The 72,089-nt window shown below is 37.7% G+C and overlaps 1 long non-coding RNA gene across 5 annotated transcripts; it reads left to right on the top strand.

The window, feature by feature from the left end:
• Positions 1 to 38,766: 38,766 nt before the first annotated feature.
• On the top strand, positions 38,767 to 58,372 carry LOC129044303 (uncharacterized). 5 transcript variants are annotated; one of them, XR_008504643.1, is made up of 4 exons: positions 38,798 to 38,954; positions 39,522 to 39,672; positions 49,172 to 49,329; positions 58,267 to 58,372. It is a non-coding gene; the product is annotated as an uncharacterized LOC129044303 (long non-coding RNA). The 5 variants fall into 5 exon arrangements; XR_008504645.1 differs by having other exon boundaries at positions 38,814 to 38,954; positions 39,563 to 39,672; XR_008504644.2 differs by lacking the exon at positions 58,267 to 58,372 and having other exon boundaries at positions 38,767 to 38,811; positions 49,172 to 49,450.
• Positions 58,373 to 72,089: the final 13,717 nt, after the last annotated feature.

Below are 72,089 nucleotides of genomic sequence, written 5' to 3'. Positions count from 1 at the left end.
GTCCCCAAACTGGCATGTTGTTTCAGTTTATTTGAATTTTATTTTATCACCCTTACGCTTTCTTTCCATTGAATTTCAAAGCAATCCTCACCATGCATAATATCACTTAAATAAGACATAGCTCTGCAAAGTAAGATTTCTCTAAAGATTCCTTGTGCAACCACAGGAGGCCCCTTCCAAACCAAAAAGCTATGATTCTTATCTGTGTGTTCTGCTGTAAATTCTGATCTGCAGACATGTTTAATAGCTTTCTAGTGACTATTGTAAAGGGAGGATTTGCTCAAAATGATGTCTGCTTATATTATTTCTTTGCTGAATTGTTCTCAGCAACTAGAAAATCTGCTTGTACCTCTCCATCACTATCCTCCCCTGAAAGGAGACGTTTTCTGGTTGTGTGCTGCCTGAGTATTTGACTTTACTTGATGATCTTTAAAGTTCAGCCAGAAGGACAAATAGTACATCCAATGATTCTCAACCTTTTCCTCACTAAGGACACTTTTATCACTTCACTCCTAGATTTGAAATATTTCATCTGCCAAGCTTCAGGTTGACTAAGGAATTCTTCATTTCCCCATTGGTAGCAACAACACACATATAAGAATAGGAAACACATAGAGCACTTAATGTGCTGGGCACTATCCTAATGACTTACATAAACTCCTTGAACACTCTTCACACCATAGGAAATGAATGCTTTTATCTTCCTTTTACATTTGAGGCACAGAAAAGTTAGGCAACAGGCAGCAGTTAAGAGCTGAGATTTGAGCACAGGCAGTTTAGCTCCAGTCAATACTCATAACCTATACTTGTGCTGTTTCCCATTTGTAACATCCAATTCACAGAGATCAGTGAAAGCATGTGGCTCTTTTAATTTCAGAAAGCTGGACCGAGTAAAGGTACGGCTTCCACCAATGGGCAGACACCCCAGGTGTAAAAACCATTCTTCTCCCTAGAATGAGGTTATTAGACTGCAAGTTCCCACCCCTCCCTTTGTCAGCATTAAACCTTTGAGATCTTTCAAATTCCAAAGTCTTCGATTTTTAATGTAAAAATAAGAATGTTAAGGTTTATTATTTTGGCCAGGCACGGTGGCTCACGCCCATAATCCCAACACTTTGGGAGGCCGAGACGGGCGGATCATAAGGTCAGGAGATCGAGACCATCCTGGCTAACACGGTGAAACCCTGTCTCTACTAAAAATACAAAAAAAAAAAAAAAAATTAGCCAGATGTGGTGGCTGGCACCTGTAGTCCCAGCTACTCGGGAGGCTGAGGCAGGAGAATGTCGTGAACCCGGGAGGCGGAGCTTGCAGTGAGCCGAGATCGTGCTACTGCACTCCAGCCTGGGCAAAAGAGCGAGACTCCATCTCAAAAAAAAAAAAAAAAAAAAAAATAGTGTTAAGGTTTATTATTTTTTAAAAATGGTTTCTCCTGTCTACCTCAGTAATAATTACTTTAAAAAAAATCCTTCATGGCACAACCTAATATGCACCAGACATTGTTGTTAGATCTTGGCATGCAAAGACAAACGCAAAGAAACCATTTCCCTGAGGGAATTCCAAATCTAGGATGGAGGTGCAGGATAGGAACCACATTTGCATACAAAGTGATAGGGTTATACTATAGGAGTTACCAAATTCTAGAGTAGTGGTGAGGAAGAAATGTGTCACATTTTTCTGGGGTGGGAGGAGAGGAAGGCAAAGTCAGAAAAATATTACGGAAAAAGTGATTCTGGAAATGAGGCTTGAAAGATCAGGACACATATGATAGGAAAACAAAATATGTAAGAGCATGAAGATACAAAATAAAAAAATATATTCTAATTTTAAAGCACTTCTAAAATGTAGAAGACCATCCCAAGCAGTTAGTGGGAAAGGAGATTGAATCATATAGAGAGCTCTAAGGGTGGGGACTGGACGACACAACAGAGCATTTTATAAATTCCAAAGCACTATGGAAATAGACAATATTATATAAGATGGTAATTCAGAAGGACAGGAGTCATTACTAACAGCCCAACGTTTTCCAGAGTTGAAGAATATCCGCACATTCAATTTTTATTTGTCAATTACACCTCACTAAAGCCGGGAAGAAGAAAGAGAATGCCAGCATATGCACAGCTCTGGACTATCTTAGAATGCAAGAGTCCTTTAAACGTGACAAAAGCTCTGAAAAGTTTATTCCTGGGGCGCAGCTCCAGAGTCATGTGAGACGATGAAACCATGACTCCTTATTCAGCCACAATTTCAAATGAAACACTGTTGTTCGCTCTAGTTCATCTAGCTACAGAAGCCAAGCCTGTGTTCTGACAGAAGGTTAGAGAAATCTAAGAGGCCTAAAGGATCCTAAATAAAGATGTTTTAACCATCCTCTTTTGGGAAGATGTGGTGCCTGGGACAGGGAACAGGAATGATTCCGATAATTGCTTCAATTTTCTATTTCACTTTGCTTTTGTCAATCAGGCCGAAAATGATCAGCAGAATAATTTATTTAAGGTCCACTGAAAACACATTTATTCTCCCTTTCCTCATATACTCACCATTTCATTTTTTTATAATTTCAGTGAAATAATAGGAATATGCATTGTCTGGAGAAACTGCACTGGCATAAATCCATGCAATTTTCAGTGGGGCACAGGTAGTAGGAAGACAGCTGTTGCCTGTTTAGGCAAACACGTATGTTTTTAAAAGGAAATTGTGTATAAATTGACCAAAATGATGGCTTTCCTAAATAATTGAGATAGTTGACACAATTCTCCTTTTTATTTTTTTGGTATAAGTGGGAGTATTGTGGTCCTTAAAGATGCTATTATACTTCTCTGACACTCATGTGTTAAAGGGAGCTGTTGGTAAATGTACAAAATTTAGAGGGATTTGCAAGCAGATTAATAAAATATTAATAAAATAATGCATCTATAGATGGCTTGTTACATGTACAATCGATATTACACTAGATAAAATATCAAAAGCAAAAATAAATTTATGGGACAGGACAGGCACCTGTTAGGCTTTGGATGGTCCTATGTTGTACCAACTTAAAATTAAATTGGGGATAAATGTGTAATACATTTGCAATAATAACTCATATTTCAACTTGAATATATAGAAATATGAAATTTTTAACTAATTCATTGTTTATCTAAGGCCCCAACCTTAGTGAAAATAACAATGGTAATTATGACTTTTATTCCTATTCATTTTAAACTTTAAAATGGTTAACAATACGAATAGTCTTTTTGGGTAACTTTCAATATTTTGTAAATAAAGTGTGTCTAATCTCTTGCTAGCTTTTATTTCCCAGCTACTCTTCCCAAGATAGTATCAGGTATTTAGGGAAAAGGTATGATATGACAAGGCTGCCAGGGTTGGGGAGAGTGGCAAAGGGGACCCTTGACCTGTTGCTTGTCTTTGGGCTTGTACTGGCTCACATCTGACAGGGACTTAACTTCTAGTGTTTGCAGCTGTTGGTATAACTCTTGACGTAGATTCTCTGAACTTGGTCAGGGCCTGGTTATCAATCACTGAATGGCTTAGCCTATGTCACTTTCATCTACCCAGCCAGTCTGCAGACCATGGCAGCCTTTACTGCAGTGTTCCTCCACTCCCCTGTCATTCAAGCCCCATGCCAGTCCCACTGCCCCTCAACCTAGCATCAGTACCACACAAGAACATCAGAGGCCTTGCAGCCCACACCCACACCCCACCAGTCCCCCATCTAACACCATTGTGCCCTTTGCCCTATGTTACTCTCAGCTATCTAAAACACTTCCCCGATGCCTGAGTCTTAGCCTGAGAAAAAGGAAATCAGGAGACCTGTCTCTCCTAGTATCCATATTTTAAACACAATGGAAAGATTCTAAATAATGGCTAAAGAGAAAGAAAACCATTTTCCCATCACAGAAAAATGTTTCAGGACTCAGACATTCAGTCTTGACTCCACATAGTGTCCCTTTCTCCCTTTCAAGAGCAAGGAGGGACTCACCCACTTTCATTTAATTTACTCAAATCATGCATGATGAGCACTGGAAAAGGCCTGGCATCTCAGAGATGAAAAGCAGCCGGGCCATCAGAGGTTACTTCTCCAATAGAGAAGACAGAGGAGCAGATGCAGCCACAACACAGAGAGATCTGCTGTGATGGAGGAGGCACAGCACAAGCAGAAGCATAGAGGAGGATGAATAACCAGACTGGGACAGCCAGTGAAGGCTGCCCAGTGAACCAATACCAGTCATGAGTCCTGAAAAAAAAAACAGAACCTATCCAGGAAATGACAGAAGAACATTTCACGGGAGGAAGCAGCACTGCAGCAGGACAGGGAGGTAGAAGAGAGTATAGCTGATTAGGAGAACTGCCAAGTTCTTTGGTATGACTTCCCTGAACATATTATACATTCATCGTTCCTTTTCCCTCCTGAGAAGCTTTGATTTTGACTTGATTTCCCACGGCTATGAACAAAGGTTTAAATGCAAAGCAGAAATGAACAGGGTCATGTGAAATGAAAACTTGTAGATGTATACCTTTTGGAGATGAAAGCAGAAACATTTTATAATTTTATTTAAAAGAATATGATTTTGCTTCTGAAGACTTCAGGCTGCCCTTGGTTTCAAACAGCAGAATAATTGGCTATTGTTGTTGGTTTCTTTTCTTTTTTTTTCTAAAAGAATTTCTTTTAATATTCTCCACCAATTACAGAGTAATGGGGAAGGTAAATCACACAGGAAAATTCCAGCATTCCATGTCATAGTTACAAGGCAGTCTACCTAAAAAATGTCTTTTTTAAACTAAAGAATGATTTGAAAAAAAAAAAGCATTGAATATTTTTGCTGTAGTAGACTTTGTTCCTACTTTTATATAAATGAGAATTCTTTAAAATATGCACATTTCACATTTATTTAGACTATGTAGAAATAAATAATATAAATAAAAAAGAATGATACCAGCATAGGGGAGTAACCTGAGTGTAGCAGAGAAAGATGTTGAAAGGATGATCAAGCAGTAAAGTATGACTATATTCCTAAAGTAAAATCCCTGGAAATTATGCTAATTGGAACCATTTTCTTTGGAATAATTGAAGTTTACCTCTAAACTTCAGAAGTACAAATGTTTATTTGGCTCACTGGAACTACCAAGATTATCCGTCTATTCACGGCAGTTGGGAGAAAATATTTAGAGGGAAAATGAACAAATTTTTCAAAACATATGTTAAATATTATTTTAATTAGTCAAGAGGGCCCACCGTAAAAAGTGGCATGTAAAAATGTTAAATTTGAAATCCTGGGTTTCTCCCAACCTGCTTAAACTAATAAATATTTATCTCCACAAGAAATTCTTAGCATTTCTATGTTTTAGACAAAGAAAAAACAACTCCACCCTTTGCCCTTTGCCCTCAATATACTATAGTTAATCTGTTTCTTCAAACCAATGGATTTAACAGGCCATTCTTCAAGTTAAGATGTAATCAGATGTGGTTACTTCGGGACTTAAATCCATGAGACATCCCTTCTAACAGAATTTGTTTGGAGTGTGGAGGTGAGAAAGGAGGACACAGAGATTAAGCCAAGAGAGTGTGAAGTCAGAGTTGCACTTACTAAGCACTGATGTAGTTACTTCAACACAATTACTGCAGAAATCTAGGCACAGAATAGACTCAGTTGTTCTTAAAGATTGGTAGGGCTGGTGTCAAGAGATCAGTTTACATGAAAGACTTAGGAGTCTCCCTCATCAGGCTTTATCCTCAAGATAAGGAGTTGCAATCATACCCAGGTTGGACCCAGGAGTTACGGGCCAGTGATGGAGCTTGAGTGAAAAACGGAGAAGATTGTAAGCCCAAAGCAGTGTCCCAGAGACCTTCTGTACCAGCCTGATAGGCCAAAACATGAGTTCTGGGGATAGAGCCAAAAATGGAAGAGTCAGAAACACTATATTCTCTAAAACATTGAAAATAAAAAGGCAGTGCTTCTATGACTGTGCTAGATATTTTATTTGTTTGACAGAAACCTTGCAGAAGTCTCACTTGCGTTGATAGCCTCAGCATGGCATCAGGACCCAATGTCTCACCAGCTGTCACTACTTTAGAAGTCTGGACATGGAACAGGAAACGAGAAAATGATAGACAATATATACCACGCTGCATGCCCAGTGACACCAGCTCTACCATGAAGAACTTAAAGGGAAGGGAGTCTTGAACTGGGGTTGAAGTTGTAGTTGTTGTTGTAGAAAGATCCAGAGAAGTGCCATTTTTATTTCAAGACTATTATTATACACAGTTTTACTCTTTTACTCTCAGGCTGATGTGGGCTGAGAAATAAGAATCACATTGTAAGTTTCCTTCTGTGGCATTCAGTCAGGTTTCAGAGATGTGGATTTACCTGCTGTGTGGTCCCTTAACCCTTCAGCAGTTCACTGTCTCCTTACCTTATGTTGAACTGATTCCCAGAAAACAATATGAAAAATCAGACGACGAATTAAGTTTCCAGTTCCTTCTACATGAAAAATATGTAAGTTCCAAATATACCATTTGACTGAGACATTAGAAACCATAGTGCACTCAAGGGAGGTGACTCCACTCTAAGGTATTTCATGTCTCATGATATCAGAAGACCCAAGTTCCTCTTTCTGCTATGTTGTACTCTACCCAACAGAAAATAGACTAGGAAGCACCTTTGCAGGCAATGAAGAAAAGACACTGAAGAGGAATAAAGAGGCAGCTGTTGAGTTCACACCTAGCCTTAGGCTTAGCTTTTGCCTTCATGCCCAGAGTTGATGATCTCCTAGTCACATTGACCTTAGTTTTGGCATCTCTAGTCCTCCATGATTTTGTCTTTTTCTTAAGATGTAACAGGGCATTTGGGGATGACTGAAAGGCGATCAAGATATCATCAGGGTGCGTATCATTTCTTACCAACGTGTGTGGGAAATGTTTGCTGTGTAACTGGGGAATGGAGGAGTTTGGGCCACAGGCAAGCACTGAGCAGAGAATAGTAAGGACAGCAGCAAGTTCCCATCTGGCTCCCATGCCTGTGTTTGAGATCTGTTGTTAAAAGGATGAAGGACTGAAAGTCACGAGCCTGTCTTCATGAGATTTTGATCAACAGGGCTGGCCAGAATCTGATTGATTCACTCAAAGGAGATTTTTAGTACAAGAAGAGATGCTTTTAGGACACTGGTAACAAAGTGGATTTGTAGTTAAGGAGTAGGTCTTTTTCCTTCATCAGTTTTCTTGGAACTCAACAAGTCTGGTCCCTTGAATACTGGAAATCTTAATGGCCTTAGCAAGACCATTGGAGATTTCAGGGGAGACAATGGCAACATTGTGGGTCCTCTGAGCCAACTGACTTAGTGGGTGACAGCTGAGGGGAAAGGGGATCCCGAGGTGGAGGGGACAAACAACATGTTTGCTGGGTGGAGGTGACTGCAGCTGACACATTACAGGCACAGATAAGTCTACCTTTACAAACTCTCAGAAATAACTTCTATCAGAATGTAAATTCCGTGTGGGCAAGAACTTGTGTTTTGTTCTCTACTCAGTCTCCTGTGTCTGGCATTTGGTGGATGCTCAATAAATATTTGCGGAATAAAATCAGGATGTTTTTATGGAGGCTGATTCCCAACAATTCATTCAATGAGTCATTAAAATATTTGTGACATAACTTTGTAGGCACAAATAAATGGGTTATATCTATTTTAAAGGCAGACCAATTTGGTTTGTCTTGCTCTTTAAAAGTGGCTTTTCTGTTTTCAGCAGGGATGAGGGAGAGGGAGACACTTGGGTTGAAGGGTGGATATGATTTCTGCAGTGGTAAATCCAGTGGGTCTGTGTAGTGGTTCTGTTTTTGCATGTAGAAGAATGATGCTGCTTCCCTGGCTCTGCTAGCCTCATTGATCAGATAAAGAATGACTGTGGCAGCCTGGGGGCCTTCAGAATTCAGCTCTCTTTTGTGCAATACTCAAATACCAAGAATGGGTGACTGCAGCAGTGCCCAAAGGTTCCCTTGAATCAAAAACTTCCTAACACCAATCTGTACCTACCTGCAGCATAAGGTGCCTGTTTTAAATGCAAATATATTACCCTGGGGGTAGTACATAACATATTAATCCGTTATAAGCTATTAATACTACAGCACACATTAGTTTATCAGTCAGTCACTGGAGCAGGCATTGCCTCAGGGAATAGCACATAGAACAGATTTGTTCATTTTTCCCATCTTAAATTATGATTTATTGTTGAAACAAAATATTGCTGCAGCAATAAAGAAATCTAAAACAAGGACAAAATACCCCCAAACCCCACCCATCCACCCACCCCCGCCCCACAGTCCTACTGCAGTAACATGTTTTATTTGTCTGGGTTTCTTTTTAGCTCCTATACAAATTCAGAACCAGCTCAACCAACGTCAATGTTTTTCTTTTTTTTCTGAATAATAACAGCTAACATTTCTTAAGCGCTTAAGCGCTTATTATGTGTGCCAGACTGTCCCAGAAACTCTTAAACAAATTAAATCATAACACTTTAACAACAGCTTATGTAGCAGTTACTGTTTTTATCCTTATTTTATAGACAAGGTGATAGAGACCCAGAGAAGTTAAGTAACTTGCTAAAACCAGGAAATGACTGATTCAAATCCAAGCATTTAGCTCCAACTTTCATGCTTTTAACCCCTGACTCAAACGTCCCAGTTACCAGTAAGGAAACTGAGACATCCTTAGTTAATTACCTTGTCCACAGATCCATGAATAATATGTGCCTGGACCAGAGTTTAAGCAGGCTGCCTGGGTCCTAAGCCCACCCTCTTGACTGCACTGTATAGAAGATAGGCATGTTATTCCAGTTGATATGCACATTCTCAGAATAAGGTTGATAGCATTATGACCATTTTGCAATTCTGAGGTTGAAGAGAACTGATTTATTGGCTCACGTGCAAATCATAAATGATAAATACAGATTACAAATCCAGATCTTCTGTCTCTAAGTTTGGTACTTGTTTGTTTATAATCTTTTTCATTTGTCTCTATTAACATTCCATTTTTTCAATATAGTTTAAACAAAACATATAATGTGTAGTTTTCTACTTTATGAATTTAATATAATTCACAAATACTTTCCTTTGTTACTAGGTAGTTTTTATAATTATCATTATATTGGCAGCCTAATTGCATGATAAATCATAATGTACTTAAACATTCTGTTGTATTTTTTTTGTTTTCTTTTAGAATATTTTCTGCTATTATAAATAATGTCACAGTAAACATATCTGTCCAATGTTGTTTTTCTTTTAAAGCATTTCTTCAGGGATGATTATTTATAGCATCACTCATTTTGTTGGTTTTCCAACAATGATTTGACCTTATACAGAAAACAGCATCATCTCCTTATGGGCAGCAACATCAAGAGCAACAGACCTTCCCCAGCAGCCCCTACATGTGAGCTGCCTACAGAGACTTGAAGCTTTCTGTTCTGTGACAGCTTCAGAGGCATTCGGCAAATCGAGCTGTGCTATCCACTTGCCAGCAGAGTGCTCATTAGCTGGAACATGGTCTTCTGCCTTCTGTTGGTTCTTTCTTATGGCTGCTGCATGCAGAGACCCACGCCTGAATCTCAAAAATCATTGTCAAGGTTGAGCTTTACATTTTTGCCATCTTTGTGGGAACAGGAATGTATTTATTTAAGTACCCCTGACACCTGCCCAAACCCCTGACACCTACCTGCACTGTGCCTTCCCAGTTAGGCTTAAGACCACAGATGCCCAGTAATGAGGTGAGCATCTCTCTTAGTATTGTTACCAAGATAAAGTAAATCCTTACAACTGTTGCCCAACTAACTACTGGGCATCTGTGGTTGTCTAGAATATAAATTCCTTGAGAGCAGGAACTATCTTTGTTGGGTCTCAGTGTGTGCTCTATACTCAGCTGCTGAGGCTCAAATTTTAATTAATTTCCTCATATATTAAAGTGATGGGTGTGCCTTATGCTTTCTAGTCAGTTCAGTCAAACAACTATTTTCACTAAAATGAAAGATGGATGGTTATGAGGGACAGTTTGTGTAGTTTAGATTCCATCATAGAAGTAATTTATTTATGCTAATTATCATGTCTCATTCCGTAACATTTTCACTGAGTGAAATATTGATTTTTAAAAATAAAAGTCACCTTGAAAAAGTGATGGCTAACATATTAAGAGTTGATAAAATAATTATTTTTAATTAATCTAATCTTACTACATAAATAGATTTGAGAAATAAATTTTGCAAAGGTTTATTATAAATTCTTCTCAGGTTCTCTTTTTTTTTCAGAAAGCAATCTGACTTGGAAATAATATAAGGTCATATAATGTCTTCTTTCAAAATAAATTATTTAGTCAAAAAAATTGGAGTTAAAGTATGGATATTCCCCTATCTTGGCTACAATCGGGAACTGTCCTTTACTACTTGCAAAATATGAGCAATGCTCTTAAGAAAACCTGTATCTTAGGGCCATATTTGTCATTGCCACTTTGAACAGTTTCAATATTTAATTATGAACTTTAAATTTGCTTATCTCACAATTGTATTCTACTTAGCAGCTGAATATGGGCTATAACCAGCTGGAAGGTAAGAAATAGAAACATACTGTGACAGTTCTAAAGATAAAAACATCAATGTTTATGGTCAATAAAGAAAGTAAGTTACAAGCTATTAAAATTACTGTTAAGTCATTTTCTGAGTTCTACAATTTGTATAATCTATAGAACAAGATTAATAATGTGTTATGATATAAATTTAAAATTTGATTTTATAGAAAATAGAAAAAAAGAAGAGTCAATTGTAGAAATAATTAAATCACTTGAGGCCTAGTCTCTGGAATAAAATTCTCCAGAAATTTTCTGTCCTTCTCTAACCCTGCACTTGGGTGGATTCCTACTGAAAGGCCCATAGAGCATCAGAAGAGCTGGCCATAAATAAATGCAGCGGTTTTCAAATTGTATTGAGAGATCATATAGGGTTCTGTGGAGTTATGTTCCCAACCCCCGCAGCAGAAAGAGGCCAAGGAATAATCAGGGACTCCAATTCTCCCACTGCTGTCCACCAGAGCAGCACCAATTTTGGCTATTTTATAGATGTGCTTTCCATCTAAAATTTATTTTTGGGAGGTGCATGGGAGATAATGGTTCTACTGGTAAAACTATTGCTATAATGTAATGAAGATGTTATAGAACAGGTCAACTCAGTCATTTTTCTCTTTTTTATTTCTTTTGGCATTCTAGACAAAACATAGCCTCAGTACAGACTTAACTGGTGACTTAAACCAATCTAGAAATTGAAAGAGCTTAACAAGGACCAAAAGGAAGACAATTGGATGTTTATGTCATCTAATACACTAAGGAACAGAGATAAAGTAGAAGAGGATAGTGAAGCAAATAAAGAAGAAAGAAAAGCATGAAAGAACTTAAAAGTCTGGAGGAAAAAAAAAAGCACAAAAATATACTTGCACTTTAGGCTTTGGTTCAGATATTTGAAGTGGGAAATGCTATATTTTTCAACACTGATTTTGGCTCATCACAGCCAGGGTTTTTGATAGATCTTGTTCAATTGGGATTATAAACTAAAAAAAGAAAAGGGGCCAAACCAAGAAACAAGACTCAAAGGAGTATAGAATGTAATAAAGTGTAAGGCTTTCCAAGGAACCAAGGTTTTTCTCTGTTGGAAAGTCCAGTTTTACTATTTCAACACATTATTCCTTCAACAAATATTTATTAAGGCTCTATGATGTGCCAAGCTATTCTAGGTTCAGTATAAAATGACAGATGGCTTTATTGTCTCCATCGGAGATGGGGAAAGTTATATTGTTGGAAACTTTTCAACACCCACTTTCATCTTTCTTCTGGCTTCCTATAGTATTTTCTAATTTTTTAGTAGTACTTATCACATTTTTTAGTATCATGATTTTTGCATGTATTAGTCCCTGTACTAGACTGTAAACACATTAAAATGCAAGCCCTTTCATGCTCCTTTGGTCCTGATATGTTACCTACTAAATAGCAGATGTTCAATATGTGTTTGATGAAATAAATTTGTTAAAACCACAAAGGTGTATATAATTTAAATTTCCATAAAACATACCTTCAATAATAAATGTAGAGCAGGCAGAGGGTAAACTTTCATATACTTACTCTTATACTAGAACATACTTAGAATTATCAGTACCTTTCCTCAAAGTATTATGTATATTTCATTTATTTCCACCAGAGGCCTAGAAGATGAGTAAAGTCCAGTATTATTATTTCAGCCTTTCTCCATGTTGGTTATCTAGGAGATTATAGAGGGAGAGAAAACCTCACATCACTGTTCACACATCAAACAATTCTACTTACATATTTATTCAAACAATTAGATCTGTATGTCGTAATGGGGAGATAAAAATAACAGGCAAGTGAACCCCATTAATAAATAAAAAATTTTAAATGCAAAATACAAGGAAAAAATCAAATGTGGTACTATGATAGAGAACAAGATAGGAAAATAACCTATTTAGAAAAAAACCCTCGTGTCTCCCTCAAGAGGTGATAACTAAGCTGAGAAGGAGCCATCCATGTGAAATGCTAAAGAAAGAGCATTTCACAAAGAAATAATATTAAATATTAAAAGTAATGGCAAATACCAAAATTATTTTTTAACCAATCTAATACAATGCACAGTGGTTCTAAAATGGGTAAAATCTTGGGAAGGAAGGTAAAAGGCAATATGGCCAGAGCATATTAAAGATATAAGTTAAGAGTCCAGAGATAAGCAAGGGTCATTCCATACCAGGTCTTCCAGGCCAACATCTGAAGTTCATGTTTAATTCAAATTGCAATAGAAATCCATTGAACTATTTTTAAGTAGGCAAGTAGCAAAATCTGTTTTTAAAAGATCATTCTGGATGCTATAGAGAGAATAGATTACAGAGGCATGGAGTAAGAAAAGGCATAGGGAAACTCAGAATACTATTAAAGTAGTTTTATGACCTGCTATGTATATGGCTTGACTTTGAGTGCTGGTAATGTATGTGGAGAATAGAAGCATATAAGACATAATTTGTAGATAAAACCTTCAGGCCATACTAACACTTTGGAAGCAGGGGGATTGGGAGCGGAAAGAATAAAGGATCTTTCCCAAGTTTCTGGATAATGCAGCTAGGGAGAAAGAAAGTGCCATTTACTAACATGAGGAAGACTATGAATGGAATGGGACTCACAAGATTGATGTTACATCTGGGGTGTCCATAAAATATCCAAATAAAGATGTCAAATGGGAAAATAGATACATAAAATTGGAAATCTAAACAATGGATATTAGTTGAATGTCATCAACATGTAGATGGTATTTAAATCTGTAGAAACACGGGAGATCTACTGCATAAAGTCTTTAGAGGGCAAAAAGAAAAGCCTATTATGAAACACTGAAGAACTCAAACAGAGGTCAGTTTAGAGGAGGGAAAACCAACCATGGAGGCTTAGAAGAATGGGCTACATGGATGGGAAGAACATTAGAAAAGAGAGAGGTTACAAAAACAAGAAAGATGTTATGTGGAGATCCTTAATGTCAAATATGCTGAGAGGCCAAGTAAAAGGAGAACAGAAAGCATATACTGGATTCAGCAATATGGATGTGTCAGAGTTCTTAACAAGAATGATTTGGGGGAAATGTTGGAGGCAGAAGCAAAAGTGGAGCAGGGATGAAAAATGCAAAGCAGCTGACAGAGTGCTTACAGAACTATTTGGAGAATGTTGATAGCAGAAGGACCATTCATTCATTTGATTCTTTTATTCATGTTTCTTATACAATTTACTAAACAAAAAAATATCTAATTTTAGCCATAAAAGTTCCTGATTATTCCTTCAAGATAGATGAGTTGCAAAGTGTACCGGCAAATAATGGAAAGACTTGATCTGATATATAGAATTGTTGACTGTTAGCCAAATAATTGTAAAAGGATGTATGTTCCAAAAATGGCGTTTGGTATAAAACCAAAGGACTTTGGTTTTAAAACATTTGCTATTAAGCCATTTTTCTGGCAGTAATTAAAACACAGGATTAAATGCTTATTGAAGCATATGATGAAATCTTATAAAAAGGATAAAAGTATACATACCTTTCTTATCTGTTTAACAGGGAGCATATATAAAACCAGCTAGAAGTTGTTTGGGATCACTGAGGAGCACAGGAGGTACTAAGCTTAAATCTTTACTCTCAGGATGCTTAAATTAAGACATACATGAGCTTTTTTAAAAAACTGTACTTTAAGTTCTGGGATACATGTGCAAAGCGTGCAGGTTTTTACATAGGCATATGTAGTTTGCTGCACCTTTTGACCCCCTTCTAAGTTCCCTCCCCTCATCCCCCACCACCCAACAGGCCTCAGTGTGTGTTGTTCCCCTCCCTTTGTCCATGTGTTCTCATTGTTGAACTCCCACTTATGAGTGAGAACATGTGGTGTTTGGTTTTCTGTTCCTGTGTTACTGTGCTGAGGATGATAGCTTCTAACTTCATCCATGTCCTGGCAAAAATCTCATTCCTTTTTATGGCTTCATAGTATTCCAAGGTGTATAGATACCACATTTTCTTTATCCACTCTACCAATGACAAGCATTTTGGTTGGTTCCATGTCTTTGCTATTATAAATAGTGCTGCAATAAACATGCGTGTGCAAGTGTCTTTATAGTAGAATGATTTATATTCCTTTGGGTATATAAATGAGATTGCTGAGTCAGATGGTATTTCTGGCTCTAGATCCTTGAGGAATTGCCATATTGTCATCCACAATGGTTGAACTAATTTACATTCCCAACAAAAGTGTAAAAGCGTTCCTATCACTCCACAACCTCACCAGCATCTATTGTTTCTTGACTTTTTAATAATCACCATTCTGACTGGAGTGGGATGGTATCTCATTGTGGTTTTGATTTGCATTTCTCTAATGATCAGTAACGTTGAGCTTTTTTTCATGTTTCCTGGCCATGTAAATGTCTTCCTTTGAGAAGTGTCTGTTCATATCTTTTGCTATGAACTTTTTGATGGGTTTTTGTTTTGTTTTGTATTTTCTTGTAAATTTGCTTAAGCTCCTTGTAGATTCTGGATATTAGACCTTTGTCAGATGGGTAGATTGCAAAAATTTTTTCCCCTTCTGTAGGTTGCCTGCTCACTCTGATGATAGTTTCTTTTGCTGTGCAGAAGCTCTTTAGTTTAATTAGATCCCACCAACAATAGACAAGCAGAGAGCCAAATCATGAATGAACTCCCATTCACAATTGTTACAAAGAGAATACCTAGGAATACAGCTAACAAAGGATGTGAAGGACCTCTTCAAGGAGAACTACAATCCTAAGCTAAAAGAACAAAGCTGGAGGCATCATGCTACCTGATTCCAAACTATACTATAAGGCTGCAGTAACTAAAACAGCATGATACTAATACCAAAACAGACATATAGACCAATGAACAGAACAGAGACATCAGAATTAACACCACACGTCTACAACCATCTGATCTTTGACGAGCCTGACAAAAACAAGCAATGAGGAAAGGATCTCCTATTCAATAAATGGTGCTAGGAAAACTGGCTAGCCCTATGCAGAAAACTGCAACTAAACCCCTTCCTTACACCTTATACAAAAATTAATGCAAGATGGATTACAGACTTAAGGGCTGGGCGCAGTGGCTCACACCTGTAATCCCAGCACTTTGGAAGGCCGAGGCGGGTGGATCACCTGAGGTCAGGAATTCAAGACCAGCCTGGCCAACATGGTGAAACTCCATCTCTACTAAAAATACAAAAATTACCTGGGCATGGTGGTAGGCACCTGTAGTCCCAGCTGCTTGAGAGGCTGAGGCAGAAGAATCGCTTGAATCCAGAAGGTTGCAGTGAGCCAAGATTGTGTCATTGCACTCCAGCCTGGGCAACAAGAGCAAAACTCTGTCTCAAAAAAAAAAAAAAAGACTTAAATATAAAACCCAAAACCATAAAAACCCTAGAAGAAAACTTAGGCAATACCATTCAGGACATAGGCATGGGCAAAGACTTCAGGATGAAAACATCAAGAGCATTTTTAAATTTTAAAGCATCAGCATGAATGATAGAAATGATGAGAGCTGTGAAAAATTGAAGAAGCATGAAGGTAGGCCCCTTATATGTTTTAATTGCACTTATATGTTAAATAATTAGCTTTTATGTGTCTGAGCTTTTATATAAGTGCCTGGCAAAATTGTAGAATATTAGTAAAACAGATTCTTCACTGGGTCAGGAATATAGTATGGATAATAAAACCTCAACCTCACAAAAAATGTAATTTTCCTGCAAGGTTATGCCTTTCAGAAGCTTGTTGATGTGTTTTTCAATATTTTCTTTTTTATCCAGATACAGTTGTTGTGGATATTATCATATATTACATAAGGAAAAAAATTAACATTTGTAACAGTTGCTATCCTCTTTCAGTTCCAAATGACAGATGATATAACTCAAAATGGCTTGTAATGTCTTGTATTATTATGCATAATAACAAAATAAAATAACTCTTGGTTAGTGCTTATTATGTTTTGAGCAATGTGATAGATAGATGGATACATACATACATACATTCCTATTTATTAATCTAATTCTACAACAATCCTATGAGGTCAATATATTCTTACCTGTATAGTACACGTGAAAAAATTAAGGAATGAAGGCATTATTTCCAAGGTCTCACAATTAGTGAGTACGGAGCTATACTTTGAATAGTCTAGCTCCAGAAACTTTCTCTTAACCACCATACTCTACCATGAAGCATTTATTGGCTCACCTATTTGAAAAATCTGAAGTTCATACTCGTCTCAAGGGAAGCTTGATCTAGTGGTTAAAAATGATGTTGCCGAGGAGTCAGTCTTGTTCTGCCTTGCATGGCATTTACTCCATTCTCAAACCCAACATTATGCTTCTTTCAACTACCCTCCTAGTTTCAGATTCTTTTATTCAGAGTAAAATGACTGTAGCCATTGCAGACTTCAAATGCTCACAACACACCTTCTAGAGGAATAAGAAAAAAAAGCTCCTTTTACACAGTCCCCGCAAACCTCTCCTTGTGTTGTGTTGGTTATGACTGGATTATGTGCCTATCTGAGAAATAATTACTATATCTGAGAAAGTGGGATATGCCAATGAGCTTGAGCTAATTGGAGCCCACCCATGACTGAAAATGGGAAATAAACAATTTCCCAAAACAAAAGGGGACACTATTTCTCGGATGAGGAAAAATGTGGCTTGGACTGCAAACATCAATCAAGTGTCTTCATAGGCACACCTTCCTATTTTTCAAATATCTGTATCTCTTTTAAGGGAGAAACACTGAAAGTCACATCCATTTTCTATTTTCAGCTCCAAGGCAGGTAAAAAATACAGTTCTCTCAGGTCACGTTATAACTCCTCACAGCCTGGAAACCTAAAGCTAACTAGAAAGTGTAACCACTGTTAATATTCCAACTGTCAGTGGTTATTAAACCACTGAAAATTTTGGGACACTTTGATTTTGAGAATGAATAGTGGTCATTGGTTAATAGCACATACCACATTCTTCTAGGCTGGAATAACAAGAAATATCAGACATAACAGTGAAGAGAGTTCTTGGTCAATCAATTGTCTGCCCCACGTTCTATCTCTGAATCTCCTTTATCCATGGTCCTCCACAGCCACTTTGGCAGGACTTAGGTGAGGAACCTCCCTTCTGAGGTTATAGCTCTTTAGCAGCCTATTTCCTACTGGTGCAGAAATGGATCCTGGAAATAGCCTGAGGGGTTGAGCAATTGCCAACCATAAGCCAGGCTTGAAATCTGTCTGGTGATACAACCCCCTTAAATTTTGGTTTCCAATTTGTAATGTCTGGAAAAGTTCATGAACTAATTAACCAAATCCAAAGACCTTTTGAGTCTTTGTCAAGAACCTACCACAAAGGTCTTAATACCACAGGTCTCAGTTCTTTGGCATTTACCTGCACCCCAGGGAAATAGGCTCTATGCTGGCCCCTGACTTAGGGTAAATGACAGACTGGGGTAAGTGGGAGGTGTCATTTTTCTATTGTCCATAGGCTACATAGCACTTATTATACATAAGGCACTGTTCTAAGCACTTCACATAAATTAACTTACTTTTCACAAAAGGTTTTGAAATTATTATCATCCCCATTTTACCAATAAGAAAATTGAGGCACAGAAAAGTTAGGTGACTTTCCCTGACTGACCTTGGAAAAGTCACTCAGTTAATAGATAGCCAAGTTGGGATTCAAACTGAGTAAGCCTGGCTCCAAAGCATACACTCTTACTGTGCTCTGTCCACATGTTCTCCATGGGAATAACGACTTCTTTGTTCATCAGGAATGTATCAGAGGCACCTAGGAGACTAGGCTTTTTCCAGCCCCACTATGTCTCCTGCTATATTTCCCTCCTCTCTGCCTTGTGGTTATTACTCATTTATCACCTTGGATTGCAGGCTGCAGGCAGAAAGGACCTTTGTTCCTTTTCTATACTACCACAAACCAGCTTCACCCTAAGCTTGGCTCTTGTTTTATGGGACCATATTTCAATAAGTGCAGAACTCTTTCCAATATTCTGAATTTTTATCTTTCAGATTACCTAAAACTATAATCTAGTCTGTATGTGCTATGAGTTCTGAGTACAATTAAATGACAATTTAACTGGCTGTTTGGTTTCCCGTTATCAAATCTACTCATTTTGTTTCTGACTTTCACTTAACTTTAGCTCCATCAAATGCATATATGGGAGTCTATCACTTATGACTCCCTATTCTAAGCAACAAATTTTGTATTTGTGATGAATCGTCTGTTAGCATATGTCAGAAAACCAACTTCAACTGGCTTTAATAATAAACAAAAGCACTGGCTTAAGTGCTTCAAAGTTCAGAGATATTTCTGGCTTCAAGAAAAGCTTGAAACAACACCACAGACTTGTCATCAAGGGCCCAACTTCTCCTCATCTTTTACTTTTGGCTTTTACGATGTTGGCTCCATGCCTAGTCTCCACACAGTAATCCCTGCTCCGTTCAGCAGGCAGTTGCAGGCTCTCGCCTCAGAGGAGTAAAATGGCTACAGTGGTTCCAGATCTTGCAGCTTCACACCACACCATCCAGGGTAAGAGGATTCGGTTTCTCTTTCAGGGCACGGAAATGTCTTGACTACATTGTGTGGTTAGGAAGCAAGAGGAAAATATGTTAGTTGACTGAAGTCTCTAAGGATCCACCATGGAGCCAGTGGTAGAGGTAATCTCCCCTGAATCTCACAATGAAAATAAGAGATGAATCTTTCCAAAGAAACCCCAGAAAGATGAAGAATGGTGTAGGGTCCCCGAGGCCCCCTGCTTTCTATCTGTGTCCTGACTGAAAATCACAGAGTGTCTTGACTGGTCTGTGACCCAGCCGGCTGCAAGCTTTTGTTCCAGCAGGCTTGAACCCGGATTGGGGCCTTGAACATACCCAGGGACTGATAATGGTACCTAGATTGTTGCACAAAACACTGAAAGAAACTAGCCATGGCCCTGAGCCAGGAATATATTTCCTTAAGGAATATGGTTCCTTAAACCTTCATAGAAACTCCCATACCCTAACCCCTTCACTGGACATGCGAGGGGGTCAGGGAGTGGAGTTTATGTGCGGGCAGAACACTCCTTTTCCCTTACTATTTGTCAGGAGCATTGCTGCAGCACTCTGTAAGTTTCCCTAATAAAGATTTTGGGCTGATCACCCTGGCCTTTAGTGCTTCTTTCTTTAGAGTCCTAACTGGCCTCATCCGGGGATGGTTTGGGGTACTCTCTTGTGGAAACTCCCCTGCTGCTGCTTTTGGGGTGATTCCAGCTGTGAGTTCTGTGGAATGAAACAAATGGATATTATGCCATAAGTAAGAGAGGTCAATCACAGTCAAACAAAGTCAAAGCCACGTTATTGACTAACTTTTATAAGAACTTTCATGGGGTGGAAAGATATAAAGAATAAAAAGTATCACTTCAACAGAGTTGTAAACTACTGCTGTAAGATAACTTATCTGGATCAACTACTCTGGGAATGCCAAATTTTAATTTAAAAAAATATTTTATGTATCTTTGATGAAATAGTGATTTTTTTTTACTTTTTTAATTAAGAAAAGTAATATTTTCATGTGCCTTCTCAAAGATATTTTCTGATATATAAACAAATCTGATACATGAAAAGTTCACCAATAAATTTAGAAATAATCACTATAAATCTGAATTTCTTTAAGCCTTATTTCTAATTGACAAATAATAATTGTGTATATTTATGGGTGCAATGTGATCTTTTAATATAGGTATAACATTGTAGAATAATCAAATCAGAGAACTAAAACTATATATAAATCCCCCAACCTACCTTTCCTATATAAGCAATGGGTTATCTACTAATTTGTAACTTTTTAATTAAGTGATCTTTCAGGGTTTTTCCACTATCAAAGGAAGAATTTCTAAATCCATGTTATTTCAAATAGATTATAATACAAATTATATTTTCATCTCTATATAGGAAAGCCTACGTTAACTAATCCAAGGAAATTAAAATCTATCAGACTATCATACCATATCAAGCTTACATTATAGAAGAAAATGTTTATGTATGTGTATAGATAATGGCTTCTCAACTTGAAAAAAATATCTCCATATGACAGTCTTTGAACTAAATGATGAATTAACACAACGCTTTTTAAATTCAACATTTATCATCTTTGGGTTTTAATCCCAGAGATAACGTAAAATTTCTCAAGTCAAATAAGTTTAAGTAACTAACTTCAGTTTCACAAATGGGTATCAAAAGCATGCCAAAATAATATAATCGTTATATTTGTAAAAGACTGTTTTTCAGGATGTATAATCTCTGCTCTTACAATGCATCCTATAATCTTACTTTAATAAAAATACCCTGAGGGCCCCAACACAATTTATTTCACTGTCAAAATCTTTGGGTTCCCAGCAACAGTGCAAGGCTCTTCTATTCTGAGGTAGCTGGACTCTCAGAGATCTGTTTGGAAAAGTAAGCCAAAGGCTTTGTGTGATAGTTTATCATCTACCTGAATTACTGTTTTAAAAAGATATAAGAAGCTGGCTTCGGTCATTTGGGGGAAGAAAATGACTGAAAACGATTTGTCAAAAATATGTGAGAAAATATTCAGTTGTTTGGAACCAAGAAAGTTCCAGATTCAGAATCTGGACAAAGGGTAGAAGGCTTCACAAATATGGCAAGTAGCAAAGGCAGAAATCCTTGGTCAGCAGATGATAAAAGAAGCATGCACCCCAGCTCCCCAGTCAAGAAGCTAACGCAATTTAAGGGCCCATCTTCTGCACAAATCCCTTCCAAAGTCTGGACAAGAAGCCAACGCTGTATTTACATGATCCTCAATTTCTGTAAAACTTTCAAAAGTAAAATATTGTAAAAATAGTCAGTGAAGACTTCTGTCTACCCTCTGATTCCTTCCATCCCACTCTGCCTCCTACCTGGAGATATTAGGGTAGTTGTGGCCCTGGCTGAGGGGAATTTTAGTTGGAGTTACATTTACCTCATATATGAAAAATATATGAATATATGAATTGTATAGAAGTTCCCAAATTTGACAGTTCCTAAAAATGCACCTGACATAACCAATATCAAGTTGTGAAACTACCAGAAGCTTTTCTACATTATCAATTTTTAAAAACCCACAAAATTTGGTACTTCCATCCATGGCAGAATAACTGGATTCAGACTTTACCCTCCCATAAAAAGCAACCTTATTAATGTACCAAATATATTAAATAACTATTTTTGGGCATTAATCTACAAACAGGACTTTGATTCTTGAGAGAAGAACGGCGCATGTGGAGAATCCCACATTTTTCCTGGCTTTCTCCCTCAGGGAAAATTTCCCAGTCATGAAGCAGGGAGTTAAAACCCCAGCAGAAAGCAATGGTCTTGCTGAGCTGAGGAAGCAGAATTTGGAGATTAGGGTGCTGAGGTGGCTGGAATTTCCTGAGCAGGGCTTTAGAAAGGAAGGAGCTACATAAAGAAGTAGGCACTGGTTTCCCCAAGGGTCTTTAGGGGAAGTTGGGCTGACCTGTGCAAGGCAAAATTCTGTAAGGCCTAAGAGAAATAGTGGCTCTGGGACCTAACGCTGAACTGAGATGGTAGATGTTATGCAGTGCTGGGATTTTTGGAATTCTGGCCCAAACAGAATGGAGAGATCTTACTAAGCACCACAGTCACTCACCTGAGACCCAAAAAAGCTACACATGAGAAGAGCCACGCTATACAACAAAGAACAAAACACTCAAATGGAGAAGAAGGATTTGATAATATCAGGCCCCAATCCACATGCGTATTAAACAGAAAACCTTCAAAAGGAAGCAGCAGAGTATCACAATAGGTTGGCAGAGCACAGAGACAGGACTTCCTGGGAGGCCTGGAATCATTTAGTGTCAGGGAAGTCAGGGCTCAGCCACCAACACAGGATTCAGGGCAGGGCTCCTGAGACAGCATGGTAGCATTACAGTACCTGAGAAACATGGCAGATTATCAAAACCCAAAACCCTTGTTATGAGATCAGGACTCCAGGTAAGAGAAGTTGGGCATATGTAAGGTTCAGACTAACTGCAAATGGAAAAATTTTGGAGGTAGAACTGTTTCAGTACCTCCTGTCTCCAGTCAGAGTCGGCTCTAGAAATTAAGAACAGGACAGACACTGCATTTAAAAGCTAAGTGGTCCCAACTGCAGGGATCACTTAGATCAATAGTAAAGGAAGATGGAGAATCAAACGATCTGTGAAAGGAAAAAGCTGTGTGACTCTAAGTCTGGGTTCAGAGGAGACAACAATGACCATAACTGAACAGGAGAGAGCCCAATGGAGGGATGCTGATGGAGAAGCAGGACAGTGCAAACCCACGTGGGCAAGGCCTATGAGACCCTCTGATCAGAACAAGGAAAGCAACTTGCCTCCACCGCAAAATTGCTTGGGGGACGAATCTTAGTTTTCTTCCTGCTGTTTTAAATGCATTGTCTGGTTCCTAATGAGGACAGCATTTCACTCACAGACCAGGACAGCAGTGACCATTATATGCTTCTAAAATTGCCAACAACTGCATAAGTGAAAGAATAGGGTTGTGTTCTCAATACGGCATTGATATTTGCTAGACTGACATTGTTAATGCAGTCAAAGAACTAATTAACAAGCAAAGGGAATATTTTCACCACACAGAGCAGTCTGTAAGCCGACTGCCTCTGAATACCTTCGAAGTCCTAGGAAATCAAGCATTAGGAATATATTCTGGATCCTTCAGCCAGAAACAGCCTTGCCAGTGATAATTAAGAGACTGACTGGGCCTAACAACAAAGAAGAGAATGAGCGAATCTTGGTAACCAGGAGTTTTGGGATGCAGAGTTTGTTGATCTGTTCCAGTAGCATTTGTGTTTGTTTCTGCAAAAACTGTTTTTAAAAAATAGCATCAGAGCTAAGAGATAAAACCACTATAAAGGAATATATAATATCATGAACAACTATAGCTGAAGTAATTGTGTACTGAAAAACACAAATAAGTGAACTTAATAAACTAATCATCAGGGTGGTTACATATAAAAATGCATATAAAATCAATACTACTCTACCGTTTATGCTTCTATTTCACTCACTGACCTAAAATTTTATACCTAGATTTTTATCATTACATTTTAATACTTTACATTATTCATCTTATCTTTAAAATTTGTTTTAAAATTTATCTTTTGATTATGTTGGTAATCAGTATAATTACTTATATTTATCATTTAACTGGTTTTACTACTCACTACCAGTATTTCTATAATACAAATTCACTGTTCTCAAAGGGTTTTTTAATGGTGATATAATTTTTTGTCAGTTAGAGGCTATCTCTGAGTAATATCAGGTATGAAGCTTGTGTAGTACATTTTCTGAGTTTTGCATGTTGTGGAATGTGTTTTTGTTGCCACTGCACAAAGGAGGAAACATGCCCACAAGTGGAATCTTTAGTCATAACATTGTCATCCTCTCCCTCACCATCATAAATATTGCTTCTAGAATTGCCATTTGGCAACAAAGAAATCCTAGACACGCTTAATTTTTTTTTCTTACACAAATAATCTGATTTTTATTACTTGGATGTTTGTGGAATATTTTTTATTTATCCTGTGAAATTCAGATACCTCAGCATGATATGTCTAAATACTGGTTTCATTTCATCAATGCTGCCTGCTTCTCAGTGAGACCCCTTATTCTGCAGACTCAACGCTTTCTTCAGTTTAGGAAAGTTTTGTGTAGCTATGACTTCAGTTACTGATTTTTTTACCATTTGTTCTGATCTCTGTTCATTTATCTGTTATGTTGATTCTCCTTAATCTTTCATGTTTCATCTTCACTGTCATCTCCGTATCTCAATCCTATTGCCTTGTATCCTAGAATAGCTTCTCTAATGTGCGCCTCACATCACTGATTCCCTTTTCTGTGGTGTCAGTCTTTAATCTTTATTATTTCTAATGCATTTTAAAATTCTCAAATGGCAATTTTAGCATCATTCTAATATTTACTTACCTTGCCTGGCTCTGTTTTCATCTCAGTCTTTTGCCTTATTGCCTTACTTCCTCTTTGTTCTCTTTTTTCATTGTTCACATTTTGAATTATTAGAATTATAAAACAAGGGGTTTTCAAATTTCCTTCCATGTACTACAATCTGATATTATCATGTATGCACCTGCATTTAAATGTACTTCTTTATTTTATTTTATTTTTTTTTTTTTGAGACAGAGTCTCACTCCATTGCCCAGGCTGGAGTGCAGTGGCACAATCTCAGCTCACTGCAACCTCGGCCTCCCGGGTTCAAGGGATTCTCATGCCTCAGCCTCCCTAGCAGCTGGGGTTACAGGCGCCGGCCACCACGCCCGGCTAATTTTTGTATTTTTAATAGAAACGGAGTTTCACCATGTTGGCCAGGCTGGTCTCGAACTCCTGGCCTCAGGTGATCCGCCCACCTCAGCCTCCTAAAGTGCTGGGATTACAGCCGTGAGCCACCGCGCCTGGCCTAAATGTTCATTTTTATGCCGCAAAGTCTGTTTATAGATAACTTGTGTAAGGAGCCACTATTATTGGTAACAAAATCACCTGATTTTTATTAGTTTTTTCACTGCTTGGATCTTCAAAGAAAATACTTTTTTATTAACCAAGTGGTACTAAATTCTCCAGATACCACCTGAAACTTCTGCTAGCATTATCACATTTTGTCTTAGCTATTCGAATAGTACATTTATGTATGTACATTTGTATCTTTCCTTAGGTAATGCCTTTTTAATAAGCACAACTACTTAGAACTCCTACCAATCATATCAAATGTGTGCATATATATACCCACACCATCAATTATATTAAAGTTATTAAGAGAGAATTACATACATTGCCCAGATACAGTTTCAAGTGTGTCTAATGCAAACAATACAAATTTCTAATCAACTTTAGTTTGAACACCGAATTCCTTTACCTGTGTTTATTCAAAAAATATTTTCTGCATGATTCTTGAAGTATAGACAAGAATAAGATGGAAAGAGTCCCTAGTACATGACTATTGATTTAATTCCTTTTTCTTAATGAACAGGCAAGATGTCGGTTAACCTGCTTGCTTCTTTAACCTTGCCATATTTTAGAACTCACTCACATGCGCTGAATCTTTAAAGTGATCACAATTTTTTTCTCAGCTTGATTTCAAATGATTATCACTCCCTGTTTCTGCAAGGACTGAAACCACCTTCTTATTTACACAGGGATTGTGATAGGCTTATATCCTGGGAGGCACAGACCATACCTAACTGGTGCCTAACTAGCTTCCTCTCCATGTGAGGGCCAATCTTAGTAACCCCTTTCCAATGTATCCAGAAAGACAGCTTAATTACTTTATGGAATCACCATGTAAATTTTCTTCTTCCCTTCCAAGATTTTCTTGACTCCCCAGAGTCACTTCTTAGCACCAGTTGGATTTCCAAATGTCCTTCAGTTTCCCATCCATCACCATAGTTTATCACATTGTTGTCTTGCTATATTTGCCACAGTTGAATTGCCACATATTTTCATTTCATACAGTTGGTCTGCATTCATCTGAGTAGAATTTGTGGACCGCAAAGTTGTCGGAGTTGTCACAATTACACTTCATCATGCTTAGGCCTCTTGTCAGTTAAAATACTGTGTTAGCTATAGGTGTCGAAATGTTCAGTAAGTTTTTGTTCCTTTTGACTTTCCATGGTCATTTACTATAGTGATTTAGGGTGAAGTTAGCCTAGGGCAGGTATTTGGAGCAATAAAGCACTGTCCTCTGGAAGATTTACTAGTTTCTTACCTGTTTATTCTTCCTCTCACACTGAGTACTAAAATACAATCATTCTATATCAGAACAACTGTTCCCCCATTTACGATGAACTGGTCTTTTATGGTATATGACAGAACCAATGTGAAAATTCTTTGTAGGCAAAGTTTTAGACAGCCACAATCTTAATAGATTTCTCAAGCACACTTCCCAGTAACCTGTTGTTTCTGGCCATAATATTTATACTTTTGAACTCTGTAGTGTTGGTACATCCACAGTAATTGACACCCAATAAATTTGTCTTTCCTGGGAAGAGTGGAGCATGCTATAGTTATTTAAGAGTCACGCCTCAGGGCTTACACACACACACACACACAGAGACACACAGACACACTACTCTAAGTATCTGTTATGGCACTTAACAGTCTGACCACTTTTCCTTTTTCCTTTATAGCTAAAACCCAGTCACCAGGAACTTCCCATATTCCAGATAAGAGAAAAATGAAGCAGTGTGTATAAAGAGATAATGCTAGAGAGATATCAGATGTAACCTTATTTCTAAGTACCTCACTAGTCAGCTGATGATCCTTTCATGACCACATAGATGTTCTGGAAGACATTCATCAGTAACAAATTGTGGATGTTCTATTATGCCTACCTCTTTTAGCTGTTTACTGCCTTGTTTTTCAATGAGAACGAAACCAACATTAGACTTTACAAGATGCCTGTTTTCACCTTCCACTTTATCACCTCCTTCTTATACATTTTGTGATGAAAGGTTTGACACCATCCCAATCTCAGACCAGCAGTTTTAGGAGTCCACTGGCAAATATGCAGGACTGTGAAGCTAGATCTGGTAAATGAGTGAGAGGAATAATATCCATGTGTCCACAAACCAGCAAAGACTCATTGTTGGATTGTTTACCTGGCTGCGTTCTGTGGAATGGACCAGGCTGATTCATAGACGCGGGTACTATTGGATGTCAGGGACAGATATGGAAAGCCAAAAGGTCTGACTAACTCTAAACATCTGCTATGATAAGTCCAAGAAACTTCTTCCTATTTCAATGACAAATATTGGATTTGCTACTTGATTTTTGTCAGTGGGAAGAAGGATGGCATCAAATTGCTGCTTTCAACAAGCCTCATCCTAGTGGTACATGCTCACTAGAAAGTAAAGGAATTTAATGTTTTCTCTCCACATTTTTACATATTACACCTTACGTTTACAAAATCCAGCACAACTGATTGAAAAGTAACAAATAAGGATTACCATAAATTCACTTCTCTTCACAAAGCTTTGAAGAAAGGAATTCTTTGATAGATATATGAGGGTTTAATTTTCAGTAATTCAGACATCAGGAAGTGTAGAAAAACAGCAAGCTCTTTGTTACAAAAATGAGTCAAAAGTCTTTGTTTCAATGTTACACTGTCGCCTAATAATTCAGTGACTTCATGAAATCTCTGCTCTTCAGATTTCCTTTCTAAAATGAGGAAATATAGCTAGCTGGTCTTTTCGGATTCTTTGTTTTTATTTTCATGGAAATGGCTTGTTGACTAGAGGGCAGTGAAAAAAGTGATTCAGAGCTTAGATTCTACATATGATTATGATTTGGAAATATATTTGCTCATTTTATTTTTTAAGATAAAATTGGCCATTTGGATTAATTTCCTGTTTGATTTGTAATGAATTAATTCAGTCTGATCACCTGCCATGTGTGTGGAAAAGTCTCATACTCTGAAAAATGACAAAACAATAAAAATGTAACAGAATTCTCATAGAACAGAGAAGAAAACAGCCTAAATACAGTTCATCGCAGTTTAACTACACAATGAAATACAATTTGATAATGAATAATCTGGACAGCAGAAGAGAATGTAGAAAATAATTGTTAGATGAAGTGAACAGTTTAAGCACAAACGGTAAATTCAAGAATAGTTCCACAAGAATGAAAAGGAAGAAATAAGCAGCTTCAAGGAATCTTACATAAGAAGAGACAATAGATTTTATGTCTGATTAGTTATAGAGAGAGGTACAGTGGGGTGCCAATCTCATGGATACCACTATAGATCTTTTCTTTACTAATTCATGTATGAATTTATATTATATCATTGTATGACAGTCAGAATAATGCCCCTCCCCCCAAGAAATTCATATCCTAATCTCCAGAACCTACAACTATATTACAGCAAGATTATAGATGTGATTAAGTTCAGCATCTTGACATGCAGAAATAATCCTAGATTATCCCATTGGGTCCAGGGTAATCACAGGAGTCCTCCTAAGAAGGAGGTAGGAGGGTCAAAATCAGAGAAGGAGATGTGATGATGGTAGCAGGATCAGAGTCAGAAAAAAATCAGAATATTTTGCTACTAGCTTTGAAGCTAGAGGAAAGGGGACTCTGACCAAGGAATTCAGGTGGCCTCTAGAAGAAAGGAAAGGCATGAAAATCTAATCTTCACAGAGACTCTAGAGAAAACACAGCCCTGCCTACACCTTAATTTCAGACCAGTGGAATCCATTTCAGACCTTTGACCTTCAGAATAGTAAGATAATACATTTGTGTTGTTTTAAGCTACTAACTTAGCAGTAATTTGTTATAGCAGCCATAGAAAACTCATCCACTTTGTGTCCCCACCCACTCATTCATTTCAGCACCCAGTTGATCTAGTACATCATGTCTAATAAACCTCTCTAAAAAGTCATTTTTATCCTAGCACTTCTTGTCTAAAACTTTCAGTGGTCCCTCAATTCTCAAATGAAAAAATCTATTCCTGAACTAGAAATGACAACTTATTAACGTTATCCCCAATCACTTTCCCAAGCTTAGGCATCAGTACTGATCACACAGATATTTATTCTAATTAGACTGAGTTTTTGCCTAGTTTACATTGCTATGTTTTTCTTGAAAGTTAATATCTCCAATACATCTATGCATAATAAAATTCTATTATCTGAGAGGGTTTCTAAACATTAATAAAAAAAATAAATGGACAGATTTACATATATAAAATAGTCAACTGTCTGAATGCTTAAAAGTAATGGGGAGAAATATGTAAGACAAGCACAACAAAAGAGTATTTTTACAAGGCTAATGTCTAATTATAAATTTAATATAAATGACAAACACATAGATGTCTTTGGGTAAATGTACAAATGATCTAAAAAGAAAATTTAACTGATTGGAAAATATAAGGATAAATATTCAACTAAGTAAATTCAATTTGGATAAATATTCAACTAAATAAATTCAATTTAAATAATGATACATTATTTTAACCTATAAATTAGTAAATATTTAAAATTATAATAATAATGTCAAGTACATGGTGGAACACATTTCTTAACAATGACTTTAAAAAGTGACAGCTCTACCAGAGAGCATTTTGGCAGTACATACTAAGAACACTAAAAATGTAATCTTCCCGCTGGGCACAGTGGCAGTTTGGAAGGCCAAGTCGAGCGGATCACTTGAGGTCAGGAGTTCAAGACTAGTCTGGCCAACATGGCAAAATCCCGTCTCTACTGAAAAAAATACAAAAATTAGCCGGGCGTGGTGGCACATGCCTGTAGTTCCAGCTACTCAGTAGGCTGAGGCATGAGAATCGCTTGAACTCAGACGGCAAGGTTGCAATGATCCGAGATTGTGCAGCTGCACTCCAGCCTGGACGACAGAGGGAGACTCTGTCTAAAAAAAGGAAAAAAAAGTAACCTGCAATTTGCCATTTGATTAACTTATCCATATAAATTTGTGCACATCTATATAAAGTTCAGATTGTCTCAGTGGGTAGTAATTTAAATTATGGCACATATATTTTATGAAATCTATATATCCTAGAGGCTTCTAAGAATTTGGAAAATGCAAATTAGAGAATTATAGGTAAAGTACAAGACAACAGTAAACACATAAAAATGTTATCAGTAGTGATTAGAAGTGATGACATTATTTTTCTATTTTATTTTTTCTTTTCAGTGTTTAGAAATATTTCATTTGGAGTACATATTTATCTAGTGTAAAAATAAGTATATTTAAAAAAAAATTCTACTCATCTTTCAAGTCTCATCTTAATACTGGTTCCCCTATGATTTTTCTTTCTTTTATCAGACCAACATAATATATTGCTCTTTCACTTCTAAAGCACTGCACAGCAATTTTCATGCAACTTTGAACATGCTACTTTGCTTTCAACTTTTTATGAGCATAGAAAAGAGGACAGTCATGTATATTTCTTTATAGGACTTTTAACATGTAGTTCAGTATCTAAATTATAGTAGGTGATCAATTAATGTTTTTTGTCAAATAAGCCTAACTCATCTCAGAACAGGTTCTATATTCCAAACAAGCATGGATATTTTCCCCATACAATTGACAGATATTTTAAAAAAGTAAAATTCTAAAAGAAGGAAATATGTTTAATTATATTTTCTACCACTAATATAATAAAAGAAAATCGGGCAAATCAGGAAGGGGATTCCATTCAATTCTTTTTAAAGAAAAAAAAGTTTCTGATAAAACCTGGACACCCAAAATTCTCACTAAGCTTTTTGGTCCATTATCTGCTGGGATCATCCAGTCCTCAGTGGCTGAGCATTGCCAGTGTTTACCCAAAACTCTCACTAAGCTTTTTGGTCCATTATCTGCTGGGATCATCCAATCCTCAGTGGCTGAGCATTGCCAGTGTTTCCTGCTAGGCAAGAAGCACTAACTGTGATGCTATAGCAAATATCTTTCAGATCACCACCAAGGACTGGACTTCTCCCTTTGACCTGAATCACTGGATTAATTACCCATTGTCAAAGTACTACCACCTGCCTGAGTTTGGAAATCACCCATGATGGAAACTATCACTGATGCTTACTCCCAAGGATGTAAATGTCAATCCTAAAATATATGTGCCCCTGTCTTACCTTTTTGGATACTCCAGTTGAATTGTTCAATCATATCCATTGTGGGCCAATTCTAGAGCTATGTCAATTTCCCTACCCCAGTCCAGCTTTCTTTCCTTTGCCAGAGACACATACTACAAAAGTCCCTACATGCTTCATGGTGATGGCTGTCCTGTTGCTGACCTGTCCTTTGAGAGCGAAAAAAAAAAAAAAAAAAAAGTAGTGATATAATGTTTTCTCTTTATGTGATACAATATCAATTTGGATTTTTGTAAATATTAATATACTTTTCATAGAAAAGGAAATTTAGTCAAGCACTGAATAGTCACTGTACTTAAACAAAGGGAAAAATTACAAAGATCCTAGTCTCCCTGTTTAAATGTATCTCCAATGAGAAGCAGAAGGAAAACCCCTGCCCAATAAATCTTTGGTATGTGATGTAAGGACTAAACTTGAGGTTCAATATTATGTACTGCCTTGACATCTGGTGAAATCAGAAGGGCTTTGAATAGCCTAACTGCTATGTTCCCTCCCAAACCTGCTCCCACAGATAAGATTTCCTAGCCAAAATATCCAGAATCTACAATGAACTCCAACAAATTTACAAGAAAAAAACAAACAACCCCATCAAAATGGGCGAAGGACATGAACAGACACTTCTCAAAAGAAGACATTTATGCAGCCAAAAAACACATGAAAAAATGCTCACCATCACTGGCCATCAGAGAAATGCAAATCAAAACCACAATGAGATACCATCTCACACCAGTTAGAATGGCAATCATTAAAAAGTCAGGAAACAACAGGTGCTGGAGAGGATGTGGAGAAATAGGAACACTTTTACACTGTTGGTGGGACTGTAAACTAGTTCAACCCTTGTGGAAGTCAGTGTGGCGATTCCTCAGGGATCTAGAACTAGAAATTCCATTTGACCCAGCCATCCCGTTACTGGGTATATACTCAAAGGACTATAAATCATGCTGCTATAAAGACACATGCACACGTATGTTTATTGTGGCATTATTCACAATAGCAAAGACTTGGAACCAACCCAAATGTCCAACAATGATAGACTGGATTAAGAAAATGTGGCACATATACACCATGGAATACTACGCAGCCATAAAAAATGATGAGTTCATGTCCTTTGTAGGGACATGGATGAAATTGGAAATCATCATTCTCAGTAAACTATCGCAAGAACAAAAAACCAAACACCGCATATTCTCACTCATAGGTGGGAATTGAACAATGAGAACACATGGACACAGGAAGGGGAACATCACACTTCGGGGACTGTTGTGGGGTGGGGGGAGGGGGGAAGGATAGCATTGGGAGATATACCTAATGCTAGATGACGAGTTGGTGGGTGCAGCGCACCAGCATGGCACATGTATACATATGTAACTTACCTGCACATTGCACACATGTACCATAAAACCTAAAGTATAATAATAATAATAATAATAATAATAAAACAAAAAAAACAAAAAACAAAAAAAAATAATAAAATGAAGCGTTTATGGAAAAAAAAAAAAAAAAAAGATTTCCTAGCCAAATGGCCCTCCTTATCAAAGGCACCAGATACAGTTTCTGCTTATTCCTGAGTATGGGGTTTCAATTTCCTGCCAACTTGTAGAATCATTCAAACAAGCTGATCACATCTTCCGCAGGAACCAGGGGACACATCACCCTTTTAATTCTACCAAATCTGCCTTCTGCAGCCCTTGGCTGTTCACTCTGTTTCTGAGTCCAACCCCTGTGTGACCCTGCATGACATATGGTGTCCTCCTCCCCACAAGCTGTGAATGTATGTGACTCATAAATGCTGTCCATTTCATCTTTTTAGTGTCAAGTGTTGTATCTTCAGCCATCCCCATAACCTTAGGGTGGGAATCCCTCTGTCACCAACTGAGTGAACAGGAGGCGATTAATACACATCAGTAAGAGAGCTTCTTGAAAATGTCTGATATGCTCATGTGTATAAATTTATTCTCATCATTTTTCTTGTTCAGAATGACAATCTTTGGAAAATGCAGTTTCTTGTAAAATCTTGGCCGAGCACTGTGTCTGATGCCTGTAATCCCAGCACTTTGGGAGGCCAAGGCAGGTGGATCACCTGAGGTCCGGAGTTCAAGACCAGACTGACCAACATGGGGAAACCTCATCTCTACTAAAAATACAAAATTAGTCAGGGTGGTGGCACATGACTGTAATCCTAGCTACTCGGGAGGCTGAGGCAGGGGAATTGCTTGAATCCGGGAGGCGGAGGTTGTGGTGAGCCGAGATTGTGCCATTGCACTCCAGCCTGGACAACAAGAGAGAAACTTTATCTCAAAAAAAAAAAATCTTCACAATTTGATATGTCTAGAATGATGGGTCTGGGTCAACAACTGTATACTCAATGCTACTCTCATTTTAACTCTCTTCAGCACACCAGACACACTCAGCCATATCCAGAACTGCAGGTCTCCATTTCCCTCCCGTAAAGCTTTCAAAGTACGTACACTGAAAATATTGTAATGATTATAATTAGCATTCAAGTCCAGGGCAAGGCTTTCTTTGAGGGAAGGACTACAGAATGCAGATCTTTTAGAGCACTGATGGAAGAAAATTGCTCCTAAAAAAATGTTTTCTTTTGGTTTGTTATTTTACTTTAAGTTCCCCGATACAAGTGCTGAACGTGTAGGTTTGTTAGACAGGTATACGTGTGCCATGGTGGTTTGCTGCACCTATCAACCCTTCATCTAGGTTTTAAGCCCCACAGGCATTAACCATTTTTCCTAATGCTTTCCCTCCCCTTGACCCCCATGCCCTGACTGACCCCGGTGTACATTGCTTCCCTCCCTGTATCCAGGTGTTCTCATTGTTCAACTCCCACTTATGAGTGAGAAAATGTGGTATTTGGTTCTCTGTTCCCGTGTTAGTTTGCTGAGGATGATGGCTTCCAGCTTCATCCATGTCCCGACAAAGGTCATGATCTCATTCCTTTTTATGGCTGCATAGGATTCCATGGTGTATATGTACCACATTTTTTTATCCAGTCTATCATTGATAGGTATTTGGGTTGGTTCCATGTCTTTGCTATTGTAAATAGTGCTGCAATAAATATATATGTGCATGTGTTTTTATAGTAGAATGATTTATATTCCTTTGGCTATAGATCTAGTAATGCAATTCCTGGGTCAAATGGTATTTCTGGTTCTATATCCTAGAGGAATCGCCACACTGTCTTCCACAATGGTTGAACTAATTTACATTCCCACCAACAGTGTAAAAGCATTCCTATTTCTTCACAGCCTTGCCAGCATCTATTGTTTCTTGACTTTTTAATAACTGCCATTCTGACTAGTATGAGATGATATCTCCTTGTGGATTTGATTTGCATTTCTCTAGTGACCAGTGATGGTGAGCTTTTTTCATATGTTTGTTGGCCACATAAATGTCTTCTTTTGAGAAGTGTCTGTTCATATGCTTTGACCACTTTTTGATGGGGTTGTCTGTTTTTTTCTTGTAAATTTGTTTAAGTTCCTTGTAGATACTGGAAATTAGATCTTTGTCAGATGAGTAAATTGCAAAAATTTTCTCCCGTTCTGTAAGTTGCCTGTTCACTCTGACGATAGTTTCTTTTGCTGTGCATTCTTTAGTTTGATTAGATTCCATTTGTTAATTTTGGCTTTTGTTACAATTGCTTTCAGCATTTTAGTGATGAAGTCTTTGCACATGACTTTTTCGTGAATTGTATTGCCTGGGTTTTCTTCTACGGCTTTTATGGTTTTGTGTTTTACATTTAAGTCTTTAATCCACCTTGAGTTACTTTTTGTATACAGTGTAAGGAAGGGGGCCAGTTTCTGTTTTCTGCATATGGCTAGCCCAGTTTTCCCAGGACCATTTATTAAATAGGGAATCCTTTCCAAATTGCTTGTTTTTGTCAGATTTGTCAAAGATCAGATGGTTGTAGATGTGTGGTGTTACTTCTGAGGTTCTGTTCTGTTCCACTGGTCTATATGTTTGTTTTGGTACAAGTACCATGCTGTTTTTATTACCGTAGCCTTGTAGTACAGTTTGAAGTCAGGTGGCATGATGCCTCCAGTTTTGTTTTTTTTTGCTAGGACTGTCTTGGCTATACAGGCTCTTTTTTTTGGTTCCATATGAAATTTAAAGTAGTTTTTTCTAATTCTGTGAAGAATGTCAATAGTAGTTTGATGGGAATAGCATTGAATCTATAAATTACTTCGGGCAGTATGGCCATTTTGATGATATTGACTCTTCCCATCCATGAGGATAGAATGTTTTTCCATTAGTTTGTGTTCTCTCTTATTTCCTTGAGCAGTGGTTTGTAGTTCTCCTGGAAGAGGTCTTTCACATCCCTTGTTGGCTATATTCCTAGGTATTTTATTATCTTTGTAGCAACTGTGAATGGGAGCTCATTCATGATTTGGCTCTATGCTTGTCTGTTGTTGGTGTATAGGAATGCTTGTGATTTTTCCACATTGATTTTGTATCCTGAGACTTTGCTGGGGTTGCTTATCAGCTTAAGGAGTTTTGGGGCTGAGATTATAGGGTATTCTAAATATAGAATCATGTCATCTGCAAACAGAGACAATTTGACTTCCTCTCTTCCTATTTGAATACCCTTTATTTCTTGCTCTTGCCTGATTGCCCAGGCCAGAACTTCCAATATGATGTTGAATAGGAGTGGTGAGAGAGGGCATTCTTGTCTTGTGCTGGTTTTCAAATGGAATGCTTCCAGCTTTTGCCCATTCAGTATGATATTGACTGTGGGTTTGTCATAAATGGCTCTTATTATTTTGAGATATATTTCATCAATACTTAATTTATTGAGAGTTTTTAACATGAAGGATGTTGGATTTTATTGAAGGCCTTTTCTACATTTATTGAGATGATCATGTGGTTTTTGTCTTTGGTTCTGTTTATGTGATGGATTACATTTATTGATTTGCGTATGTTCAACCAGCCTTGCATCCCAAGGGTGAAGCTGACATGATCGTGGTAGATAAGCTTTTTGATGTGCTGCTGGATGTAGTTTTCTAGTATTTTATTGAGGATTTTTGCATCAATGTTCATCAGGGATATTGGCCTGAAGTTTTATTTTTTTTGTTGTGTCTCTGCCAGGGTTTGGTATCAGGATGATTCTGACCTCATAAAATGAGTTATGAAGGAGTCCCTCCTTTCCAATTGTTTACAATAGTTTCAGAAGGAATGGCACCAACTCATCTTTGTACCTCTGGTAGAATTCGGCTGTGAATCCACCTGGTCTTGGGGTTTGTTTGTATTTTTGTTTTTGTTGTTGTTGTTGTTTGTTTGTTTGTGTTTGGTTGGTAGGCTATTAATTACTGCCTCGATTTCAGAACTTGTTATTGGTTTATTCAGGGATTCGACTTCTTTCTGGTTTAGTCTTGGGAGGGTGTATGTGTCCAGGAATTTACACATTTCTTCTAGATTTTCTAGTTTATTTTCATAGAGATGTTTATAGTTTTCTCTGATGGTAGTTTGTATTTCTGTGAGGTCAGTGGTGATATCCCCTTTATCATTTTTTATTTGATTCTTCTCTTTTCTTCTTTATTTGTCCAGCTAGTGGTCTATCTATTTTGTTAATTTTTTTAAAAAACTAGCTCCTGGATTTATTGATTTTTGAAGGGTTTTTGTGTCTCCAGCTCCTTCAGTTCTGCTCTGATCTCAGATATTTCTTCTCTTCTGCTAGCTTTTGGATTTCTTTGCTCTTGCTTCTCCAGCTCTTTTAATTGTGAAGTTACGGTGTCAGTTTGAGATCTTTCTAGCTTTCTGATATGGGCATTGGAAAAAAATGTTTTCAAACGTTCATGACCCAGAATCAAAATGTCTTGAAACTGTAGCTTGAATGAGGATTCCATATTTCCATCTGTATCTTCATTTCCTTGTGCTTTTTCTATCAACCTTAAGGAAACAGCGGCATGATTTAAAAAGCAATGTAACAGGATGCAAATTATCTCCAAACTTAGTCTTTAGCTATCACCTTGATTATGAGCTAGAAACTTGGCATCCTAAAGACTCCATTTTCCAGCCTACCTTGCTTCTACATGTGACGTATATTGTGTGAGGCTCCTGTGAAGTCTTCTTAAAGGAGACATCACATCTCTCTCCTCTCCATTTTCCTCTTTCCTGAAGGCTGGAATGTGACATGAGGGGCTTGAGCTTGAGCAGCTATTTTGGACCATGAACAGAATGCCATGAATGAAAGAACATCAAAAGAAAAAAATTGAGATTTGTATAAACTATTCAAGCCACTATACTAGCCCCAAACTGCCTATCTCTAGACTCGCCCACAAAAAAAAAAGTAAATGTCTAGCTTGTTTATGTATCTGTTACATGCAGCTGAACTTCCTTTGAACTGACACAGGTAGTATACCTAGAACTGCTATTCAACCAGTTTATACCAGCATAGTCACGCTATACTGAAATCTAAAATTCTGCCACCTAGGTTACTGAGGAAAAACACCATCCAATAATCTTGCATAGCATCAACAAAGGTAGGAAATTGAGAATGCGAGTCTTGCCAGTATAGACATGGGACACTGCTGCTGGCTGCTGAGCTGGTGGTGGCAGCAACAGTGCCAGTGGCATTTTCTGATCCCACCTGCTATTTTAAAGTAGCTCAAGATCTGCAAGGACAAAGTAGCAGAGCAGATGGCAAAAGCAGTAGCACACTGGCAGCAACATTGTCATCACTAGTTGATGACAGTGATAGCCACAGTCTGATTGAAACTCAGGCTCTCTGGATATGCACATGAAGGCAGGGCCGCCAGCACAAAAGATACAAAAGTAACAGGTGCTAGGTACCTATGCACTTTCCATTTACTGTAGCTCTTATCCCCCTTATCTATGGGGGATATGTTTTAAGCCTCTGGTGGATGTCTGCACCTGTGGATAGTATTGAAACTTACATATGCTGTGTTTTTTTTCTTACACGTACATACATACCTATGGTAAAGTTTAATTTATAAATTTGGATGGCTGTGGTGGCTCATGTCTGCAATCCCAGCACTTCGGGACGCCGAGGCGGGTGGATCACCTGAGGTCAGAAGTTGAAGACCAGCCTGGCCAACATGGTGAAACCCCGTCACTACTAAAAATACAAAAATTAGCTGGGCATGGTACCAGGCACCTGTAGTCCCAGCTACTTGGGTGGCTGAGGCAGAAGAATCACCTGAACCTGGAAGGCAGAGGTTGCAGTGAGCCGAGATCACACCATTGCACACCAGCCTGGGTGACAAGAGCAAAACTCCATCTCAAAAAAAAAAAAAAAAAGAAAAAAAAAGTTTAATGTATAAATTAGGTGCGTAAGAGATTAACAACAGTAACTAATACTAAAATGGAACAATTATACTATAATTCAAATTATGTGAACGCAGTCTTTCTCTTTTTCTCTCTCAGGATATCTTATTTTACTGTACTCATTTTTTTATGATGATGTGAGTTGATAAAATGCCTGTGTGATGCTATGAAGTTAAGTGAATGATGTAGGCATTGTGACATAGTGTTAGGCTACTACTGACCCTGTGATGATACATCAGAAGGAGGAGCATCTGCTTTGGGTGAGTCTGGTTGATGGAGCCATGATAGGGTAGATGGCTGGATGTCTGGAGCAGACAGTATTGACAACAAATGAGCAGGTAGTTTATACAGTGTGGACATGCTGGACAAAGGGATGATTCACATCCCGGGCAGGACAGACCAGGTTGGCACAAGATTTCATCACGCTAATCAGAACAGTGTGCAATTTAAAACATATGAATTGTTTATTTCTGGAATTTTCCATTTAATATTTTCAGACAGATGAGGGGAACTACCTATTGGAGAAGTCATTGGAACACTGCTATGTGGCTCACAATATTAAATCTCGACTCAGACAGGAGCAACTCAGTGAAATGATAAACAAAAGATTATACCATTGGCTTCTAAATAAATCAATAACTGATTTGAAAATTATTAAATTGGACGAATGATTTATATAACTAAGTAAGCAATTGTATAATTATAGATGTGTGTCATATACATGTCTAATTTAGAGAACAGAAAGAATTTTAAATGCGTTTTATTTATACATTAATTTATATTACTTTTTGAATATCACCCCTGAGCATGCCTAGATAGAAGCCAGTCTTCAGTTACAATTTTGTAACTTAAGAAGTTAAGAAGTTAAGAGAAGCTACTGTTCTACTTTTCCCACTCTGAATATCAGATTATTGACTACAATTGTCACTAAAGTCAAACCCAGTTATGATTTATGTATCTATAAAAATAGCTGAAGAGTATGTAACTTTGGGACTTCATCTTTTTAAAAAGAAGACACTGATGATGAAATAGCATGATGAATGAAGAACTATGAAACACATACCATAAGAAAAGAACAATAAAGATGTAACAAGCATGATAAACATGAGCTACGAAACACAGTGAGTCTAACATTAACTTTCAATCCATCTTCAGTAGGACAATGGTGAAGCCATTAGCTAGGTGTCGATAAGGAAAATACATCTCTTCTAGTCTGTTAACTGTTTTGATTTCGTCATGATTCATGGATCCTCTTCTTTCAGGTTTCATACTTTAACAATTAGTTATGGAGGTTGCTCAGCTTCTTGTATCAAAGAGTTTATAAAGAATTGAAGAGAATTCTCTCTCCCGTCTCAATAGCTCTTTTGTCAGACTGATTTAAATACAGAGTCTTTATCAACTGTATCTTATAAGATGTTTTTTACTCTCAATTATTATCTGCATAATTGTTACCTCCAGTTTCTAAGAGCAGTGGCTCTCAAATATCAATCTTTTGACCCACTGCATCAGAATCATTTGGAGAATCTGTTAAAAATTTAGATTTCCAGGCCATGATTCCATAATATATTTTAGATATGGCCTAAGAAATTATAGTTTAGCAGTATGTCCAACTCCCAAATTGAAAGCACAGCCAGATTTGGGAATCTGGTATTTAGAGGAAGGCTGCCCTTACTGCCTGGTGGGGCTGAAGCACTGCTCTGACTTCACCTTTTCTATCCAAGTTCTCTGGGATCTTCCCCTTTCCATAGCTATTGGGTGGAGAACAGGAAAGGGTATGAAACCTCACTCTTAAGGTGATAGACAGATTATTTTCCAGATTTGAACTGATAGAAACTCAATCTGGAAAAGTGCATTCCCTAAAAGACAGAACTCTCATTATGTGTTTCCTCCTCAGAAAAAAACATCACATGCTTCCCACGGTTCCAATCATTTTGGGTTTTACTAAGTTTCATGTTCATTCTCAGGTAACTAATTTAAATAACCCTGAGAGATAACAATAGAGAATCATGCTCTCCATTGAACATGCAGAATAAAAAAATGCAGAATAAAAAACTAAAGCATAAAGTATAATTCCCAAGCATAGACAGGCAGAGATCATCAGACAGAGGCAAAATGAAGAATTTTTAATTTCAACCAAATTGAGCAGTCAGATGTGAACCTGATATCAGAGGAGGCAATGGGTCAGGAATCCAACGAGTCCTGCAAATTGAGAATCCTAAAACAAATCTGAGGTCAGGAGAGAGCAGGAAATGGGTTAATTCCATGGTTTTAGGCAAGGCTGGAGAGATCAACAGCATCTTGAAGGTCAAAGGAGGTACAGAATCCAACAGCTTAGAGAATTTGAAGCAGAAGCATTCGTGAGTAGAAACAGTAAAGAAATACTATGCCTAAGTCAGTGAGAAATTCTCTCTGCTTCCTTGTATACCTCCTGTTGGCAAAGTGTGGCCCTGAGACCACAGGTGTATAATCACTGACAGAAGATGATTAGAGAATAAAAGGTACACTCTGTACAAGAATGAAGTAAAGACAGAAGTGTGACAATTACTGAAAGCTCTTAAACATTAAAAGCACCCATCAGGCAATTCCTTCCTCCATGTTTATTAATTCCTCCCCTGTATCTGGACAAGGTACAAAGGTAAGTTTTGCTCTCTACCTGCTGTATGTTTACAAGGTATAAAAGACCTGGAGAAATTTTTCACCTCAAGTCTCTCAGGCAGCTTAATTCCTCATTAACTTTCATAAAGGCCAATTCAGTGAGTCAAACTCTGTTCTGTTGTTGCAGAAATAAAAATAGTTCAACCAGCAAAAGATTCTCGAGTCCACTTGAATTAAAAAATATAAATTAATAATGGCAACTATAGAGTGCTTGGGTCTCACAACAATGTAGAAAAAAGAAAAGACTAAACTACGACCTTGAGCAAGTCATTTAACCTCCTTAGGCCTCAGTGTCATTGATTGTAAAATCAAGAGGATAACACTTGCTCAGAATATTTGATGAAATTGTGATGAGGCTCAAATGAGCTAACATATACCAAAGCACTTCAGAAGAAAACAACTATCAATATCATCATTAATATTTATCTATTTGGCCAGTATTTTATTTTAGTCATATTCACATGAGTATGTGATTGCAAACAATTGCATTTTCATAATACAGAAAGAGCAAAAAGATACACAAAATGGTCAAAAGTAAAACAGTTACATGATTTTAAAAGAGAATGCAATAACAAAATCCCACATCATGGAAGGAGAAAATATTATCAAAATGTAACACTATTTCTTATTGTCATATACATTTTCTCCTTTTAAATCGCACAACAACATTAGGGAAAAATTATAAGTAGTGTTAAATAAGATGCCGATTTATATTTCTAACAAGATAGTTGGTCAATTTCGCTTTTGACAAGAAAATGTCCAAGGATCATATCGACTTAGAGAAAGCAGAGCATGGGAAAGGAGCATATTCCTGGCTAGACCTCTCTTCCACACTCTAGTAGAAAACTCTATCAAATTAGTATTGACCTTGTGTAGGACCTCTCATACCTTATCCAGATAATTCTGGGGGGCTTACAACCAAAGCAGGCTAAAAGGCTTTGTTTATTTGTACATCAGTGGTCAAACTCAAATCTCTGTGCTCTTATCTCACCAATGCAAGCAAGGATTAACCAAAAGCATGTGAACAAGTGAAAATTTAAAAAAAAAAAAGGAGCAAGAGAGTTTGTGCCAGTGCATAGAGGATAGATGGTATAATCTACATCCTCAAACACACTTGGTGCTTTCTCAGGCATCAATATAGCTCACATGTGAGAAAATTAAAATTACATTGGGAAATGACACCTTAAAGTACTCAGACTTAGCCCTTTCTTTGAAAGCTATAATTGCTGAAAATGTGGCCCAATATCTCAAAATAATAGTCACTGGTGATATAGTCAATAAATGTATGCCTAGTCAATAATGCTTTATACTAAATTCCTTCTGTCGAAATAACTGCTATGATATCTGTCTTCTGATTGAACCCTTGACTGATAGAAGATAGCTGGCATTCAAGTCAGAGGCTAAAAGACATCGACCAAAAGAATCAGTAAAAATAGAGAAGGCAAGAGTTTCAGGAGCTGAGCCTTCAAGCACGCCAACTAATTTAAAGGTTTAGGGAGATGATAAGAAAATAGTAAAAATAAGACGAGAAAAAGTTAGCAACTAGTGAGGTAGAAGAAAAACTACATAATATAATATTCTGGAAGACAAATAAAAAATGATATTTCAAGGAAGAGAGAATAATCAATGTATCAAGATGGAAATCATAAGTAACCTATCAGTAGCAGGGGAGAACACTTGGCAGGTGTGTATTTAAAAGAGATTAGAGATTATGATCTTAGTATCAAATAAGTCTGAATTCAAGGAAAAATGCATAAAATTATAAAAATAGAGTGTTTTATAATTATAAAATGCACAATTTATAATGAAGGTATACGAGTTACAAATATATGCTCTACATAATATTTATAAAGCAAAAATCACAGAAGATACAAAGGCCAATAAATGAAAATATATTTAAAATAACAGATTCAAGCTGGGTACGGTGCCTCATGCCTGTAATTCCAGCACTTTTAGAGGCCAAGGTGGGAAGATTACTTCAAAGCCAGGAGTTTGAGACCAGCCTGGGCAACAAAGCAAGACCCTGCTTTTACAAACAATAAAATAAATTAGCTGTGTGTGGTGGCAAGCAACTTTAATCACTTAGTTTCAGCCCAGAAGTTTGAGGCTGATTGAGCTATGATAGCACCAGCCTGGGTAACAGAATGAGACCCCGTCTCTAAAAAAATAATAATGAAATCACAGATTTACATTTCCTCTCTTAATTCACAGCAAATCAAATGGACAGAAAACATTTTTTAAGTATATAAATATCACATATAAAGTATCATATATAAGTATCATATATAAAAAGTAGATGTAATTTATTTATATATATATATTTCTATATCCCAAATATAGGTAATATGCCTTCTTTTAGGAGGCATTGTTTCATGAACCAGAGGCAATATGCCCTCCTGTCCATGAAAGTCACAAAAATTGACTATATATTCAACCACTAAGCAAACTCCAACAGATTCCAAATTTATAAAGTATAAAGATTACAGGAAATATTCTCTGGCCATAAATAAACCAGGAAACAAAAAATCCTGCAACTGATATATTACATTAGTGCCACTCATCAATATTTCCAGTATTTCTACTTTTTGTCATTCCAGGACGTAATAGGACTGTGTTTCCCTAACACTCTTGAATTCACGCTTATTGGACTTGGATTAACCAATAAAATCTGAATAGAAGTATTTAAGGGTGTGCTGCAGTGACTGGCATCATTCCAGATGGCTCTGTTCGAGGATCAATGGAGCACAGCTCCCAACTGACCCTAATGGATATGTACTATGAAGTTAGTGTTAACCTATCCTGAATTGACTGATACAAATCTTCAGAATTTTGAAAATTTAAATTGAAATTGTAGAACTCTAGCCCTCCAAAAGGATAAAAACATCAGAACCTATGAAAATACGCTCTTTAGAAAGCTATGCTTGAAGTACACATGAAAATATACAGGAAGAACTTTTCTTCCAAAGTATTGCCATTTTGGTGACCGAGCTCCAAAACCCCTAAGTGTCTCTTCCTCCCTTCTCTAAGATTCAGATTTCCAGGAAATAAAATCTAATTGGTCCAGCTTGAATCAGTTATCTGACCAAAAGCATGGGGTTCAAACACAGACATGGCCTCTTAGGGTTTGAGGGCCCTCCACTGTGTTTTGAGGCCATTTCCAGAGGGGAATAACTATAATTTTATTACATCTCACCCCTTAGTCATATGCTGCCTACAATGATTCAATTATCTAGATTCTGGACTCAGTTATGAAGTACACCAAGACATGGTTCCTGGATGGACGATCTCTACATGTTCAGTTGTTTCCCAGTGAGGAAGAGCTTGGCCTTAGTTACACAGGTCAAGTAGGCACTCTGAATGGGAAGTAAATAACATATATTGAAAGCTGTGTGTTCCTTACTAGCTTCTATGAGAATTAAACTATAAGTCTATAAATTGATTAAGTTTCATTATAATGCTCATTTCCTGTGTATAAGCTATGTGAAGAGAGATTGTGCTTATAATATGGGAAGAAGCAACATATGTTTCTTTGAATTCATCATTTGCAGTAATTATGCTCCAACTTTGTTTTGGCATAGTTTTTGTATATCATAACTCCTAGAATCACCACAAATGTCTAGGGCAGGTTTTCTAAGCTTTTTCTCTTGTCCTTTCCATCTAAACAGAATTTTATCCAACTTGACTCTTGCCTTTGATGGGACAAAAACCAATTTTTCTCTCTTTAATTCAGCAAGGCCCATTCTTTAAACGGCTTCCAGAAGCAGAATATATATTCCAAGAGGAGCCATGGACATCCCCAAACCCTCTTCAGTGGCAAAAGTGGCAGGGAAAAGAGTATCCAGATGGCTGTGCTGGAACTCTTTTCTCTCTTCTGGATCTACCCAGGGATTGATTTCTGATCAAACAAATGCGACTGGACTCCTTTCAAGGCATTAAATGTAATTAGCTGTTAATTGTTATCATTAAAGGACTCTGCTGAGTGGCTATCAAGGCACCATCTGGACAGCTCATCACATTCACTGGGGAAATCCCGAAATCTCCATCCAAAAATGTGTGTGTCACTTGCAGGCATTTACAATACCTGTCAACAACTTTTGCATCCAGTGGGAAACTTGTCACAGATGGTTGAAATTAAAGACAGAAATATTCTTTTTGTGGGTCAAAATTCTACTTTGTAGTATTTATACTTCTTTAAAACAATCAGGTTTAAATGAGGATAAAAATATAAGAGAACATAGACATGTATGTTCTCTTATATTTTAAACACCATCTATATCATCTCAGCATTTGGTTGTAAACAACAGAACATGACACAGATCATCTGAAGCAAAAAGAGAGAGATAATTGATTGGAATTAAATTGGACTACTGGAAGACCAGCTTGAAAATCTGACAGGTCCCAAGTAAGTTCTGGACAGCTATGCAGAAGATACCCAGGGGATGTCAGACAACTCTAACAGACTCTGTATTGTGCTATCACTTGCTCAAGATCCAAAATCTTACAAAAGAACACCTGCTGTTCAAGTCTATGTCACAGTTTTACCACCTGATTCTATCAAGATGAAGAAAGAGGAAACATCTTTGGCTTCCACACCTGGAGATGGACACTGCCTTCAAGTAAGTGATCTCCAAGTTAAGGTGAAGATACCATTATGAAGCAGATGTGGAAGCTGAACACCCCCAAAGTGGCAAAGATTAACTGAATGCTTTTGCTTTAAATCAAACCCCTCTATGACAGGTAAAAGATCTGTCTTCCAATGATATTTTGAAAATCATCACTGATTCAATCATTAACTAAATGTATGTTCACATTGTGGTAAGGATGTATCACAGGGAAATCTTGAGAACTTTAGATGAAGTGGTACATTTCTTACCTTTTGAGACCCATATCACAAAAGAAAACAAAATGCTTTTCTCCAAAATAGAATACTGGTCTCAACAGGCGATTTTCATGACACATTATAGGGTTTTTAAAGTTTCGTTAATTTTTTTATTTATTAAATTCATATGCATCTACTAAGTTGTTTATGTGTCACTGTGTAAAGTTTTGCTAGATGGATACAAAATAGTATTTAATACTGTCTATAATTGAAATCTAAGTGGGAAAATAAGACATATCTACCCAAAGTAATTAGTAAACAGGGAAATATATATACTTTGATGGAAGCCAATTAAAATTTTATATATCCTGAAGTCTACTTAAAAGTACATTTTATACAAACAATATTCAGTTCCCAGCACGTCTTGTGTGCTTGGAAAATAGATATGACAAAAATCCAATTTAATTTTGTCCTTCCCCTCTGCTATTCAACAATTTGCCAAAATGTTACAGGCTTGCTCCATCTATCCAGATATTTGGATGTATATTATCTAGTTGTAGCAAACTATCTCCTCTTCCCTTTTTATCATGTGAACTCCAGTTCATCCTTCGAGATTTAACTCAGATGTACCTCCTGTGAATTTTTTGATGTACACACTGTGGATCTGTGGTCTGGACACCTTGTCTCTTGTCTTCTTAATGGCACCACGCCCTAATGACTCAGTAAATTTATGCCCACTCTCCTTCCCTATTCCACTTCTCTTCATCTGTCTCTTAAATAGAAGAAAAAGTACCAAGAGGGCTCAAGGGCAAAATGGAGTCCTAGAGTCATACACACAAGCCAGCAACCATGGAGTGCCACCTACAGTGGGAGAGTGGAAGGAGGAGTAAAATGTTTATATAAAGAGAATTTCATGGGAAAAATGCTGGCCCTTAGAGAGCCAGGTCAGTCCAGAAGTTCAAAACAATTAAATAATGACCCCTCTACATAATTCCACCTGTTTCCCTCCTTCCGCATGTTTAGCTGATTGATTGCTGTACTATGGCAATTCTTATGGGTTAACATTACCATTGTATCTTAGTGAAAAATGAAAGCTTCAGGCTCTGCACCTCTGTTGCAAAATCAGTGTAGCACTAGGGCCTACTGTAAACATTCCTGCAAAATAGATATATCGGTCACAGTCATACTCATCCGTGATTTTAATGGAGGTTTAATATAAAGAATTTGTGATAGGATAAAAGGAATAAGGCAAAAAGCAAACAGTGAGACACCAAGAAATGGTACTTCAAAAGCAGCTACTCATCCAGAGGTCCTAAGAACTTAGAAGCTTGGAAGAAAAATCCTGATGACCTGGACATAGACCTCTGAGGAAGGGGAGCTGCTAGATGGCCTAGTACCTCCAGAGCTCAGAGGAGGGCCCCTGCAGAGCTAGGACTGAGACTTATGAGGAGAGGACCATCTGTTTACTGTTGGTAATCCAGGTAGATGCAACAACGCTGGTACAAGAATATAAAAAAGCAAATGGAAACTGGAGCCACCTGGTGCTATTGGAAGCAATTACTGCATTCAGAGTGATGCTCCATTGCTATTGTAGTGCTGAAAGGATCAAGAATCAAAAAGAAGTCACGATCTTCTTTTCCTCCTTCAGCCTTTCAGTTTCTCTCTAGTTGCCCATAATAATAGCACCCAATAGGAGCCAGCTGGCGAAGGGAGACAGTATTCAGAATTCCAAACACAGTCCTATAACACCAAGGCTGGGAGATAAACACTTCATTATCAATAGGAAAGGCAGCAGGCAGGGAAGAAATCTCTCCAGGTGAAGTTAGATGTCAGTTCTTTTCTTTTCATTGCATCTTTTTATGTTTCATTTCTCATAAGGTTAAGTTTCCAACTTTTAACTGAGGCCATCTGATCCAATTAGAAAACATTTTTAAAAATAACTAAAAGGGTATAATTGAATTGTAAAACACAAAGGATAAATGCTTGAGGTGATGGATACTCTATCTACCCTTATGTGATGATTACTGTATTGCACACCTGCATGAAAATATCTTGTGTAACCCATAAAACATATACACCTACTATGTACCCACAAAAATGAAAAATATTTTTTAAATGCAAATATCCCTTTAGTTCCCAGGGACAGGGCTTTCCTGATCTTGCCCAAAATTCAGAGACCCATTTCACTCTGAAAAGTGTTCCTGACCCTCTGGATAAAGGAAGAAATGCCACACTATGCAGGGATTACTAAGCCCTGTCTCTTGATAGCCACGAGCTGCTAGTCCTATTGTGCTTTCAGAGTTGTTTATCAACCTGTGTTTTAAAACAAAATTTTTATCTTAGAATACTCTTCTCTGAACAGCATTAAGCAATACAGACAAAAATGAATGGTAGATGTCCCATGAGACTCAGAAGGCTGTACACCAGCTGAGCACTGAGCACAGTTTTATAAGTGAAATAATGATGAATGGTTTTTCCATACCTAAGCACAACATTGAGTTAAAATCAACACTGCATGACTCATTTTTAAAACTTTTCTGACAGTTCTACCCTGTAGGTTGCCTTTATGGGCCATCAGATTTTTTCGAGGATCTCCAACAGGCAGCAGTGTGGAATACCTGCAGCTTAGTGGCTCACGATGCAGGAAATATTCTTGCCTGACTTTGAATCTATTAAAGCAATTTCTTCCTCTCTGATTTTTACAGCTAATGTCCAGTTGGCCAGTCAACCACGGCTGCAATGAAAGGAAAATGACTTTGGGGAAGTAACATGGACTTCTTGGAGTAAAACAATCAAGATAGGAAAGATCCTATCCAGTTTATTCTCTCTCAGTTTTAGAAAAACATCTTTCACACTTTTCCTCAAATATTGAGCCATATAAAATCATTGTTCAATTTAATTTTAAATTAACTTCAACAATGACAACTTAACGTACTGTGTTAGATGGAGTAAACCAGAGTCTTAATATACAAAAACTATTGACAATCGAGTAGGAATAACACACTTTTTTTTTTCATTTAACATTTCAACCTAACCACGGAGATATGGGGGATTTATGTCTTTTCCCTTTAGATTTTGTATATGTTCTGCAATTGCTTTAATCAACAAAACTACAGAAGTGACACTGCACCTGTTTCTGTCCCTAGGCCTTATGAAACTAACAGCTTCCGCTACCTGTATCTTAGAACAATCACTCTTGAAAACCAGCCACCATGCTGTGAGGAAGACCAAAGAATCCCATGGGGAAGCCCACATACAGAAGAACTGGAAGTTCCAGACTGAAGACCTGCTGTGTTCCCAAACAGTCAGTACCAATTTGCATTTTAAGAGAGTGAGCTATCATATAAATGACTTCTCTGGATCCAGAAAAGCCTAGTACTTGACCTACAAAATCATGAGCAAAATAAAATTGCTCTTTTAAGACATTATCTTTTGGGGTATTTTCACAGGCAACAGGCACCCACTATAAAAAGCTGTCACCTCATATAAGATAACATCCTCAAGACATTTTGAGCAGTTTAGTCCAGATCACCAGAAACCCCCTTTATTTTATCTCCAAGCAAACACATATTTCCTGCCTTTCAGTAATGTATGTTCTAAAAGAGGAAAAAGGCATTGAGATACAAAAGCACATTATAAGACAGAAAATTCTATGTTCCATTTCCTATCATTTACCTTGATGTGAGCAACCATCTCCAAAAGGGGGACTAGTTGCCATTGCTTCATATCTCCCTCTCATCTTTCACCTACTTCTCCCTTTGCAGTCTTGGGCATACCATTGTGGCCTCCTCACCTATTCCCACCTCTTCTCTATAATTTTTTATTATACTTTAAGTTCTGGGATACATGTGCAGAACATGCAGGTTTGTTACATAGGTATACATGTGACATGGTGGTTTGCTGTACCCATCAATCCATCATCTACATTAGGTATTTCTCCTAATGCTATCCCTCCCCTTGCTGCCCATCCCCCAACAAGCCCCAGAGTGTGATGTTTCCCTCCCTGTGCCCGTATGTTCTCATTGTTCAACTCCCACTTATGAGTGAGAATACGCGGTGTTTGGGTTTCTGTTTCTGTGCTGCTTTGCTGAGAATGATGGTTTCCAGCTTTATCTGTGTCCCTGCAAAGGACATAAACTCATTCTTTTTCATGGGTGCACAGTATTCCATGGTGTACATGTGCCACATTTTCTTTATCCAGTCTAACATTGATGGGCATTTGAGTTGGTTCCAAGTCTTTGCTATTGTGAATAGTGCTACAGTAAACATACGTGTGCATGTGTCTTTATAGTAGAATGATTTACAATCCTTTGGGTATATACCCAGTAACGGGATTGCTGGGTCAAATGGTATTTCTACTTCTAGATTCTTGAGAAATCGCCACACTGTCTTCCACAATGGTGGAACTAATTTACACTCCCACCAACAGTGTAAAAGCATTCCTATTTTTCCACATCTTCTCTAGCATCTGTTGCTTCCTGACTTTTTAATGATCACCATTCTAACTGCCAAGAGATGGTATCTTATTGTGGTTTTGATTTGCATTTCTGTAATGGCCAGTGATAATGAGCTTTTTTTCATATGCTTGTTGGATGCATAAATATATTCTTTTGAAGAGTGTCTGTTCATATCCTTCACCCATTTTTGATGGTGTTGTTTGTTTTTTTCTTGCAAATTTGTTTAAGTTCCTTGTAGCTTCTGGATATCATCCCTTTGTCAGATGGATAAATGGCAAAAATTTTCTCCCATTCTGTAGGTTGCCTGTTCACTCTGATGATAGTTTCTTCTGCTGTGTAGAAGCTCTTTAGTTTAATTAGATCCCATTTGTCAATTTTGGCTTTTGTTGCAATTGCTTTTGGTGTTTTAGTCATGAAGTCTTTGCCCAGGCCTATGTCCTGAATTGTATTGCCCAGGTTTTCTTCTAGGGTTTTTATGATTTTAGGTCTTAAGTTTAAATCTTTAATCCATCTTGAGTTAATTTTTGTATAAGGTGTAAGGAAGGGGTCCAGTTTCAGTTTTCTGCATATGGCTAGTCATATGACCATACACCATTTATTAAGGAGGGAATACTATCCCCATTGCTTGTTTTTGTCAGATTTGTCAAAGATCAGATGGTTGTGGATGTGTGCTGCTATTTCTGAGGCCTCTGTTCTGTTCCATTGGTCTATATATCTATTTTGATACCAGTACCATGCTGTTTTGGTTACTGTAGGCTTGTATTATAGTTTGAAGTCAGGTAGCATGATGCCTCCAGCTTTGTTCTTTTTGCTTAAGATTGTCTTGGCTATATGGGCTCTTTTTTTGTTCCATATGAAATTTAAAGTTGTTTTTTTCTAATTCTGTGAAGAAAGTCAATGGTAGCTTGATGGGAATAGCATTGAATCTATAAATTACTTTGGGCAGTATGGTCATTTTCACGATATTGATTCTTCCTACCCATGAGCATGGAATATTTGTTTGTGTCCTCTCTTATTTCCTTGAACAGTGGTTTGTAGTTCTCCTTGAAGAAGTCCTTCACATCCCTTGTAAGTTGTATTCCTAGGTATTTTATTGTCTTTGTAGCAGTTGTGAATGGGAGTTTGCTCTTGATTTGGTGCTCTGTTTGTCTATTATTGGTATGTAGCAATGCTTGTGATTTTTGCACATTGATTCTGTACCCTGAGACTTTGCTGAAGTTGCTTATCAGCTTAAGGAATTTTTGGGCTGAGAAGGTAGGGTTTTCTAAATATACAATCCTGTCATCTGCAAACAGAGATAATTTGACTTCTTCTCTTCCTGTTTGAATACCCTTCATTTCTTTCTCTTGCCTGATTGCCCTGGCCAGAATTTCCAATACTATGTTGAATAGGAGTGGTTAGAGGGGGCGTCCTTGGCTTGTGCTGGTTTTCAAAGTGAATGCTTCCAGCTTTTGCCGATTCAGTATGATACTGGCTGTGAGTCTGTCATAAATAGCTCTTATTATTTTGAGATATGGTCCATCAATACCCAGTTTATTGAGTGTATTTACCATGAAGAGGTGTTGAATTTTATCAAAGACCTTTTCTGCATCTATTGAGATAATTATGTGGCTTTTGTCATTGGTTCTGTTTATGTGATGAATTACATTTATTGATTTGCATATGTTGAACAAGCTTTGCATCCCTGGGGTGAAGATGACTAGATCATGGTGAATAATCTTTTTGATGTGCTCCTGGATTCAGCTTGCCAGTATTTTATTGAGGATTTTTGCATCGATGTTCATCAGGGATATTGGCCTGAAATTTTCTTTTTTGTGGGTGTCTCTGCCAGGTTTTGGTATCAGGATGATGCTGCCCTCATAAAATGAGTTAGGGAGGAGTCCCTCTTTTTCTATCATTTGGAATAGTTTCAGAAGGAATAGTACCATCTCTTCTTTGTACCTCTGGTAGAATTTGGCTGTGGATTCATCTGGTCCTGGGCTTTTATGGTTGGTAGGCTATTAATTACTGCCTCAATTTCAGAACCTGTTACTGGTCTATTCAGGGATTTGACTTCTTGGTTTAGTCTTGGGAGGGTGTATGTGTCCAGGAATTTATCCATTTCTTCTAGATATTCTAGTTTATTTGCATAGAAGTGTTTATACTATTCTCTGATGGTAGTTTGTATTTCTGTGGGATCATTGGTGATCTCCCCTTTATCATTTTTTATTGTGTCTATTTGATTCTTCTCTCTTTTCTTCTTCATTAGTCTGGCTAGTGGTCTATTTTGTTAATCTTTTCAAAAAACCAGATCCTGGATTCATTAATTTTTTGAAGGGTTTTTTGTGTCTCTATCTCCTTCAGTTCTGCTCTGATAGTTATTTCTTGTCTTCTGCTAGTATTTGAATTTGTTTGCTCTTGCTTCTCTAGTTCTTTTCATTGTGATGTTAGTGTGTTGGTTTTAGATCTTTCTGGCTTTCTGCTGTGGGCATTTAGTGCTATAAATTTCCCTCTAAACACTGCTTTAGCTGTGTTCCTGAGATTCTGATACGTTGTGTCTTTGTTCTCATTGGTTTCAAATAAATTATTTATTTCTTCCCTTATTTTGCTATCTACCCAGTAGTCATTCAGGAGCAGGCTGTTCAGTTTCTATGTAGTTGTTTGGTTTTGAGTGAGCTTCTTAATCCTGAGTTCTAATTTGATTGCACTTTGGTCTGAGAGACAGTTTGTTATGATTTCCATTCTTTTGCATTTGCTGAGGAGTGTTTTGTTTCCAATTATGTCATCAATTTTAGAATAAGTGCTATGTGGTGTTGAGAAGAATGTATATTCTGTTGATTTGGGGTGGAGAGTTCTGTAGATCTCTATTAGGTTGACTTGGTTCAGAGCTGAGTTCAAGCCCTGATATCCTTGTTAATTTTCTGTCTCATTGATCTGTCTAATACTGACAGTGGGGTATTAAAGTCTCCCACTATTGGCAGGGTGCAGTGGCTTATGCCTGTAATCCCAGCACTTTGGGAGGCCAAGGCGCATGGATCACCTGAGGTCAGGAGTTCGAGACCAGCCTGGCCAACATGGTGAAACCCCATCTCTACTAAAAATACAAAATTAGCTGGGCATGGTGGCATGCACCTGTAGTCCCAGCTACTCAGGAGGCTGAGCCAGGAGAATCACTTGAACCAGAGAGGCAGAGGTTGCAGTGAGCCAAGATCATGCCACTGCACTCCAGCCTGGGTGACAGAGTGAGACTCGATCTCAAAAAATAAATAAATAAATAAATAAATAAATAAGTCTTCCACTGTTATTGTGTGGGAGTCTAAGTCTCTTTGTAGGTCTCTAAGAACTTGCTTTATGAATCTGGGTGCTGCTGTATTGGGTCCATATATATTTAAGATAGTTAGCTCTTATTGTTGCATTGATCCCTTTACCATTATGTAATGCCCTTCTTTGTCTTTCTTTATCTTAGTTGGTTTAAAGTCTGTTTTATCAGAGACTAAGATTGCAACCCCTGCTTTTTTTTTTTTTTTTTTTTTGCTTTTGATTTGCTTGTTAAATCTTTCTCCATTCCTTTATTTTGAGCCTATGTGTGTCTTTACACAGAGATGCATCTCCTGAATACAAAAAACCAATGGGTCCTGACTATCCAATTTGTCAGTATGTGCCTTTTAATTGGGGCATTCAGCCCATTTATATTTAAGGTTAATATTGTTATTTGTGAATTTCATCCTGTCATTATGATGCTAACTGGTTATTTTGCCCATTAGTTGATGCAGTTTCTTCATAGTGTCGATGGTCTTTACATTTTGGTTTGTTTTTGCAGTAGCTGGTACAGGTTTTTCCCTTCCATATTTAGTGCTTCCTTCAGGAGCTCTTGTAAGGTAGGCCTGGTGGTGACAAAACCCCTCAGCATTTGCTTGTCTATAAAGGATTTTATTTCTCCTTCACTTATGAAGCTTAATTTGGCTGGATATGAAATTCTGGGTTGAAAATTCTTTTCTTTAAGAATATTGCATATTGGCCCTTACTCTCTTCTGGCTTGTAGGTCTTCTGAAGAGAGATCCGCTGTTAGTTTAATGGGCTTCCCTTTGTGGATAACCCAACCTTTGTCTCTGGCTGCCATTAACATTTTTTCCTTCATTTCATCCTTGGTGAATCTGATGATTATGTGTCTTAGGGTTGCCCTTCTCGAGGAGTAACTTGTGGTGCTCTCTGTATTTCCTGAATTTGAATGTTGGCCTGTCTTGCTAGGTTGGGGAAGTTCTCCTGGATAATATCCTGAAGTGTATTTTACAACTTGGTTCCATTCTTCTGGTCACTTTCAGGTACGCCAATCAAACATAGGTTTGGTCTTTTCATATAGTCCCATATTTCTTGGAGGCTTTGCTCACTCCTCGTCATTCTTTTTTCTCTAATCTTCTCTTCACGCTTTATTTCATTAAGTTGATCTTCAATCTCTGATATCCTTTCTTCCGTTTGATCGATTTGGCTATTGATACTTGTGTATGCTTCACGAAGTTCTCGTGCTGTGTTTTTCAGCTCCATCAGGTCATTTATGTTCTTCTCTAAACTGCTTATTCTAGTTAGAAATTCCTCTAACCTTTTATCAAGGTTCTTAGCTTCCTTCCATTGGGTTAGAACATGTTCCTTTAGCTCAGAGGAATTTGTTATTACCCACCTTCTGAAGCCTATTCTGTCAATTTGTCAAATTCATTCTCCATCCAGTTTTGTTCCCTTGCTGGCAAGGAGTTGTGATTCTTTGGAGGAGAAGAGGCATTCTGGTTTTTGGAATTTTCAGACTTTTTGTGCTGGTTTTTCCTCATCTTCGTGCATTATTTACCTTTGGTCTTTGCTGTTGGTGACTTTTGAGTGGAGTTTTTGTGTGGTCATCCTTTTTGTTGATGTTGACACTATTGCTTTCTGTTTGTTGGTTTTCCTTCTAACAGTCATGCCCTTCTTCTGGAGGACTGCTGGAGTTTACTGGGGGATCCAGACCCTGTTTGCCTAGGTATCACCAGGGGAGGCTGCAGAACAGCAAAGATTGCTGCCTTCTCCTTCCTCTGGAAGCTTCATCCCAGAGGGGCACCCACCAGATGTCAGCCAGAGCTCTCCTGTATGAGGTGTCTGTCAACCACTGCTGGGAGATGTCTCCCCATCAGGAGGCATGGGTGTCAGAGACCCACTTGAGGAGGCAGTCTGTCCCTTAGCACAGTTTGAGCACTGTGCTGGGAGATCTGCTGCTCTCTTCAGAGCCAGCAGGCAGAAATGTTTTTAAGTCTGCTGAAGCTGTGCCCACAGCCTCCCCTTCCCCCAGATGCTCTGTCCCAGGGAGATGGGATTTTTCATCTATAAGCCCCCGACTGGAGCTGCATCATCTTTCAGAGATGTCCTGCCCAGAGAGGAGGAATCTAGAGAGGCAGTCTGGCTACAGTGGCTTTGTGGCATTGCAGTGGGCTCCACCCTGTCCAAACTTTCCAGTGGCTTTGTTTACACTGTGAGGGGAAAACCTCCTACTCAAGCCTCAGTAATGGTGGATGCCCCTCCCCCCACCAAGCTCTAGCATCCCAGGTCAACTTCAGACTTCTGTGCTGGTGGCAAGAATTTCAAGCCAGTAGATCTTAGCTTGCTGGGCTCCTTGGGGGCGGGATCCCTGAGAAAAACTACTTGACTCCCTGGTTTCAGCCCCCTTTCCAGAGGAGTAAACGGTTCTGTCTCACTGGCATTCCAGGCCCCACTGGGTATGAAAAAAACTCCTGCAGCTAGCTCAGTTTCTGCCCAAATGATCACCAAGTTTTTTGCTTGAAACCCAGGGCCCTTGTAGTATAGGCACCCGAGGGAATCTCATAGTCTGTGTATTGTGAAGACCTTAGGAAAAGTGCATCATCTGAGCTGGATAACACCGTCCCTCACAGCATGGTCCCTCGTGGCTTCCCTTGGCTAGGGGAGGGAGTTTCCTGACCCCTTGAGCTTCCTGGGTGAGACAACACCCCACACTGCTTCTGCTCACCCTCAGTGGGCTGCACCCACTGTCTAACTAGTCCCAATGAGATGAACTAGGTACCTCAGTTGGAAATGGAGAAATCACCCATCTTCTGAGTTGGTCTCACTGGGAGCTGCAGACCAGAGCTACTCCTATTCAGCCATCTTGCCTGGGAGTCCCTCTTCTCTATTTTTTAATCTCAACAAATTCAGAGTGAAAACTATGGACTTGAGAAGAGCAAGTAGAGCAGGAGAAGGAATGTCGAACCACCAAATATAATTCTACAAAGCATTGGTCTTTTTATCTGTGTTCACAGCCCCTGGCTCATTTCTTTAGCCACTACAGTAAAAACCACCTAGTTAAAATTGCACCCCCACTGACACACTCCATATACCTTCTCTGATTTGTTTTTCACCATAGCACTAACTGTCAGGTGCCATATTACATATTTATTTATATAGCTTGCTTATTTTTATCCACCCTAATAAAAGTTCCATGAGAACATGGATTTTTATCTGTTTTATTCACTAGCACATTTCTACTCCCTAGAATAGAGCCAGGCCCATGTTAAGTTCCAAAAATATATATTTACTAAATTATTGCTGTTAATTGTGGTCTTGAGGTAACCCTCAGAACATATCATTATTGCTTTGAAAAAATGTGCTACAAAATCCAAAGGATCTACTTTAAAAATTAACTTTGAGAACACAGACTACTCAGAAATAGAAGATTACTTTTTTACTTAGGTTTGCAGCATCTAATTTTTGTAATTCAACAGTATGAAAATATTCCATAAATTAATGTTAAATAGTATCAAATACATAATTTTTGGGGGGGGGTTCTCAACTTTGGCTTTGGTCAGGCCAAACTATTAATAACTTGGTAGGAAAAATTCTTGACTGCCTGCTAATGAAAATTTTCTGTACTTAAATGATTTAAGTGAACACAATCTAGTGACCTTCCACACCCTGTTTTTAGCTCTAGCATTTTCTCTACTGTTCCTTTTCTTTTTTTTTTTTTTTTTTTTTTCAGTAATCATTTAAGTGATAAGAACTTCTAAGGCCCTTGAACAAATAGATAGGTCAGATAGGTCAACACAATAAATATATATCACTTTGAACAAGTATAACAAAATAAACACTGACAGAACAATTTGGACACTTAGCTGGATACTAGAAGTAACTGAAATCTACATCTTGTGACTGTTCTATGTCCTCATCTCCAATAAATAATCTATTGATCTTAAGACTTTTTAAACTCATGTGTATATTACCTCACAGTTTGCAAAACTCATTCATATGCATTGTCTTAATCTCCACAGCAACAATGAAGTATTTTATTAGTTAGCTACTGCTGCATAACAAACTAGCAGAAAACCTCAATGGCATAAAACAGTAATTGCCTATCTTTGGTTACAAATTGATATCATTGGCTACACAGTTCAGCTGAGCTCAACAGGGTTTATTCACACAACTTTGATCAGTTTCAGGTCACCTAGGTAGTTTTGATTACCTTAACTGGACTCTCTCACATGTCTTGGGCATTAACTGGACAACATGGGCTATCCTGACTCTGTTCCACATGGCCCCTCCCCTTGTTTGGGAATTTCTTATGATAAAGGCAGAGGAGGAAAGGAATGAGCAGGTATACTTTCTCAAGTGTCAGACTTCATCAAATTTGCTACTGTCCCACTTGCCAAAGCAAATAACATGGCCAACCCAGAGTTACGGTACACAGAAAAAGATGTTGCTACAGAAACACCATTAATTATGGTCATTGATAGAATCAATCTATCACAGTTTGTGCTGTTATTTTTGTTATTTTACAGATGAGAAAATCAAGACTTGAGGTTAATTAAGTTCCCCAGAGTGAATCCGCCAAGTGAATGCACCAGAAACTCAGATATTCTGACACCAAACATGTTCTTTCCTCCAACCATGTCTGGCCTGTTCATTCATATTCACAGATGCTGAGTTTATTGTTTCTAAAAAACAGAACCATTTCATATTACTATGATATCTCAGAAATTCCGAAAACAAAAGTTGGAATGCCAATCAGATTACTTATCCTTTTTGTAAATTGGATAAATGCAAATCTTATTAGTTCACACTGCTCTTTATTATTGAATGCTATGGAACCTTTGGGTGTGCCTTGCTTGTCCCTCCAGCTAAATTTTCATCTCCTCCAAGACAGAAACCTCAAGTTCTTTGTCTTTGTATTCTTCCCACTGCCTAACATAATGCTATTCAAGTAGTACATGTGCCACTTTGTTGATAAAACTAAAAGAACAAAATATCACCTTGATAAAGTTGCCTGTTAGAGAAGCAAAAATTAAAAGGAAACAGCTAAATTGATATTGGATTGAGTAAAGGATAAGGGATAATTCCAACTGTGCCTATATAAGAAAAGAAAAAAAGAATACATTTATGTTTTATTTTCAAAATCTTCATGCCAGCTAACATATATGAATATTTCCCTTACATTTATTTGCTCTGACGCAGAGTTGAAAATCAGCTGTGGTGAACTGCCGAGTGCTAATCAGTGAACTAATTGTTTTATTCATTGTAATAACCATTAGAAATGTTGGGTTTAATGAGGTACTCACTCTTCCATTACAAAAATTGAATCCAGATTTTTTTTTACTGCACTTTGAATGATAGCTGTGTTAATGCCATTCTCTATAAAGCATTTTTATTCAATAACTTTATCATACCTGGAGGAGGTAAAGCTTTAAAGATATGTAAAATTTTGTCAAATATTTTTATTTCTGGGTAAGTCAGTTTGCCCCTTTATCATGTTTGAGTCACCCTTAGAAAATGGAAAAAGAGAACAAGAAGCTAATGTAATAAATTTATGTGAAAACCCTGAACGTCATTCTCTTTTAGCAGTGTAAGAATTAAAGGAAAATATCAGATAAGACATGTATAGGCAAAGAAAAACTATAGTGGTAAAAGAGGTAGTCATCAATTCCTAAGTTTCAATTGAAACAAATTATTTAATATTGATTTTTAGATCTTCAGTTGGGGACAACTCAAAGTTAAGACAAAGTTTATTGGTACCTCCAAATCCTTAAAAAATGGAACTTGTCTTCCTCATAAATAAGCATCTTAGAAGGATCCAATTCATAGCCAAGGCTAACTTCTCTATTAAAAAACAATTAAGTGGCTATACAGGTGAAGAATGCTTCAAATTACCTAAAATAGTTGTAAAATTTCTGAAACATATTGCAATAATGTCTGTAGATAATGCTATTTCCCTCTGACTCGAAGTGACACTGGCTGAATTGTTGCAGATATGGAAACATTGATTGATAGTGACAGGCAAACCAAACTGCTATACAAAATATGAGCAAAGGGTTGCTTCAATAGTAGATTATTTTTCAACAATAGGACAATTTATACACTATAATTTTGAGTTCAGAGTTAGCCTCAATCAATGCAAGTGTCTGAAAACAAAGAGCATAACCACTAAGAATAATCTTTCCAAAGTGCAGATTGAAAAATAATAGACTTCCTCTCTTCAACAGCAAGAATCAAATGAAACTCATAAGCAAATAGTCTCATTATGCAATAACAGTGGCAACAGCATAGTGCTAGGATGTTTTTCTTTGAGACTTCATAAGTTGTAACAACAAGGATTTGTATATATAAAAATTAGAAAAAGCCTAAGAAAATGAGATTTCCTGTATAAATGTTTTTAAATGTATAATAATGAAGTATATTTTAAGTGATTACAGTTCATTGCCATCAGAAATATTTTATAGTAATAATGAGGTTGAAAACGATGTCAAGAATGAGATAGCATCTCACACCAGTAAGAATGGCTATTATTAAAAAGTCAAAAAATAACAGATGTTGGTGAGGTTAGGGAGAAAAGGAAATGTGTATACACTGCTGGTGGGAATGTAAATTAGTTCAGCCACTGTGGAAGGCAGTTTGGTAAATTCTGAAATAACTTAGAACTATCATTTGACCCAGCAATTCCATTACTGGGTATACACCCAAAGGAATATAAATTGTCCTATGACAAAGATATGCATACATATGTTTACTGCAGCGCTATTTACAATAGCAAAGATATGAAATCAACCTAGATGCCCAAGAACAGTGGACTAGAAAAATAAAATGTAGTATATATGCACCATGAAATACTATGCAGCCATGAAAAATAACAAAATCATGTCCTTTGCAACAACATTGATGGAACTGGAGGCCATTATCCTAAGCAAACTAATGCGAAAACAGAAAACCAAATACCATATGTTCTCACTTATAAGTGGGAGTTAAACAATTGAGTAGACATGGACACAGAGAACGGAACAATAGACATCAGGGCCTACTTGACATCCAAAAAAATATCTATTAGTCACTATGCTCATTACCTGGGTGATGATATAATCTGCACACTAAACTCCCATGACACACAATTTACCTATGTAACAAACCACACATGTACCCCTGCTAACCTAAAATAAAAGTTGGAAACAAAAAACAGATAGACAAATAAACAATGCCTCCCCCCCAACTCCTTTCAAAACCTTTTGCTCTTTCTGCAGCTCAAAAAGTGAGTACCTATTAGAAGTACCTCTTAACACTTATTAAATACTGAGCTTTCTGCAGATAAGCGGTGACTTAGGAAGTAATGAAGTTGAAGCCAGATCTATTTTAATATTTATTCTAGCCTGAAATAAATGTTTATGTCCTTGAAACAGATAAGAATTTGGTGGGATAGTAATTACAACCAGCACGATTTAATAAACTGTTTTAAGACCAGAAGACAAAAGAAATGAGTGTCATGGGGATTTAGGGTACAGATTATTTTGTCACCCAGGTAAATGTGTTGAAAAGAACAAAAAACAGAAGCAGCAGGAAATTTCAAACTTGGCACATTGGCTCATGGATATGAAAAGATGTTTTCCTGCATTGCAGATCCAGGAGCTCAAGTTGTTTCAATTATTCTATTCAAAACAAGTCACCACACCTGAAGTCCAGTTACAGAAGTAGGGAAAAAAGGAAAGAACAAGAATAGTTGAGTACATAAAAAAGAACATCTATTATTGCCAATGTATTAGTCCATTCTCTTGCTGCTATAAAGAAATAACTAAGACTGGATAATTTATAAAGAAAACAGGTTTAGTTGGCTCACAATTCTGCAGGCTGTACAGGAAGCAAAGCGGCTTCTGCAACTGGGAATGTCTCAGGAGACTTACAATCATGGTGGAAGGTGAAGGGAAAGCAGGCATCTTACATGGCTGGAGAAGAAGGAAGAGAGAGGGAGGAGAAGCTACACACTTTTAAAACAACCAGATCTCATGATAACTCACTTACTCACTATCATGAGAACGGCACTGAGGGGATGGTGCTAAACCATTCATGAGAACCCCATCCCCATGATCCAATCACCTCCTATCAGGACCCACCTCCACCACTGGGGATTACAACTCAGCATGAGATTTGGGTGGGAACACAGATCCACACCATATCAGCCTACGTCTAAAGAAATAAGATACCAATTATATTAGGGTTATCCAGGAAAACAGAAGCAATAAGCTATTTTATTATGGGAATTGGCTCACATGATTACAAAAGCTGAGAAGTCTCACAATATGCTATCTACCAGTTGGAGAACCAGGGAAGCCAATGGTGTAATTCAGTCTGAGGCTGAAGGCCTGAGAACCTGTGAGGCCACTGGAATAAGTCTGGGAATCCAAAAGCCTGAGAATGTATTAATCAGGGTTCTCTTAGAGGGTCAGAACTAATAGGAGATACACATATATGTATGTATATATATACACACACACATACATATACATATGTATACACACACACACACATATATATATACGTACACACACATATATATATACGTGCACACACACACACACACACACACACACAGAAAGTATTAACTTACATGATCACAAGGTCCCACAATAAGCTGTCTGCAGGCTGAGGTGCAAAGAGAGCCAGTCCAAGACCCAAAACCGAAGAACTCGGAATCTGATGTTTGAGGGCAGGAAGCATCCAGCATGGGAGAAAGATGTAGGCTGGGAGGCTAGGCCCATCTTCTCACTTGATGTTTTTCTGCCTGCTTTATATTTGCTGGTGGCTGATTAGATGGTGCCCACCCAATTAAGGGTGGGTCTGCCTCGCCCAGCCCACTGACTCAAATGTTAATCTCCTTTGGCAACATCCTCACAGACACACCCAGGATCACTATTGCATCCTCCAATCCAATCAAATCGACACTCATTATCAACCATCACAATGGAGTTCTGATGTCCATGGGCAGGAGAAGGTGATGTATGTTCCAGCTCCATAAGATAAAGGAAATTTACCCTTCCTCCTGCTCTTTGTTCTATCCAGGCCCTCAACAGATTGCATAATGCTCACATTGGAGAGGGCTTATCTTCTTTTTAATTTTAATTTTTTTTATTAAAAAAACATTTTTTGAGACAAAGTCTCACTTTGTTGCCCAGGCTGGAGTGCCGTGGCATAATCTCATCTCACTGCAACCTCCACCTCCTGGGTTCAAGCAATTTTCCTGCCTCAGCCTCCCGAGTAGCTGGGACTACCAGCATGTGCCACCATGCCCAGCTGATTTTTATATTTTTAGTTGAGATAGGGTTTCACCATGTTGCCCAGGCTGGTCTTGAACTCCTGACCTCAAGTGATCCATCCACCTTGGCCTCCCAAAGTGCTGGGATTATGGACATGAGCCACCGTGACTGGCCTATTTTGAATTATTATGGATACTGTATTGGTCCATTTTTTATGCTGCCGATAAAGACACACCCAAGACTGGGAAGAAAAGGAGGTTTAATTTGACTTACAGTTCCACATGGATGGGGAGGTCTCATAATCATGGCAGAGGGCAAAAGGCACTTCTTATATGGTGGCAGTGAAAGAGAATGAGGAGGAAGCAAATGCAGAAACCCTTGATAAACCCATCAGATCTCGTGAGACTTGTTCACTATCACGAGAATAGCACAGGAAAGACCGGCCCCCATGATTCAATTACCTTCCCCTGGGTCCCTCCCACAACATGGGGGAATCCTGGGAAATACAATTCAAGTTAAGATTTGGGTGAGGGCATTCAACCCCTTGCCCCTCCAAATCACATGTTCTCACATTTCAAAACCAATCATGCCTTCCCAACAGTCCCCCAAAGTCTTAACTGATTTCAGCATTAACTCAGAAGTCCACAGTCCAAAGTTTCATCTGAGAGAAGGCAAATCCCTTCCACCTATGAGCCTGGTAAATCAAAAGCAAGCTAGTTACTTTCTCGATACAATGAGGGTACACGTATTGGGTAAATACAGCTGTTCCAAATGGGAGAAATTGTCCAAAACAAAGGGGTTACAGGGCCCATGCAAGTCCAAAATCCAGCAGGGCAGTCAAATTGTAAAGCTCCAAAATAATCTCCTTTGACTCCAGATCTCACATCCAGGTCACGCTGATGCAAGAGGCGGGTTCCCAGGGCCTCGGGCAGCTCCCCACCTGTGGCTTTGCAGAGTACAGTCTCCCTCCCAGCTGCTTTCACAGCCTGGCGTTGAGTGTCTGCAGCTTTTCCAGGCACACAGTGCAAGTCTGTAGGAGGATCTACCACTCTGGGGTCTGGAGGATGGTGTCTCTCTCCTCACAGCTCCACTAGGCAATGCCCCAGTAAGGACGCTGTATGGGGGCTCCGACCCCACATTTCCCTTCCACACTGCCCTAGCAGAGGTTCTCCATGAGGGCCCCTCTCCTGCCACAAATTTTGCCTGGGCATCCAAGCATTTCCATACATCTTCTGAAATTTAGGCGGAGATTCCCAAACCCCAATTCTTGACTTCTGTGCACCTGCAGGCTCAACACCACATGGAAGCTGCCAAGGATTCGGTCTTACACCCTGTGAAGCCACAGCCCAGGCTGTACGCTGGCCCCTTTCAGTCATGGCTGGAGCTGCTGGAGCACAGGGCACCAAGTCCCTAGGCTCCACACAGCATGGGAACCCTGGGCTCAGCCCATGAAACCACTTTTTCTGCCTGGGCCTGCAGGCCTGTGATGGGAGGGGCTGCCGTGAAGGTCTCTGACATGGCCTGGAGACATTTTCCCCATGGTCTTGGGGATTAACATTAGGCTCCTTGCTACTTATGCAAATTTCTGCAGCTGGCTTGAATTTCTCCCCAGAAAATGGGTTTTTCTTTTCTACTGCATCATCAGGCTGCAAATTTTCCGAACTTTTATCCTCTGTTTCCCTTTTAAAACAGAATGCTTTTAACAGCACCCAAGTCACATTTTTAATGCTTTGCTACTTAAAAATTACTTCCAACAGATACCCTAAATCATCTCTCTCAGGTTCAAAGTTCCATAAATCTCTAGGGCAGGGGCAAAATGATGCCAGTCTCTTTGCTAAAACGTAACAAGAGTCACCTTTGCGCCAGTTCCGAACAAGTTCCTCATCTCCATCTGAGACCAACTCAGCCTGGACCTTATTTTCCATATTGCTGTCAGGCTTTTGGGCAAAGCCATTCAACAAGTTTCCAGAAAGTTCCAAACTTTCCGACGTTGTCCTGTCTTTTTCTGAGCCCTCCAAACTGTTTCAGCGTCTGCCTGTTTCCCGGTTCCAAAGTCGCTTCCACATTTTCACGTATCTTTTCAGCAATGTACCACACTACTTCTGGTACCACTTTACTATATTAGCCTGTTTTTCTGCTGCTGATAAAGACCTACCCAAGACTGAGAAGAAAAGGAGGTTTAATTGGACTTACAGTTCCACATGGCTGGGGAGGTCTCATAATCATGGTGGAGGGTGAAAGGCATGTCTTACATGGTGGCAGCAAGAGAGAACGAGGAGAAAGCAAGTCCAGAAACCCCTGATAAACCCATCAAATTTCATGAGACTTATTCACTACCACAAGAATAGCATGGGAAAGACCAGCCCCCGTGATTCAATTACCTCCCCCTGGGTCTCTTCCACAACATGTGGGAATTCAGGGAGATATAATTCAAGTTAATATTTGGGTGGGGGCACAGCCAAACCATTTCAGATACATACTTGTACACATTTATAGGGTACATGTGATGTTTCAATACAGACATACAGTGTGTAATGATCAAGTTAGGGTAATTAGGGTATCCATCACCTCAACATTTATCATATATTTGTGTTAGGAACATGTCAATTCCCATCTTTTAGTTACTTTAAAATATACAATAGATTAGTGTTAACTATAGTCTTCCTATTGTGCTACTGAATACCCCACATTATTCTCCCTGCCTCCAGTAACTATCATTTTACTCTTTATCTTTATGATTCGATATTTTTTAACTCCTACATATGAGTAAGAACATCTGGTATTTGTCTTTCTGGCCTGGCTTGTTTTACTTAACATATGTCCTTCAGTTTATCCATTTTGTTGTAAATTACAGGATTTCATTCTTTTTATGCCTAAATAATATTTTATTGTGTATATGTGCCACATTTTCTTTATCTGTTTGTCCTTTGATGGACATTTAGGTTGATTCTATATCTTGGTTATTGTTAGTAGTGCCGTAATAAACATGGGAATCCATATATCTCTTTGATATACTATTTTTTCTCCTTTTTGGATATATATAACCAGCAGGGGGATTGCTGGATCATATGGTAGTTCTAGTTTTAGTTTTTTGAGGAACCTCTCTACTGTTCTCTGTAGTGACTGTACTAATTTTCATTTCTATCAACAGTGTATGAGTGTTCCCCTTTCCTTACATGCTCGTCAGCATTTATTATTGCCTGTCTTTTGGATAAAGTCATTTCAACTGTGGTGAGATGATATCTCACTGAAATTTCTATTTGTATTTCTCTGATGATAGTGATGTTGAGCATTTTTTATACACTTGTCCATTTGTATTTCTTCTTTTCAGAAATGTCTATTCAGGTATTTTGCCAATTTTTAAATAAGATTATTTTGTTTTTCTTGTTTGCAAATATTTTCTTTCATTCAGTGAGTTGTCTCTTCACTTATTTTTTTTTTTTTTTTCTGTCCAAAAGCTTTTTTAGCTTCATGTGATCCCATTTGTCCATTTTTGTTTTGGTTGCTTATGCTTTTGGTTTCTTACTCAAAAACTCTTTGCCCAGATTTATGTCCTGGAGAGTTTCCATTATTATTTTCTTATAGTAGTTTCATAGTTTCAGGTTTAGATTTAAGTCTTTAATCCATTTTGAGTTGAATTTTTTATATATAGAGAGACAGGGTTCTAGTTTCATTCCTTTGCATATGGTAAAAGAAATGTTTAAAGACACATAAAAGGATCCACCTTCCTTACTCAGTCTACTAACTCAGTGCTAATGTCTTCTGGAAAACCCTCACAAACGTACCAGCTATCTGATACATATAATGTTTTACCAGCTATCTGGGTTTCCCTGAATGCAATCAGGTGGACACCTAAAATTAACCGTTGCAGCAATTGTTCTGCAATAAAATGTATTTGATTACATTGAAAAATAATGGCTTCTATCCTTACATTTTGTTGTTGTTAAGAGGAGAATTGGCCAAAAAATTATTATAATTGGTGACAGGGAGGTAGGGATGCTGTTAGTAGCCCAACACTTAGGAGTAAGACATCAGGTGCTACCCTAGGCCACCAGATACCACCTCTGTATAAAGGACTATGCCTGTGGGAATATTTAAGGTTATAAGAAACATTATGTTTTCTTCATACATGCTACTTTTTTATTTTACCTTTTCCTCTATGATCAGCAGCTAAGATATTAAAACCATAAAGTACTGGTTGTCATCTTCAACTAGCTAGGGAAGGCTAGGGAGACTGTTCTACTTCATAGCCAATTCCTGGGGAAGCAGATATCCAATGGTTAGGATGGATGATAGGAGATAAGTGTCTCAATCTAAAAAGTAGACTTAGATGGAGAAAAGTTGGGGGTGGGGCAGTGGCAACCTAAAAATGGGCATAGACATTTTAGAAATTGATTTGAAATTAATCCAGAAAATCAGTTTGCTAGAAAAGTGAAGTAGTTGTTTTCTGCCAAGGTTTAAAACTTAACCACTGGCATGCATCTGCTTTAAAATTCTTCTATTGTCATGTTCTCTCCAAAGACTCTCCATTGTGTCACACCTCTAGCAACACACTGCTGAAAGTCAACTCTGAATTCACCTCAAATGAAAATGTTCACAGTTTAAATTTGCAAAGCAGTAATACTAATTTATCGTAGGGCACTAACTACCTATGGAGAAGCAATAAGATACTTTACAATTTTTAAATGTCTGAAATCTATACAGCAAATCTGGCATATTTATGTGTGTGTGTGTGTGTGTACAAAACACTCATATATACATGGATATACACACACATATAACTGTGCACACACACATGCTAGAAAATTTCAAAGAACTTACAGAATCAAAAGGTTTGAAGTATTTTTCTATTTCCTTTAGATACGATTAAATCCAAACCACTTACTTTTCTGCCTGTAGGTAAAACTGGAAATAAATAATCCAGAAGCTCCATTTCAAATGGGTTTCAGGGAAATAAATAGTTTAATGCTGACCTAAATAAACACGGCACTAGCCTCAAATGTTTGAAAAGTAATACTGTCCAGGAATATTGCCTAGAAGCCAGGCATTGCTGACTCTGAATAAGAGTAGCCTATTGGATGTAGTCGACAAGCACATCTCAAGTTACGAAGAAAAGGAAAAATTACAATAGTGAAAATAGAACACAACAGAATGTGAAATTCTATAGATTATATTTCCTGAGGGAAGTGAACCAATAAACTTCCTATTAAGATTCCTTTGGTATTAGGAATCACTAGATTAGTACAACATAAACTAGATAACTAACACTAATCAAATTTACATTTAATATTTAAAACTCTCTTCCCTTCTTATTTTTATGAGCAAGTAAGAAAAATGAATGGTAAACACCACAAACTTTATATTCTTAATAATACTCCATCTTCTTTAACTATATCATTCTTTAATATTCTTGCTAAATGAATTGTTTAAGTATTTAAACAATTGTACAGTTTGTGCCCTGCATAAATGCACTTGGCCAAGGAGGTGCAAATATAAACAAATCTATCCCTTATTCCTTTTCAAGTCACGTGCCCTCAGGAGGAGCTGCCTCTTCCAGGAAGGAGGGAAGTCTTTCTAATTCACCTATAGACATCAGACCTGCACCAGTCGCTCACAATGATAACTAAATATCCTCTCTCTTTCTTCCCTCTCCTTTTCATCTATCCACCTCCAAAATCCTCTTTTATTCCAAGGCAAACTCTTGAGTTGTCGACCTATCTCATTGGATCATGCTGACCCATTTCCTCAGGGTCCGACTTTACCCAGAAGTTTCTTATTTTGGTGTTGACCATTTTAATGACATATTTTAACCCCACTATTTTTGCATCTGCCTAGCCAGCTGCTTTTGCCACAGCTCTTGCAGCAGTAGGGCACAGTCCTGCTTGCAGTGAAGGGCAACACAGGCAGCAGGCAGAAGACTGCATCTTGAGGGCAGGAACCAGTGCCAGTGCCATCAGATGGGGTCAGCTGCAGTGTCCAGATTGATAGGCATCTCCAAAAATGCAACACTTCCTTCATCGGCATCAGAGCCCTTGGGAGTGCAAAACTTCCAGAGACATCTGGAAATAGTAGCACAGATATTTAACATAAATCAGAATGGAAAACTCACCATAGTGAGTGAAGGTAAATGTAAAAATACAGATGTGACCACATTTGGGAACCTAGTTTGACCCGTAAACTGGTTTGACCTGCAAAATATAAATTATGTTTTTGTATGAAGGTTATATAAAGTATATAGTGAAATATCTTAAAATATTGAGCTAAAAACCATTTATTTAGGCAACAACTTGCACAGCTGTGACCAGTGAAGAAATCAGATTGTGCAGGTTTATCTAGTGCTAGCATATGAATCATTGAACTGATATTTGAAATGTTTATAAAAAGTCAAAAATATGATATGAAGTTATGAAAGATAAACACAGAAGCCTGCAGAAAGAGAAAGACTAGTGATAAAAATATAGTCAGTGCATAGCCAGGAGATGGAAATTGTAGACCAATAGATTCAATAGGTAATGCTCTCTGTATTCTAGTGGGTAAAACCAGTTTTGAAGTCTTAATTTAATCTATCCTTAATCCAGAAAAGGCACTCGCTAAAACTGAACATACCTATTTTCATCAGATGAGACTTCTGATTAAATGTCGTAGACTTTGTCTGTTGTCTACAGGGAAAGAATATGCTGACCTGTAAAGAGTAATTATTCAGTTCTAGCTACAGATATATTTCTCATTACAAATGAGTAAATTGATATTCTAGTTTATATATTTCTTTCTTTTATGGAAATGAAGCAATTTTCTATGGCCTAATTATCTCTGATTTCTGACAAGACCAGATTTCTGGCCTTGCAAGGCTGAGGACTAAAGCCTGAAGCATGATGACTCAGTCACTGGGTTCTTTCCCTAAATGGCTCCAAGATCTCTAATGGATGTTGCAGCATTATAAAGCTGGGAAATTAACACATCTTGCCCTCTCAATTTCATGTGCATTTTATTTGTTTTCTTAATATTTTAAAGTTTGTGCATTTACCAAAGATGTTCATCACATTAGCAATTAAGAAGCATATGTGGTTTATATATAGTGAAGAATTTAAGTAAAAGAATAATCTATACATGCATAATTTAAGTTAAATTCCAAGTATTTTTATCTAAGGTTGAGGGCAATATTTAATAGTAAAAATAGGGAAGAACATGAAACCAATACCTTTTGCCAATCATATGCAAAACCTTTTCCACTACTCAATCTGGAAGTCATTCTCATTTAATCAAAAGCTATCTCAGCTTATTAAGTCCTGTTATACCACTATATATGAGACAGAAACACTTTGGATGAAAGGTAGCTGCTGCAAGAATTTTTCAAAGGTTGTATCAAAGGAAAATTAACCACCTCGATTTCTAATTTAAAAAGGTAAGGAGTTAAATAAAGAATTGATGAGGACTACCCTTAAAGCCTTATAGTTGAGAACTTACAGCTAAAGATTGGGAATTTTCTGCAATTAGTACAATATTAAAGATTTAATTCTCCCTCAAGAAAAATATGCATGCCCAGGTAGATCAGCACATCTTATGTAGAAGTTTTGAGTAAATGAGTTACCATATGTTATACAGTAACACTTTGGTTTTCACATAGACCATTAGGCAAAAATTGGTCTGATATTTCTTTCTAATCACGAGAAATGTACCTCCCTACCTAAAAAGAAGTCCAACTGCAAGAGCTATTAGACAGGCTTGCAGAATCATCTTCAGGTATATGTACATAGCACATTATACAACAAGGAAGGAATAAAAGTCTATCATTGCCTTCTGGCTTTGTTTCAGTAAAGGGGTCATATAATGGACCTGGGTTCTCAGCTGTGAAATGAAAAGAATCGAACCAAATGATCCTTCTAGCTCTAAGATTCTCTAGGACCTCAAAACTGGGACATTTCCAAGATTATTTGAAGAATAACCATAGGGCCTTCCAAAAAAATACTGAAAACACATTATATAATTGTGGTAACTGAAAATTTTGTAACTGAGAATTATGAACATTCTCAATTCATAATTCACCAAATGTGATTCTGTGATAAAATTCTCCTGCCTGTAGCAATTAGAATTTTCACAGAGAAGTCAAGAATAACAGGCGGGTGGATCACGAGGTCAGGAGATCTAGACAATCCTGGCTAACACGGTGAAACTCCGTCTCTACTAAAAGTACAAAAACATTAGCTGGGCGTGGTGGCGGGCGCCTGTATTCCAGCTACTCGGGAGGCTAAGGCAGGAGAATGGCGTGAACCCGGGAGGCGGAGCTTGCGGTGAGCCGAGATCGCGCCACTGCACTCCAGCCTGGGCGACAGAGCGAGACACCGTCTCAAAAAAAAAAAAGAATAATAAATTTAAAATATTTTCATTAACGTCGTCACAAATACTCTCATTATCTCTTAGAATTTCATTTTTCAACCTAAAGGTTTTATCTGAAAGACATGGCTTTTTAATGTATTTATTTCCTGTTTTTCTATGTAAATAACATGTTTATAATATTTTACTAAATGTAGAAAATATAGAAAAATAAAAATTATCTGCAGTATCTCAGGTGACTCTACAAAGATTAGAGATATTAACTAAGAACATCATTAAGACTTTTTCTATGAAAATAGTATATATTTGTTATTTAAAATTGAGCATTATGTAAATATTATTTTATAACTTACTTTTTCATTTAACAGTATATCTTAAGCATTTAAATACGTTGTTAAATGCTATTATTAACATGATTTTGATCATTGTACAATACTTTATCCAATTCTTATGTTAAGACATTTAGTTTGCTTTGAGTATTTCAATATTATAAATAATGCCTCAATGAAGATTATTGTACATAAGTCCTTCATGGATTTCTTCAGATCTAAAAATATGTTCCTAAAGGAAAAATTACCCAGTCAAAAAGTGCAAAGATTGTAAGTTTCCTATGAAATATTGCAAAATTTTCTTCCAGAATGGTCATAATTGCACCCTAGCCCAAACTGGGTATTACCATTTTTCAAAGCATGCAAATTTGAAAATTTAGAACTGGTAACATGTTTCTATTTATTTCACTTTGATTACTACTGGGGTTGAAC

This window comes from Pongo pygmaeus, chromosome 13 (assembly GCF_028885625.2).
Source record: "Pongo pygmaeus isolate AG05252 chromosome 13, NHGRI_mPonPyg2-v2.0_pri, whole genome shotgun sequence".
Lineage (NCBI taxonomy): Eukaryota > Metazoa > Chordata > Mammalia > Primates > Hominidae > Pongo > Pongo pygmaeus.
The sequence above is the reverse complement of the archived record's forward strand: the minus strand, read 5'-3'. Positions and strand labels throughout refer to the sequence as shown.